Source organism: Bombina bombina, chromosome 2 (assembly GCF_027579735.1).
Source record: "Bombina bombina isolate aBomBom1 chromosome 2, aBomBom1.pri, whole genome shotgun sequence".
NCBI classification, from domain to species: domain Eukaryota; kingdom Metazoa; phylum Chordata; class Amphibia; order Anura; family Bombinatoridae; genus Bombina; species Bombina bombina.
This window is the reverse complement of record NC_069500.1, coordinates 102447621-102519709: the sequence shown is the minus strand read 5'-3', so window position 1 is coordinate 102519709 and position 72089 is coordinate 102447621.

Below are 72089 nucleotides of genomic sequence, written 5' to 3'. Positions count from 1 at the left end.
TCTTCCTATCTGGAGGTCCTCTTCTGCTCGGATCGGATGAAGACTTCTGGCCGTCTGGAGGACTACTTCTGCCCGATTGGGTGAAGACGTCTCAAGGTAGGGTGATCTTAAAGGGGTTAGTGTTAGGTTTTATTAAGGGGGGATTGGGTGGGTTTTAGAGTAGGGTTAGGTGTGTGGGTGGTGGGTTTTAATGTTGGGGGGGTATTGTATTTTTTTTACAGGTAAAAGAGCTGATCACTTTGGGGCAATGCCCCGCAAAAGGCCTTTTTAAGAGCTATTTGTAATTTAGTATAGGGTAGGGATTTTTATTATTTTGGGGGGGCTTTTTTGTTTTATTAGGGGGATTAGATTAGGTGTAATTAGTTTAAAATTCTTGTAATTATTTTATTATTTCTGTAATTTAGTGGGGGGGGGTTCGTACTTTAGTTTATTTAATTTAATTGTAATTAATTGAATTTAGTTTAGGTAATTTACTTAATTATAGTGTATTGTTAGGTGTAATTGTAACTTAGGTTAGGGTTTATTTTACAGGTAAATTTGTACTTATTTTAACTAAGTAGTTATTAAATAGTTAATAACTATTTAATAACTATTGTACATAGTTAAAATAAATACAAACTTGCCTGTAAAATAAAAATAAAGCCTAAGCTAGCTACAATGTAACTATTAGTTATATTTTAGCTAGCTTAGGGTTTATTTTATAGGTAAGTATTTAGTTTTAAATAGGAATAATGTAGTTAATAATAGTAATTTTATATAGATGTATATAAATTATATTTAAGTTAGGGGGGTGTTAGGGTTAGGGTTAGACTTAGATTTAGGCGTTAATAACTTTAATATAGTGCCGGCGACGTTGTGGGCGACAGATTAGGGGTTAATAAATGTAGTTAGGTGGCGGCGACATTGTGGGTGGCAGATTAGGGGTTAATAAATATAATGTAGGTGTCAGAGATGTTGGGGGCATCAGATTAGGGGTTCATAAGTATAATGTAGGTGGGGCAGTTTACAAAGCGGCAGATTAGGGGTTAATAATATAATGTAGGTTGCGGCGATGTCGGGGGTGGCAGATTAGGGGTTAATAAGTATAAGATTAGGGGTGTTTAGACTCTGGGTTCATGTTAGGTGTAGACATAAAAAGTATTTCCCCATAGGAATCAATGGGGCTGCGTTAGGAGCTGAACGCTGCTTTTTTGCAGGTGTTAGTTTTTTTTCCAGGCGGCTCTGCCCCATTGATTCCTATGGGGAAATTGTGCATGAGCACGTTTTGCCAGCTCACTGCTACCGTAAGTATTGAGGTGAGATGTGGAGCTAAATTCTGCTCTACGCTCACCTTTTTGTGGCTAACGGCGATTTTAAAAAAACCTGTAATACCAGCATTACTTTTGGCGAGCGGTGAGGGAAAACTCGTAATCTAGCTGACTATTTGGAAATATAACTTATATAACTTATATAATGTCTTGAACATGTTTAAAAAGTAAATACAAATTAAAAAAATAAACATTATTTGGATTGAAGCAAAGCTTATGCAAAATGTTACACACCCATTTAAACAAAAATGCCAAAGTTGACTTTGGCAAAAACTTATATGAGTTTTACTTAAGCAGCCGCTTTTGGCTAAGGGGAGATTCTATTTATTTTCCAAGTTAGCTCTGAAGAAAGGTCATTCTCTAAGCTAGGTGAGAGGGAATTTTCATGGCTTATTAATGAGAACTTTTCAAATATGTTAGTCACCTGTTTTGACTGAGTACATTGTGACTCTGTTGTTTTAGGTTCTATGTCTCTGGATATTGAAATAGAATCTCTTTCCTGTGGTTAACCTGCAGCTATATGTGAATGACATTAGCACTGAACTTTTCATGATGTACCTGGAGTTCTTATATTTCATTTTCACAGACTGCTTGGAACTGGTATCAAGTCCTTTATCTGCAATGCATTAAAACCAATGTTAAAGGGACAGCATACAATTTGAAATTGCAGGGTCAAAATGTTTCATTATTTGTAGTAAAAAAAGCATGCAGTTTGCTTTAATTATTTAATTTATTCTTTTTTCGTGTACTTTGAGATTCTTGTTAAAAGTATAGACTCCAAATAAATCTGTTCCAAACATTAATTGGCTACACACTTAAGTGACCCCTATTTAAATATCCCTAATTGGTTTGAGCTTAGAAGGAAACCTAGGTTACAAGATGGAGGTACCTTTCGCTTTATGGAGATGAAAACTTTACACTTTTTACAGTACTTAATGAAGTATTATAATTTTTAAAAATACATTTGCATATTATTTTCAGTCTAATATGCATTGAACAGATCATTCCATCAAGGAATTATTAAGGGCCATATTAAAAGTGGTGCCCTATTGTTAGCATGAGTCGTGATAAGCAATATCATGACCGTGCAAACATGTGCACATATTACAAGGTGAAAGTTAACATTTTCGCTCAAGCGCAAACAAATTTAGCACACGTCGGAACATTTTTTATGTGAAGAACTTTGGAATGTCAAATATGCATAAATACCTTTGGGTTTAGTGCTGTATGTCTAATAGGGTGTCTGGTTAGCACACAACAATAAGTTAGCTCATCGGGTTTTGCTCACAGGCAAACATTTTACTTTCAACTTGTAATAAGTGTGCAAACACTGTAAACTTTTAATGCATGCCTAATACAAGTTGAAATTAAAACGTTTGTGTGCGAGCAAAACCGGATGCGAAATCGATAGCATGCCACTTGTAATCTGGCTATTAGAGTTTAATGTAACTTAAAGTTTTAAAAGTGTAAGTTAATATTATATAGTTCATTTTTTTCTGTTTAAAACATAATTTCTTAAAGGCAATGCTCCTTATGTATTTACAGCAACAAAATCCACATTTGAAATCTATTTTTTTTTTAACATTGTTTATTTTTTAACCAATTTTTTTAGCATATACTTAATAATTGTAAGATATATTTTTGAAACGATAAATTCCAACATCTCTTTATGTTGGGAGGAAATTACTAACAATTATGAAATAACTATAATTTACTTATTTCACTTTTCTCTCTATTTTGCTACATTAATATATCCTTGATACATGACATATACATTTTATTTAGCTGACATTTTTACATACACCTACTTTTATTTGAACCTACTATTTTAAAGGACATGAAACCTTTTTTTGTCTTTCATGATTCAGATATAGAGGCCTATTTAACAAATTTCTGTCGGACCTAATCCGACAGTGCGGACCAGGTCCGACAGACATCGCTGAATGCGGAGAGCAATACGCTCTCTGTATTCAGCATTGCACCAGCAGCCGCCAGCAGGGGGTGTCAATCAACCCGATCGTACTCAATCGGGTTGAATTCCGCCGATTCCTGTCCGCCTTATCAGAGCAGGCGGACAGGGTTATGGAGCAGTGGTCTTTGTGACCGCTGCTTCATAACTGCTGTTTCTGGTTCGCCAGAAACATGGGCCATCGAGCTCCATTCAGAGCTTGATAGATAGGCCCAAAGGATGCAATTTTTTAAAAAAAATCCAATTTACCTCTTTTATTAAATTTGCATTGTTCTCATGTTATCGTTTGTTGAAGAAATATTCCTTCCCCCTTTGCCCTTGTGTATGTATTAATAATACAGATAGAACCTGGGCCCCACCAGGCCCCCCTGTAGCAACACCACTACTGATTGTAGGGTCAGATGGGCCCCCTAGAAGTGCAGGACCAGTCTCAATTAAGACCTCTGAGACCTTTGTAGTTACACCCCTGAGCAGAAGAAAAAATAGCTAAAAGATTACTAAGCCACAGGACATAGGATTAACAAAATCTTTAACCTTTATGACAACACAATTGGGAGGTTTGAATAGGTTAAGCAGATACATTTGAAGTTGTGCAATACTTATATGAGTTAAATGTTCTAGACACCATACATGAGGTGGCACATGATGAGCAAATGAATTACAACAGTGATCATAGCATGGTCATGTTTGAAATAATTTTCTGTAAACTGTGTTAGAAGGGTTCAACCAAAGCATTTAATGTTAGGAAAGCATAATTCAATGAATTAGAAAAATTGTTAAACAGCAATTTTGTGGCGCTATACAAATAAATGATAATAATAATGATAAGAACAATAATAATAAAAATAAATTGGGACAAACTATTCTCAAATAGAAATGTATTCAAATGCTACCAATGGAGACAGCACCAATCCACCTGGGGCACGGATTCATCAGGGACTGCCAATTCCAGCAAACATAATCAGCAAGATGCAAAAAACAAGGATGCCAAAGTCCCAGAGAGGTGCGCTAGTGCAGACAAACGATAGATGGAAACTGGAAAGAAAAAAGATCCAACAATGTTGACCTAAAGAAGAAAAACAGAAGAGAGGTGCCAAATGGTGTAGTATGGACAGGATCTGCCTGCATGGAGTAAAACACCCCAAGCCCTTGGCAGTGGAAACTCACAAAAGAGACGGCATGACCGGAGTGCCAGACAAAGCAGCACGGGACCCTCAGAATCGCCCGTATGACTCCCAGCTATGACATGAGCATCCAACGTCAGGTCAGATGACTAGCAATGGCCAATCCAGGAGTACCAACCAACAGCAGATGCCAACAGGCTCGAAGGTGCAGGCAGAGGATACAACACGAGGGTACTGCAGCTATTAGCAATACGGGCGTGAGAGAGCCCAAATAAAATGGTATGACTTTTTAGAGTCAAGAGTAAAACGAAGAGCAAGAGCAAATAGCTAATTTATCTGTGTATTTTAATAATTCACTGTGATATGCAACATTAAGAATTCTTTAGAGAAGCTTCCTTCACCATCAATGTAATTAAATAGGGCCAGGAGCCGCGGCGCTAGAATTTGTTTAAATGTTTTAAAATATTTGTTACTTAGGCCGTCAGGACTTTTCTTGGTGGTAATTTATCTATGGTTTGCAAAACCTCTTCCAAAGTAATCGGTGTGTCTAGATCTAATACTGTGTCTTTTCAATCTTAGGTAAATCTGTGTCAGTTATATATTTTATAATTTCTTGTTGGGTATCCGTACCTAGGTTATTTGACAGTTGATATAACTCTTCATAATATGTACAAAACGTTTCAGCTATTTTGTCACTATTCGTTGTATATTTCCCATTATTAGACTCTAGTTTCTGTACATGGTAGCTAAGGTTTTTTTGTTTCAGTGCTTTTGCTAATAGGGTACCTGCCTTGTTACCCTCAACAAAGTATGTTTTATTTAGGTACATTATTTTTTCATATGCCTCTTCCTTCAGGAGGTGGTTAAGTGACTCTCTTGCTTCCGTCCGGGTTGTTTGTATGTGTATGTTTGTGGGGTAATTTTTATTATGAGGCAATCGTACTGTTTATTGTATGTGCTTTTAATGGTGACGTATTTTTATAAATTCCCCCCTTATTACCTATTTGTAGGCATCCCAGATTAGCTGTGGGTAATCAGTTTTGTGGACCAATGTAAGTCCATGGAAACCATGGAAATCATGGAATGGTCTGACCAGGGTGTGGGAGTTTTATCAGTTGCTAGCGACATGGATAGGCTTTTTTGGTCTACAAAAATATAGTCAATTCTGGAATACAATTGACATGGGAATGAGTAAAATGTATAGTTTTTTGTTTTGGGGTATAGTATTCTCCAAGTATCTATTAGTTTTAGGTCCCAGATTTTTTTCTTAATATTAGAGAGAGTTTTTTGTGATATCACATTCCGTTGGTGTGAGCAATCTAGAGAAGGATCTATAGCAACATTAAAATCTCCCCCCAAAATTATTGTACCTTTCTTTACAGCCCATAATTTTTGTAATATTTTGTTAATAAACTCCATCTGTTTCGTGTTTGGGCTATATATATTTATAAACGTGATAGGTCTGTTATATAACAGGTCTACTAGAATAATACACCTGCCTTCGACATCTATTTCTTTGTGGAGGAGGTGGAAAAAATAATTTTTCTGTGAAAAAGAATACCCACTATGCTATGTTTCACTTGGGCCGAACTGAAGTAACCCAGCGGGTATTCTTTGGAACTACATCTAGGCTGAGATTCTAGAGCAAAATGAGTTTCCTGCATCAGTATAATATCCCCATGCTGCCGTTTTAAACCAATTAAGGGCTATCAATCTCTTGTGGGGTATCTTTGTGCATGCATTGTGTATTAAAGTTAGGTTCCTTTGATGTTGTGCAGTGCTAGTGTATTTGGGTGTTGCTTTGTGGGATATTTCACATTTAATTAAGTACCCTCCACTCACCGAGTCCGCTGGGTGAGTCCTCCAGTTAGAAAGGGGCAAAGGAGAGAAGACATAGTTGCGAATATGTGTTAATATGTCGAGACCAAGACCATCTAATTGAGAATAATAATAACATTAAGGTAAACAGTATAAAACAACATTACATAATAAACTTAACAATAAATCCCCTCTAGTGAATGAAATGAGTACACGCTTAATACTCCATTTCATGGCTACTAGTGTTACATTAGAAAATGCAATATGGGGGATTGTGGGTGGTATAACCACGGGGGTTCTGAGCTCAAGAAAAAAAAACACGTCTGGCAGTCGTGATTGTGTTAAAAGGATAACTTTAAATGTTTAATTTTAAGAACAAAGGCTAATTTAATGTCTGACATAGTGGCAGAAAGTAGCAACTCAAGCAGTCATTTATTACTTGTATGTCTCTCTTAATATATTTCTAAATAGACTTTCAAGCTGGCGGTTCTGCATTTAAACTTGGTCTGGGTGTTGTGTGTCCACTTGGTTTCTGGGTCTCTTCCTCATCACTTTGGTCCAATTGGGTCTTTGAGATTTTGGGAGACTGGATGTTTTATCAGTATTTATTTCTTCCTCACTTATTGATGGTAGGGATGGGGTGTTAATGTCCATTTTTTTGCAAAATTCGGATGGAGTCTGGTATACAGCTGTCTGGTTATCTTTCTCAACCTTGAGGCAAAAGGGGAACCCCTATCTGTGTCTGATCCCTAGTTCTTGTAGACGTAATGTGAGGTATCTAGCCTCTCTTCTCCTGTTTAAGGTTTGAGGACAAAGATCAGGAAATATTTGAATCTGTACTCCCTCAAAGATAATTTGCTTAATCTTTCTGGCAGTTGGGAGAATTTTTTCTTTATCTTCGTATCTGTGGAATCTCATTATGATATCCCTCGGCGGTGCAGTATTTTTAGGTGGTTGTCTCTAGGGGAAATCCTTTTTCTGCAGTATCTTTCACCACAAAGGCAAATAATTGTTGTAAGTAATCATTTATTTGAGGTTGCGTTATTTTCTCAGGGATACCTCTTATTCGAAGATTTTGTCTGCTACCTCTGTTATCAAGATCTTCTAGTTTTGTTTGTAGCTGGCTAATTATTTCACCCTGAGATTGCAGTTGTTAACAAGCTTTGGTCTGTAGTTAAGGATTCAGTATCATCTTCCAATTGTTCCAGTCTACATCCTAGCTGTGAGACATCTGCTTTTACCTCTGCTAAACAGTCTTTTAGCATTTTTCCCACTTGTGTAATTAACTGAGAGAAATCTTCCTTAGTTGGGAGGTGCATGAGATCTGCTTTTGTAATTGGGGCAGAGTTCTCTTATTGGTCAAATATTTGCTCATTAGGGGTATTAGATGAAAATACTGAGGTATCCATTGTGCCATTTTCCTGAGTTTTGAAAAATGCATTCATTTTGGAATTACTTGAGGGTGCTTGATTCCTCGGTTTGGCTAGTTTATTATTTTTACTTGAATTTCTAGTTGCCATAGTAAGGGTGCCTATTTTTAGCAGGCAAAATTTTAATCGTTAGGTACTATGCTTAAATGGAGAATTCTGCAACCCTTAGTATGATGTATCTATGGGTATTTGTTTGTGGATTACTTTGTAGGTCTTGTAAAGCCCTTGTTGCTTTGCTGAGAGTAAGGTGTATGTCAGTAACTTTGAAAGGATGGGGCCTAGTCAATTATTCAGAGTTTTCTGCCTGTTAAACTTATGTCCAGTCTCTTAGGGAGAGATGTATATATAATATAGCAATACTCACAATCCTCCAGTGCAATGTATGGGGTTGTTAGCTGCTGTTGCTGCGTTCAGTATTTTCTTTTCCTTCTCCCAGCCGTGACCGGCTGTTGTGCACTAAGATTAAAGTGAGGATGGAGGCCGCAGTTTCCCACGTCTGCTGTGCTGATATCTTATGGAGATGCCGCTTTTCACTGTCGATATTCGTTTTTCTTGTTACCTTAGACCTTCCCCTACACTGTCCTGAGTTTTTCGCCCCTCTTTCTCTCTGTATCCTCTAGAATGAGTGTTATTTGCCAGTGTGTGTTATGGAGCTGTTAGATCATGTAGTCATACTTGAGGCTAGCTAGCTCTGCACCCCTCTTTTTAATATTTTTATTAATGACTTGGAACAAGGACTAAACAGCAAAATCTCTATTTTTGCAGATGATACAACACAAAGTGATTTGGTCATTGCAGGATGTAATTGTTTTGTAAGGGTATTTACAAAAATTGGAGGATCGGCAGGTAAATGGCAAATGAGATTTAATATAAGTAAATGAAATGTTCTATATTTTGTAAGTAAAAATATGCAGGCTACCTATTATTCAAATTGGACTAGACTTAGCAAGACAGAGAAGGAAAATGATTTTTGGCGTACTTGCAATGCTGGACATTGTCTTCTAAGGCAAATAGTTACTAGCATGTATTAAAAGAGGCATAGATGCAAGAGAACAAAACATAAATTATGCTTACCTGATCATTTCCTTTACTTCTGATAGAAAGAGTCCACAGCTGCATTCATTTCTTTTGTGAAATAAGAACCTGGCCACCAGGAGGAGGCAAAGACACCCCAGCCAAAGGCTTAAATACTCCTCCCACTCCCCTCATCCCCCAGTCATTCTGCCGAGAAACAAGAAACAGTAGAAGAAGCATCAAGGTGAAAAGGTGCCAGAAGAATATAAGGACGCCCCACAGAAAATGACGGGTGGGGAGCTGTGGACTCTTTCCATCAGAAGAAAATGAAATTAAACGAGGCCACACCAATCGAAACCTGGGGTAACCCCGGACATGGAGACAGAAAAGCCATCTCCCCATCCTCCTGCAAGCATGGGCACAACTAAAAGAGACAAATTTCTCCCGGAACAAGTCCCTAGAACACCAAAGTATTCGACAGTGAAAAGCATGTAATAGACCCATGTGAAAACCCCGAGTTTGAAAACACAGAGTCCACAACAGATGACACAAAGGAAGCTTGCAAGGAAGGAAGCAATTCTCAAGAAAACAGACCGCACAAAAAGCCCCTCGCTCCATGCAAACTAAGCCACCGGACCTACTCACAGGTCCCAAAAGAGGGGAACATGAAGTCTCCATCGAGGCCCTCCGAGAGGAGAGTATCCCTTAAGAACCCGAAGGAAGAGTAAACCCTCTCCTGTCAAAGGAACAAAGAGAAAGGAAACAACCTCTCCTTGGAGACTGAGCTATCAGGATAGACACAGAGCAACCTCCAGAGTAGACTGTGACCCTTAAACTGCTCTGATGTCCTGGCCTGCAGATCCTGGCCTGCAGGAATCCAAAATAGGGAAACAAAAGAATCGCCAAACTGGTACAGGAATGAGTGCAAGATGGTACAGCCATCCCCCAGAGTACAAGTACAACCTGATCCTGAAAAACAGACAAGGCCATAGACCCAAGGATCTATAAAAACAATGCCCCTCAGTCTGACATGGAAGTAGCAAGATTCCAGGTGGAACCAAGTCCACCATCCACTTCCTGACCAGGAGAAGCCCCTAGTAAGGACTTTGCCTCCCGAAGAAATGAATATCCCCTAAGAAAAAGGGGGAAAAGCCAGAAGGAAAAAACCGCCCTCAAGACCCGAAGCCACTGGCTAAATGGGAGAAAGATCCACAACAAATGTCCTAGAAGGACCACAAGTAGTTCACCTAACAGAGGCACAGTCAACCTATTCACCTGCCAAGCAGAGAATCGACGGGTATCCTGGCAAACCAACCGGGGAATGCAACCCCAAGGTGCACCAGAAGACTGTAATCCAGTGCCAGCAGCTGGGTAGAAACCCACCAGTCTAGAGGCGCAAGCCACCCAGTTAACCCCAGATGACATGGGTTACTCTGTGGCAAGGATTATACTCCAATAGACCGAGCCGACCCTGACCCGGTCAGGTAGATGGAACAAGGACATAGCCCCATATCCCAACACCATGGAACATCCCGACCAGCCCTGAGATACCAAAAAAAACAAAACTGGGACAGGAGCGAAGCCCGAGAAGAGAAAGACTCAGGAAGAAAAAACAGGTCTGGATACCTAACAGTTCAGGCAACTATACCCTGGAACTAAATACCCCAACTAGCCAAAAGCCAGACAAGAGGAATGGAGCATATCCAGAAACGGACAGCACAGAGAATTCGAAAGCTCCTACCAAATGAAGGAATCTCCCCTAGATAAGCCCAACTCTCCAAGGAGCAAGGCCAGAAGTCAAACGAAGAGACTGCACCAGGCCACAGGACAACCAAAGGGATACCTCAAGTTCCCAAAACATTACTAGCAGGGCTAATCTCCCCGTCACCTCCACATAGGCAGAGGACACAGGGGAGAGAAAAGGTGCTACACCCTCCCGGCTCCGTAAAAACCAGAGCTAAACAAGTCCCCACAAGGACCTACCAACGTCCGGAAAACAGACCCCCAAAAGGAAATCTAAGCCACCCGGATAAAATGGAAAAAGACCCAAGGTCTCATAACTCAGACAGACCTTACACAGCCTAGAGTAAGAGCCATCTCTAGATACACTAGAAACAGCTGACACGCACCCTCTTAAAGGTGCCAAAACAGCAATAGGTTTCAAAATACAAAACCTTCCACATGCTGGAAAAACCATACAAGCTTTTGGATCAAGTCCCATAGGACCATCCCGGGGCCTAAAAATTAAAGGCCAAACCACTCGACCAGTGGCCAAGGGGCACTATGCCCACCAACCCCTTCCCACAAGGAGGAGGAACTCTAGGTTCTGATGAAATCAGATGTCAAATGGAGGGACGCAGCCGGGACCTTCCCCCCCTGCCCCGATATCTGTGACTGAAGGCTATAAGAGGACTGACACAATCTATCCCCGCCTCGTGAACCCACAGGTCCTCTTGAATGCTTAGTGGGACATAAAAAAACAGTGATAACTTGAGCACTCAGCGCTACTACCAAACCAGCAGAAGCAGTGCCACATGTCTGAACAGCCACAAAACCTAATGAACCCGACAGGACCAGCCTGTACCCCGGGTCCTAACCGGCAAGCTGCATAAATTCTCCCGCATAGGGGAAAAAGAAAAACAAACATTAGTAAACATAGGAATAACATGTCCAAACAACTTCCGAAGAAGTAACAAAGAGTATCGATCCCATCGGATATAAAATAAAATATAAGGCAACCAAAAGGTTAACGCCCAAAAAAGACACAGGCCTACCCGTAGGACTAGCCAAACAGAGCCCTATTTGTCAAAACTAGGAAAGAACTCCAAAACAAAGACAATAGGAGAATACCTCATCCTCACATGTGTAACGAGTTGTACCATTCAGACTATCAGACTGAAAATTCCCATATCTGAAAACTACAGGATTGCTCAATAGGTCAAACAGATGTCTGAGCAAAATGCGAAGGCGCGCAATCCGGTACCGAAAGGCACAACACTCTTGAACAGCACCCTCAGGATGTGGAGGCTCCCCCCAGGTGTAACACCGGGACATTAGGGCACGAGCACATTCTCAGAGAAACGTCTGGAACCTGCAGACGAGCAAGCGCCAACAAGAAGAAAGCAGGCAGCAGAGCGAAGTTCGACAATGCCGATTGCTTGAGGAGCTGTTAACATGAGTCGGGATGGTGTCGGAGACTTCCTGCATCTCCAGACTCTAACTTTCATCCAAGCCCTCACTGAGAGACTGACAGGACTACTTAAAACTCCTGTCCCATGTCGAAGAGTACTACCCTCCATAAGAGACAAAAACAAAAATTAAAAAGTAAAAAATTCTGACACGTCTCTGCCAACCTCCTGAGATGAAAGGCAAAGAATGACTGGGGGATGACGGGAGTGGGAGGAGTATTTAAGCCTAACAAAGTAAATGCTTTTTCATGGTAAGAGCAATCAAATTGTGGAATACCTTGGCAAAGGAGGTAGTGAAGCCAATACCTTGGTTAAATTTAAAAATGCCTTAGATACAGGGGGCAAGTCTTAAAAACTGAGACTTCAACCCCCTCAGAATTAATATTGTTTTATACACACACACACACATACTTACATACACACACACATTGTATATATATATATATAATCTATACAGTTAACAAAAGTAAATTAAAACAAATGAAGGGCTGAATGGTTGCCTTTGAGCTAGAGGATGGACACCCATAGTTACATTTTTACATGGCAGGGGAGAAATTTTTATTTGTAATTTAGGATTTAACTGATACTGAATACTGGAAAGCCAGACACACACTTTTTAAAACATATGAAGGGGCATTTGTATATAGACGATATTAAATAAAAAAAGAGCCTTAGTAAAATTTTAGGAGATGTTACTCCCTGGCTCTCAGAATGTGTAAGGCTTGTGTGTGCACTCACTCCGCTGTAAGAAACAATGATAATTTGATTTAAAGTAAAATTATGGTCACAAGGCATGCAAGTCAGGAGGCATGAGAGCACAGTAACCCTAAAAGCAAAACAGGCCATCTTGCATTTTGGGATTAAAAACTGGTAAATTTGAATCTGCAGCAAATACATTATCTTGTACAGGTCAGCATTCTACAGAGAGCCTGACCTGCTGACCATAAATTGATAGAAATACAGACTCCAACATAGATATATAAAATAAACGGCTAGATTACGAGTTTTGCGTTATGAGGGGTGCGGTGCTAACATCACCGCTAACTTACCTACAGCACTGTTATTACAGGTTTTTAGAAACCCGGTGTTATTCGGCAAGAAGTGAGTGTAGAGCAAAATTGAGCTCCATACCGCACTCCAATACCAGCGCTGCTTAAGTCAGTGGTGAGCTAGTTGTACGTGCTCGTGCACGATTTCCCCATAGACATCAATGGGGAGAGCCGGCTGAAAAAAAGTCTTACACCTGCAATAAAGCAGCGTAAAGCTCCATAACGCAGCCCCCATTGATTCCTATAGGGAAACACATTTTATGTTTACACCTAACACCCTGAACCCCGAGTCTAAACACCCATAATCTTACACTTATTACCTAATCTGCCGCTCCGGACATCGCCGCCACCTACATTATACTTATTAACCCCTAATCTGCTGCCCCCAACATCTCCGACACCTAAATTATATTTATTAACCCCTAATCTCCCGCCCCCAATGTCGCCGCAACCTACCTTCACTTATTAACCCCTAATCTGCTGCCCCAACATTGCCGCCACTATAATAAACATATTAACCCCTAAACCGCCACACTCCCGCCTCGCAAACACTAGTTAAATATTATTAACCCCTAATCTGCCGTCCCTAACATCGCCGCCACTATATTAAATTTATTAACCCCTAAATCTAACCCTAACCCTAACACCACCTAACTTAAATATAATTAAAATAAATCTAAATAAAACCAACTATTAATAACTAAATAATTCCTATTTAAAACTAAATACTTACCTGTAAAATAAACCCTATGCTAGCTACAATATAACTAATAGTTACATTGTATCTAGCTTAGGGTATATTTTTATTTTACAGGCAAGTTTGTATTTATTTTAACTAGGTAGAATAGTTACTAAATAGTTATTAACTATTTACTAACTACCTAGCTAAAATAAATACAAAATGACCTGTAAAATAAAACCTAACCTGTCTTACACTAACACCTAACACTACACTACAATTAAATACATTTCCTAAATTAATTACAATTAAATAAATTCAATACAATTAGCTAAATTACCCCAGTAAATTACAGAAAATAAAAAACAAATTACAAGATATTGAACTAATTACACCTAATCTAATAGCCCTATCAAAATAAAAAAAATCCTCCACAAAATAAAAAAAACAAGCCTAAACTAAACTACCAATAGTCCTTAAAAGGGCCTTTTGTGAGGCATTGCCCCAAAGAGATCAGCTCTTTTACCTGTAAAAAAAATTACAAACAACCCCCCAACAGTAAAACCCACCACCCCCCCAAATAAAACCCTAACTAAAAAGCCTGAGCTCCCCATTGGCCTGAAAAGGGCATTTGGATGGGCATTGTCCTTAAAAAGGCATTTAGCACTATTGCAGCCCAAACTCCTAATCTAAAAATAAAACCCACCCAATACACCCTTAAAAAATCCTAACACTAAACCCCTGAAGATCGACTTATAGTTTTGAAGAGCCGACATCCATCCTCAATGAAGACGGGAGAAGTCTTCATCCAAGCGGCAAGATGTCCTCAACTAAGTCGGCAAAAGTGGTCCTCCAGACCGGCAGAAGTCTTTACCCAGATGGCATCTTCTATCTTCATCCTTCCAACGTGGAGCGGGTCCATCTTCAAGTCATCCGGCGCGGAGCATCCTCTTCAATCGACGGCTTCTTGCTGAATGAAGGTTCCTTTAAATGATGTCATCCAAATGGCGTCCCTTAGATTCCGATTGGCTGATAGAATTCTATCAGCCAATCAGAATTAAGGTAGAAAAAATCCTTTTGGCTGATGCAATCTGCCAATAGGATTGAACTTCAATCCTATTGGCTGATCCAGTTAGCCAATAGGATTGAGTCGCATAGTGTAACTCAGGTTAGGTTTTATTTTACAGGTAAATTTGTATTTATTTTTACTAGGTACTTAGTAAATAGTTAATAACTATTTACTAACAAGTCTACCTAGTTAAAATAAATACAAACTTGCCTGTAAAATAAAAATAAACCCTAAGCTAGCTACAATGTAACTATTAGTTATATTGTAGCTAGTTTAGGGTTTATTTTACAGGTAAGTATTTATTTTTAAATAGGAATTATTTAGTTATTAATAGTAGGTTTTATTTAGATTTATTTTAATTATATTTAAGTTAGGGGGTGTTAGGGTTAGACTTAGATTTAGGGGTTAATGAATTTAATATAGTGGCGGCGACGTTAGGGATGGCAGATTAGGGGTTAATAAATGTAGGTAGGTGGCGGCGATGTTAGGGACAGCAGATTAGGGGTTAATAATATTTAACTAGTGTTTGCGAGGCGGGAGTGTGGCGGTTTAGGAGTTAATGTGATTATTATAGTTGCGGCGATGTCCGGAGCGGCAGATTAGGGGTTAATAATTTTATTTTAGTGTTTGCGATGCGGGAGGGCCTCGGTTTAGGGGTTAATAGGTAGTTTATGGGTGTTAGTATACTTTTTAGCACTTTGTAGCGTAAAACTCATAACTACTGACTTTAAAATTCGGTACGAATCTTGAATGGATAGGCTGTACCGCTCACTTTTTGGCCTCCCAGGACAAACTCTTAATACCGGCGCTATGGAAGTCCCATTGAAAAAAGACTATACACAATTTGCGTAAGTTGACTTGCGGTAAGACCAAAAAAGTGTGCAGTGCCCCTAAATCTGCAAGAACTCGTAATACCAGCGGGAGTAAAGAAGCAGAACCGCCATCTTAAAGAACATTCGCAGGGATGAAAGAAAACAAATGAAAGCTCCCAAAGCCTCAAGAGATAACCCGCTACTTATTTATACCATAGCGGTAAATCTTCTATTCTAATGATGTGGTACTACTGCTAGTGGAGTCACTGTATTCACTGACACATATATCCTAGAAATCATCCCAGTTGGAGCTACTTTGGACAGTTAGAGAGACAAGGTGACAGCCTAGTGATTTTGGCACTAATACCCCCTCTCGGTCTGAGCTGTTTTATCTCCACTGCATATACATGATGGGGGAGAACTACAAGACTTTGCACTTTCTACTTATAAATATGGCTCACAAGATGGACACTCAATTTCATGCACTCACTGAGGCTTTACAGTACAGCCCCCAGATAACGGAAGTCAAGTTACCAGCTAACTCGAGATCTGCTACTGATCCCCCATCTGCGGGTCATTCAGAACTACTGCAATCTGGGTTACCCCCGGATGAGAAGCTGGGAAAGCACCTAGACCTCACTGCAAGATTCGGGAGCACGGATAAGACACCATCTTTGGGCAGCTCATTCTCCCTAGGCACAGCTGAGAAGAAACCCGTGGTTCTTACTTTGAGTTGTGGAAGGGAGCGGCGCACCGGGGAGCAGATCTCAGCGTCAACACATCTCAGCCTGTCTCTGCACCCAGATGGGGAAATACACTTGCTGTCTCTGGCCTCGCACTGGGGAGATACAGTGGGTCGCTGGGCCCAGGCTTCGGAATCGCTACACCTCTGGCTGGCAGTTCACCTCATACTCCCATCTGGAACCGCACTTATCACCTCAAGTAGTAAGCCATTCTCAGTCCTAATTAACTTGCAAGACTTTCGGCACCAAGCTCCCTGCGGACTTAGATTGGGAATCGGCTGACTATGGTGTTACCTAAGACCTGTAGAACCCAGTATATTCCAGTGTTTTGTTGAAGGCGCTACTTACATTATGTATATTGGGCAGGTTTGATGTTAAATGAGTTTTAGTTTGTGGTTCTATATATTACACTTTGTCTTCCATCACACTCATGTCCCTACCTATATCTCGCTACCTTAGTGCAACCACACATGTCTTCAGAATGGCCTACACTGCGTCTAAGGCCTCTTATGTTTAATCAAAGCTCACAAAGGCAGAGAATTCCCTTGCTGGGATCTTCTAACATATTAAGATTGTTAATTCCTTCAATGCTTGGTTTAACCCCCACAGCCCTTCATCTTTAACCCCCTAATGTCACATAGTTTTATGGCACTGGTCATCCTAATTTACTATAACATTATTATACTACTGCTCACTGCAAGGTTGAATTGATTTTTTTGTATATTGAAGTGTGAGCCCTTATAAACATTAGGATTACTGCCGTAGTTTCCTGCATATTTTTGCCAAAAGTTTTACAATTCTACTGTATAGGCGGATGTGATAAGTCCCACTATTAAGGTGTGTAAATGTTATGCTTTTATATTTCTCTGTATAAGACATCAGCTGTTCATTACGTGTTATATTATATGAGTTCCCTTGCTTATTCAGCCATATTATCTGTCTAGAACTGGTGTGGGTTAATTTGTCTAGGTAGTGGGGATATAACCAAGTATCAGATGCATTCACTGATGTATTAGGGAAATATTAATGCTATCTATTTATTTTTGAAACTACTACACTAAGTTTATGTAACTTTTAGATGTCATTAAGCGGGGTATCCTCTGCTTGAGTACCCAGAGCACGCCTGAATAGTTTATATGTTAATATGATCATTTTGGCCCTGCAGACAATAGCCAAATTTTTGGGCTAGAACCAGACAAGTATTCTAGGAACCATACACTTTATTGTGAACTTCACACTGGCTCAAGGCACATTAGAACACTAGATAAGTGGTTATGCGTTATCAGACTAGCCTTGGGGGCTATACTGATATCATTGATGTTCTATCAGTTTGATATATGCTTTGCTTATAATCCATGACAACCCTCCACCTACTTCATACTTGAGGCTAATTTGCCCTTCTCCTATGTCATCTCGCCTATTAGGATTAATACTTTTGTAAAACACAGGTCACCTTTAAGTTAAGTTTATATTTACCTGTCCCCATCTGACAAATTTACACTTTTAAGTTAGGTGTACATTTCCAATAGAGAGCATAACTTTTTTCTGCACACCACACATTGAAGATATACTTCTAGATCAACAGATAACTCGTGGATGAGGATTGCCGCTCTATCACATATTAGTATACCTATTAAAATGAGCTGCTCTATAATATATATGCTTATATCCGCTCTGAAAATCTTTATATATGTTTGAAGGTTTGTGCACATTGGGACATTGTTTATTGGGTTTTAATAGTTGTTTTTGTATTATCTGCCTTTCTTTTGTATTTTTTCTTCTTGTTTTTCTATTTTTTATTTTCCATATGAGTTAGATGTTCTATCAATACAAAGTTTGCATATCCTCTCTCATGTTAATATTCTCGTAGTGTCATTTTATCCCACAGTTAAACAACTTTAGAGATTCCGCCATGTTCCTTAAATTACCTATATATATATATATGGCTCCGCCCTCCACCCTTTCCCTCATTTGCATAGCGGTGCTCACCCGTTGAATTTCCCCTCCCCTTACTAGGCCCACAAGTGGCCATGCAAAAAAAAATTTCCCTCACCACCCCTCATTAGATTTTTCAGGTCCAAAAGTGACCACAAGAACAAAGCAGGGAATCATTTCTATTATATACAGAAAAATGAGGTTCCATTTTCAGACACTTGTATTATATAACCACTACCACAGACTGCCACTTCTTATATATACGCACTATGTAACCTTACCAAATGATAGTAATACACTCCTTCCCGTAGTGTCGATAAGTAGCACGACTAGTAATTGGAAGGACATCCAAATACCTTTAAAGAAGCTCTAATTCCTTATGTTAAGTATACTTACCAATGTGATGACAATTGCTTTCCTATGTGGTAATCATTTACACCTAACTGGTTTGTATTATCTATATCTGTGGTAGTGCTGTTCTGTTTGTTTGACTCGTAAGCACAATTATGTATTTGTACATTGATGCATGTTAAGTTACTATTGTCACTGTTTCCAAAAACCTCAATAAAAAATTATTAAAAAAAAAAAAAAAAAAAAGAAGCGTAATCATGGCCGCGTTAAACATTCTCCCCTAGAGATCAATGAGAAATCAAAGAAGCACGCATTTTTCAGCTAACACTCGATCTCGCGAGAAATACGCACTGCTCTGTCATATTACGTATACCACATAATGCACAACAAAAACACACAACAAATGTACTAACAACAATCACGCAACATAGCACATACGCATTACACATTCACAATCGGAAATAAATACAAAAATAAAAAATTACACTAAACGAGGAATACAGATATACCTTACGATCCTGCAACACGGAACAAAACAACACGAAAAATGAATTGCACACTCATACACAAACAAAACATTCGCATTCAACATTACGAAATATTAGTACAAACAAACATTTACAACACCTCACAAATACGACGCAATCAAAAAATCAACGTTTATATTTACACATAGTAGTTTTGGACAATGTTATGCAAAACGATCACTATGACATCATCGCATACTGCACATTTCACAAATACTAACTCAATATGAGCATGCGCAAATTCACACAACTAATACACATTGCACACATACTAATTACTAACAAAGCACATCTGAACATAATTTACAAGGCAAACCGGTACATCATTAAACATTTACATAGGGTAGTATAAGCAGGCCACAAGAGGGTTTTTGGAGATTAGAGAGATTTAGTGCGTTATTGTAAGAGTTAGTGTTAGTGTGAGTTAGTGTTATTGTGAGAGAGTGAGTTAGTTTTATTGTGAGAGTTAGTTTGTGGTAGTGTGAGAGAGTGAGTTAGTGTTATTGTGAGAGTTAGTTAGTGGTAGTGTGAGATAGTGAGTTAGTTAGTGGTAGTGTCAGAGAGTTAGTTAGTGGTAGTGTGAGAGAGTTAGTTAGTTAGTGGTGGTGTTAGAGAGTTAGTTAGTGGTAGTGTGAGATAGTGAGTTAGTGGTAGTGTGAGATAGTGAGAGAGCGGTAGTGAGTAAGAGTTGGTTTGGGTGAGTGTGCAAGTGTTTTTTCTGTATACTTAACACATTTACACGCAAACACATTCAATACATATATACACTTATCAATAACACTACATACACTCCATACCCCATCCCCTCTCATACTACACTCCATACCCCATTCCCTGTAAGCCCATTCCCTGTAATCCCATACCCCATTCCCTGTAAACCCATACCACATTCCCTGTAAGCCCATACCCCATTCCATGTAAGCCCATACCCATCCCATAGTTAGATTTTGTATACATATCCTCATTTTAGTCTTCTTATACATTTTTTTGTTAAATACTCCTTACCCTCTTTTATTTATATCCCTTTCACACTTTGAGCACTTTTTAAGTTTTATTATTTATTTTGACCCCCTTTCATTTGGGCACATTCACTTTTTGTTGGAGTATGTCGGGAGGGGGGATAGGGGGCATATTAGCCCGCAGCTATTAGAGTTTCTCAGGATTCAGTTCAGGGAAGAGGTTATAGAGGAGGTCAGGCAGGAGCTTAGTCAGGAGAGGGGGAGACGGAGGGGGAGAGGGAGAGGAACAGAACAGGAAGGGAGGCATGAAGGGGGTAGGAAGGGGGGGAGGAAAGGGGGGAGGAAGCGGTGGGTGGACCCGGCCACTTTGTTCAAGATAAACAAGTGGCTGGGCCCAGTGGTGGCAACATAGAGCTTCACAGTCCGGGAAACAGAGGACATCATCACAGGGGAAAACCAAGCTGACTAGGGAGGCGAGGTATACTATGGAGGAGAAGGAGGTCCTCGTAGAGGCTTATATGGACAGGGCTAGGAGGCTGCAGGCTCAGAAGGCCACCCCTAGGGAGAAGAGGAAGCTATGGCTGGAGATCACGTATGCAGTTAATGCAGTGGGGGCCCATAACAGGGATGTCGAGTCTATAAAGCATCGCTACCAGGACTGCAAAATGGAACTCAAAAGAAAGATCTCCAGGGAGTACCAATACGCAACAGGGACCGGTGGCGGGCCTGAAATGACTGTGGAGTATTCCAAATGGGAGGAAATTTTGCGTCTCAGCATCTCCGAGGTGGCCATAGTCGGGATCGAAGGAGTCGATACCGGGAACCTGGCACTCTCATCTGATGGTAAGCTCATTTAATAATCTCTTTACATAAAAAATAAAGAATGTATTCAAGTATATGAATAACGCAATTATGCTTTTTTAAACATTATTACGTAAACGCATTCACAATTACCTTGTGATTACATTAGTATCTAGGCTACAGGTTAGGTGTGCATTTAAACAGACTGAAAACAAATGCAAAAACACATTCAGATTGACCAAATAGATATCAGAAACACGTTTTGGAAAATGCGGAAATTGTATTGATTGTTATATTTGAAACTGGATTAATGAGGCTGCACTTGTAATTCTATTGTAAGCAAAAGCATTTACATCTTTATTTGTAACTATGCTAATATATCCATTTCTTTCTTTTTATAATATACAGAGTCTGGGGAGGAGGCAGCACAGCAACTACAGGCTCCTCCTTCACCCAGGTATGAGAGTGGTGGAGATGACTCGCCACCTCGGGGAGACATGGAAGACATCCCTCTATACTCATCTGCAGAAGAAGCCCCCACTGCCCCAGCAGCCCCTCCTGCCCCAGCAGCCCCTCCTGCCCCAGCAGCCCACCGTGCACCAGCAGCCCCTCAGGAGGAGATAGTAGAGGTGCAGATATTAGGTGATTTTCAGGAACAGATGTGTGCCTCCCGGAGGGAAAATGTTGAAAGCAGAATCCAGCAGACAGAAGAAATTCATAACATTCGACAAGGCCAAAGAGAGATTATCCAAGGCCAAACAGATCTTATCCAAGGCCAAAGAGAGATTATCCAAGGACAAAGCGAGATCTTACATACTCTCAGAGATATATTGCAGGTCCTCCGGGAGGCGCATAACACGCCATCTGCTGCTGGGCCATCTGCTGCTGGGCCATCTGCTGCTAGGCCATCTGATCCTGGGCCATCTGCTCTTAGGCCATCTGATCCTGGGCCATCTGCTCCTGGTACTCCTCAATCTCCTCCTCAGCCGGGTAATCCCAGTACTCCTCTTTCCCCTCTTCCCAAAACATCTCAGATGAGAACTCGTCGGAGGGGGCAGTTGCCCCCCCCAGAGCCTCAGTCTCATGGGAAGAGGGGAAGGAAGAGGAAGGAAGTATTTTTTGGTATATATATATATATATATATATATATATATATATTTTTTTTAATGTGTAATGGATAGCTATGTGATGATGTGGTCTTCTTACACTTGTGGACCTCACTCTGTATATAATCTGCTTCTATGGGACCGGGTCCATGGAGGCAGATTGTTTACAGAGTGTGGTTTACAAGTGTGTGGACACCACATCATTACATACCTATCCTTGTTCATTACATTGATTGGTTTCTGTGATGTGATGTCCAAACTATTTCCCTAATCTCAAACAAAATGACCATTACAATCATACATGATGGCATATCACTGTTTGAATGCCAAGAACACAGCTTAAAGGGACAGTCAGAACATTATTGTTATTTACAAAGAAAACACTTTATTATGCATTATCAAGTTTGGAAAAACAACACTTAGAGAAATACACGTTTTACTTCTGTGATTAACCTTGTAGCTATGCCTCTGAAAAATTAACATTTATTTATGTTCTTTTGACACACCGCCATTTCAGCCAATCACTGATCAATCCAGGGTAACTATACTGCATGAGCTCAATATTTTCTCTATGAAAATGCAAAAAAATGCCCTCTAGTGGTCAAAATGCATTCAGATTAGATGCACTCTTCAAGCTCTACGAAATGAGCAGATGAACCTCCTAGGTTTAGCTATCAACTAAGAATAACAAGAGAACTAAGATAAATTGGTGATAAACGTCTGAGATATATTTTAGAAAACATTGCATTTTTGGACATTAAAATCATTACTGTTTTTCTTGACTTGACTGTCCCTTTAAAAAATAACATATGCTAACATATACTAATCCTTAGGGATTGTTGGTATATCTACATGTACTTGTTCAAACAAGAAAATATTGGAATAGGATACTAAGCCTGTATGCCATATTTCTATTAACGTGTTAAATAAAGTCTATTTTCTTAAAGAGACATTATTGTGTTTGAATTATTTAAGAAAGACATTTCATTTAGAAGGACTATAGTTTCAGGTCCTTTTATGAGTTACTTTATAAATATATGCTCACACTAATATATATGGAGATTAACCAATGTGGAACTCATACATGACACAACACTGAGCATTTACATTAAAGGGACAGTATACAATCATTTTCAGAGAACTGCATGTAATAGACACTACTATAAAGAGCAAGATGACCACATACTGATATCAAAATCCATGAAAAAATGGTTTAAAGACTTACTTAGAAAATCTCTTTAGCTATGTTGAAAAGTTAACTTGAAAGCCCATTCCAAGTGGGACATAAAACAATCCCCCTTCCTTTGCATATGAAAAGACCCTTTACACAAACAGGAGCAAGCTGGAGAAGGTAGCTGATGGTACTCACATCAAACTTTGAGGCTTGGGTAGGTGTCAGAAAACCACAGAAATGGTATTTAAACATAAGCAAAACTAGACATTTAAAACAAATAAGGACTATATAAATAGATCATCTACAAAACATATATGCTAAGAATAAATGCGTGTATAATGTCCCTCTAAGAAAAAAAAACATGACATAACATCTAGAATAAGTAGGCATCTCATATATTTAGCATATGATAAAGGTCAATGCATATTGATTACTTGATTCAAATACAATAGCGCATCTTTAGGAATTAGATATGTATAAAATTAAACACAACACAGTCATTATTTATAAAAAGGAAAATATTGTTGACAAACATATTAAACAAGATGGACTATATTCATGGATTTGCACTTGCCTCAAAATATCTTATGCAGGGAAACATATTGCTTTCATTCGTTTATTCAACGAGACAGCCATCAAAAGAGAATTTTGTGTTCTTTATCATCTATGGTTCAACAATGTACATGATTGACACAGTCCATACTCGCCATGGTTTTAAACTTGTCTTCTCATTCACAAACATGGGTTACGTGCAGATTCAAATATTGCGGGACTACGTAATCCAATCAGACGGATTTTACACCTTGGTATGTGACGTCTTAATTAACATGGCGCATCGTTGATAGCGTATAAACGGCATCCAATCAAAGGCGCATCCTTGATCGCATAAAAACGGCATCCAATCAAAGGCGCATCCTTGATCGCGTAAAAACGCCATCCAATCAAAGACGCATCCTTGATCGCGTAATAACGCCATCCAATCAAAGACGCATCCTAGATCGAGTAAAAACATCAGCCAATACAAGGACTCATTTGACAGCTTGGCATGTCAATAAGAAACGTATTTATATTTTCTAAACTAGTATGTGCTATATTAGTAGCTATGAATGTCAAGCTAGATAACGTAATACTGTGATATATGAAATAGAATCCATTGTTGAAACTAAGGATGCATTTCATTAGAAGCAGAAGATTAAATAGACATAAAAACAACATTTTATGTTACACGATTATGTAGGACATTGAAATTTGAAATACATTTTCATATTAAATTTTAATCTTTGGATTATTGTGTTTCATGTCCCTTTAAATGAGAAATAATACGAGGAGATACATTATGAAAATAGGGATTGTTTATACATAATATGTTACCTATAGCTATGGTGTCCATCTTTACCATTTAAAAAGGTACACTTGAGAAATACATATGTCAGGGATGTTTTCAGATATGTTAAGATTTATTTGGAATAACAATAATGACACATGTATTGATCAAACGTGTCACTTATTCAAGTTGAAATATGGTCAGCCTACCTATAGCAATATATCATAGGATAATTAAAGAGAAAAAAGAATAAGAGAATATATTAATCATCTAAAATATGCGCATTACACACAGTGATTGATTTTGGTACACTACTATAATAAGATATAAGTGAAATTGGAATACATGTGCTGTCAACATTCAAATAAGAGTCTGTTTTTATAAATATTATATGTCCATGTTGATGTAAAAAGGACACAAATACATTAGAAATGCATATCCATTCCTTAAGAATTGTGGTCAGCATCACTTAAAGGGACATGGAATACAAACAATTAAGTTTCAGGATTCACAGAGAGGATACAATTTACATCAAATTTTCAATTTACATAGATTATCTCATTATATCAATCCTGGGATCATTTGTTAAAGGTGCATCAATTCACGAATAGTTTAGAAATGAACACATGGATGTGCAAAAAAAAGAAAATAATATATATATAAATATATATATATACAACCAGCAATATATATAGAGAACTTCAGTCCTATGCTAATCATAATCTTGCAAAGATAAACCTTTATGAAAAGTATATAAAGAAAATGAATCAAATTAAATTTGAAATGTAAATATTACATTTATTGACAATTGTATTATATTTATGAATCATGAAAGACCATTATTTGGTTTCATGTCCCTTTAAGGATTAACCACATAAACTATAGATTTCAATCAATGACATGAATAAAGAGGACAAATAATATTGGAATGACATGTATTTTATTATTATGTCATAAAACATAAAGAAATAAGATAACGTTACAAAAAAATAAATAAAAATCAGCCCCATTGGAGCCATTTGACAAGGTAAAAGAGTGCATCACAGTCCTTGGAGGGATTTGACAAGGGCCAACACAGCCCCATTGGAGCCATTTGACAGGGTAAAAGAGTGCATCACAGTCCTTGGAGGGAGTTGACAAGGGCCAACACAGCCCCATTGGAGCCATTTCACAAGGTAAAAGAGTGCATCACAGTCCTTGGAGGAAGTTGACAAGGGCCAACACAGCCCCATTGGAGCCATTTGACAAGGTAAAATAGTGTATCACAGTCCTTGGAGGGAGTTGATAAGGGCCAACACAGCCCCATTGGAGCCATTTGACAAGGTAAAAGAGTGTATCACAGTCCTTGGAGGGAGTTGACAAGGGCCAACACAGCACCATTGGAGCCATTTGACAAGGTAAAAGAGTGCATCACAGTCCTTGGAGGGAGTTGACAAGGGCCAACACAGCCCCATTGGAGCCATTTGACAAGGTAAAAGAGTGCATCACAGTCCTTGGAGCCATTTGACAAGGTAAAAGAGTGCATCACAGTCCTTGGAGGGAGTTGACAAGGGCCAAGAAAGCCCCATTGGAGCCATTTGACAAGGTAAAAGAGTGCAACAAGCACAACAAAAAACAAACAGCCAAAGGCAACAAGAAAAACAACCAAGTTACATGTGGACGGAAGATTCGTATCTGCGCCCACAGAGCATCTCCAGATCCTCCACTTATGGGTCATCAGCATCACCCTCATCTTCCTGTGCATGTCCAGCTACGGATTCAAGCATTGACTCTACACGCATCATACGTTGTAGAGTCGCACGCTGAATCAGTAGCTGGGCATGCATGGTGTCATCCATCCTTCCCAGAAACAGACTGTTCCTCAGCACGGCCTGCTCTATACGTGCTAGAGCCTCTAGCGTCAGCCATGCTGAGTCACAACCTAACATAAAGCAAAAAACGAATATTAATGATAAAATGATGACAAATCATTATTATATTTAAATATTCTATAGGCACTCAGATGAATAGCAATGACTGTCTGTACAATCAGAAGATGATTATTGTGGTTTTGCATGGACTATGCATGTGACATCACAATGTCATTATTGACAAATCATACATAAAGGAAAGAAAAATACAAACATATGTTCATGCTGCATGATATAGAAAGGGGGCAGTAGTGTATTCTAAAAATAATGGACTTTGTTTTTCTTCCAGAGAATGTTTTAAAACAATAATACATGTTCGATACATGTTATATATATTTGACATACCATCAGACTCCAAGGAAGCCACTTCCTCCTCCGTCTCACATGTTACATCAATCTCTGTAAAACATAACATGTTGTGTACACGTTAAAATCAGATATTATAACATATGTTACTGTTGCTCAAGGACACACATCAATGTTGCATTAAAGATATACTGAGCCAAAGTTAGTAATTACATCATTTTGATGGAGCATACAAATTACATTAGATTTGTTATTCTCGATGAGTAATAATTACATTTTAGTGTCTGTATTTTTACAATTATCTCAAAAGCAGAGTACATGGAACATTTAGGAGTTCTCATGTGTGTATCACTTGATGATTGTTGTCTAAATTTATACTAAAAAGAAACATATGCTATCCTTGTTCTGAAGAACAAAGGTGTAGACTAAGAAGCTTTGAGATCTTAATCTTTCAAGATTAAAAATAAATTGATATATAATCAGAGAAGTAAGTTATCTGTTTTATTCAAATGTAATGCTTCATCAGAATCATGATCATAATATTTATTACAAATACACCTTCAATGACATATGAATGAGTTAATGGACTTACCCAAAGCCTGCAAAGGGCGGTCATCATTGGTGCTGGATCTCTCTGGGCTCCCCACAACAACTATATCTATTAATGATATAGATATATATTAGTGAACACAGTTTGGACATCACTAAATCCCATCAGTATCAAATTTTCAAAATAATATACTTAGAAATGTGAAGAATAGAGCACTAATATGAACAATAAATGCATGAGTTAATCAAGGTGATTCTAAAGAAAATGATGTCTTTAACATATGTTTAATTTCTTACTAAATTAGACAGAAAATTCATCTCATATGATTCTATTGCATATCTAAATATACCTATTGATCAATGTTTTTGAAATAACACACACAAACAACACTTTGAATAACAACTGGTGACAAATCGAACCAAAGACATGTGGCACATAGATCCATTTGTGCAATGTACATTAATCTTTTTTAGGACACAACACATATTGATCACAATGCAAAACAGAAGTTATTAATAAAAATATGTAATCATGGTGCCTTGAATCAAATCATTCCAACCCTAATTTTATCACTATATACAGCTGAGAGCTGGCTCTGTGAAGCCTTGGCTCTGAAATTCAAAGTGGCTCTGAAGTATAAGTGGCCGAGTTAAGAAATGGAGTTAAATCCATAATGCTATCATCTAAAATGCTCTACTAACAACATGAAGCTTTGTTCTAACTATTCATCATCTCATCTCTCCACAGGTATGCATTTCCTTCTCTGCATTTCTTGCTCTGGTTGTTATCCCACGTCCCTTTAATGTTTTTTCAATATACTGGTATGCATTTCTTTCTCTGCATTTCATGCCCTGGTTGTTATCCCATGTCCCTTTAATGTTTTTTCAATATACTGGTATGCATTTCTTTCTCTGCATTTCATGCCCTGGTTGTTATCCCACGTCCCTTTAATGTTTTTTCAATATACTGGTATGCATTTCTTTCTCTGCATTTCATGCTCTGGTTGTTATCCCACGTCCCTTTAATGTTTTTTCAATATACTGGTATGTATTTCTTTCTCTGCATTTCATGCCCTGGTTGTTATCCCACGTCCCTTTAATGTTTTTTCAATATACTGGTATGCATTTCTTTCTCTGCATTTCATGCCCTGGTTGTTATCCCATGTCCCTTTAATGTTTTTTCAATATACTGGTATGCATTTCTTTCTCTGCATTTCATGCCCTGGTTGTTATCCCACGTCCCTTTAATGTTTTTTCAATATACTGGTATGCATTTCTTTCTCTGCATTTCATGCTCTGGTTGTTATCCCACGTCCCTTTAATGTTTTTTCAATATACTGGTATGCATTTCTTTCTCTGCATTTCATGCCCTGGTTGTTATCCCATGTCCCTTTAATGTTTTTTCAATATACTGGTATGCATTTCTTTCTCTGGATTTCATGCCCTGGTTGTTATCCCACGTCCCTTTAATGTTTTTTCAATATACTGGTATGCATTTCTTTCTCTGCATTTCATGCTCTGGTTGTTATCCCACGTCCCTTTAATGTTTTTTCAATATACTGGTATGTATTTCTTTCTCTGCATTTCATGCCCTGGTTGTTATCCCACGTCCCTTTAATGTTTTTTCAATATACTGGTATGCATTTCTTTCTCTGCATTTCATGCCCTGGTTGTTATGCATTTCCTCTGATGTCTGAATTTATGACTTTTTCTGTATAATTGTTATCAGCTCCATTGTATAATTTCTGTGAGCATCCCCCAGCCATTTGCTCACCCCCCCCCCCCCCCATCTAATTTACAAGTGTGTAACTCCAGTCTTCCTAACTAGTCTTCCTAATCACAGCTGCCTTGAATCAAATCATTCCAACCCTAATTTTACTACTATATACAGCTGAGAGCTGGCTCTGTGAAGCCTTGGCTTTGAAATTCAAAGTGGCTCTGAATTATAAGTGGCCGAGTTAAGAAATGGAGTTAAGAAACTGGAGGGGAAACTGCAGACCCCACTAACAGGTAATCCTTACTAACTGTACACCTGCACAATGCTCTCTATGTCCTTTCTGATCTTTCTGTCTGCCATCTTCCTAAAACTCACTGCATGCCCTTATAACATCAATAATCCCCACACTATCCTTATCTCTCCCTCCCTCCTCTCATCCCCTATGCTGTCCTCTCATGAACTACTCTGTTTCCTTAGCAATACTTCCCCATCTTACTCTCCTGTGTCTAGTCATACCCGCTCCTACAAGTCTCACTCTCACCTTCTGTCACTCTCACTGCTACTACTGCTTGCTTCTGGTGACATCTCTCCTAACCCTGGCCCTGCAGCAATCACCACACTCATACACTCTCGCTCAGTCCCCCACAATACAAACTCAAGGTCACGCGATCCCAACAATCTTATCTCCATTAACCCACAGCGCTTATCCCCTCTCTTTTCTTGTGCCCTCTGGAATGCACGCTCTGTCTGTAACAAACTTACAACTGTACACGACCTGTTTGTTTCTAACGCTTTCAATCTTCTAGCAATTACTGAAACCTGGCTTTCTTCCTCTGACACTGCTTCCATTGCTGCTCTAACACACGGCGGTCTCCACTTTAGCCACACACCTAGGCCAGGTGAGAGACATGGTGGCGGTGTTGGAATCTTACTGTCCCCTTCCTGCTTCTATTAGCACCTCCATCCTCATCCATCTCTCTCCTTCTCATCCTTTGAAGTCCATTGCATCCGCATTTTCTCCCCCCTCTCCCTCAAGGTGGCAGTTATCTATCGCCCCCTTGGACCAACCTCCCAATTCCTCGACAACTTTGCTGCCTGGCTTTCTCACTTTCTCTCTACAAATACACCTGCTCTAATCTTAGGGGACTTCAACATCTCCATTGATAACCCATCTACCCCTGCTGCCTCTAAACTCCTCTCACTCACAAACTCCTTTAGTCTTTCACAATCCACCCTATTCCCTACTCACCGTGACGGACACTCTCTTGATCTGGTATTCTCCTACCTCTGCTCCCCTTCTGATGTCACCTGTCGCCCATTTCCCATCTCAGACCACCATCTGCTCACCTATAATCTCAATGTACAGGCTAAACCTATTTCTACCCCCCCCCCCCCCGCCTCCGCACCTGTAGAAATCTGCACACTGTGGATCCTCTCCAACTTTCTAACCTTATTCAAAAACGCCTTCCCCACACTTCCACGTATCCTGCCCTGACCTTGCTACAAACTACTATAACAATACTCTTTCCTCTGCACTCGACAACCTTGCTCCTCCACAAATACGCAAAACCCCATGTCATCAGCTCCAGCCCTGGCACTCTCACCAAACACGCTATCTACAAAAATGCTCCCGTGCTGCTGAACGCGCCTGGAGGAAATCCCGCTCTGAACACGATTTCCTACACTATAAGTTCATTCTTTATTCTTACTCCTCTGCCCTTCACTTAGCCAAGCAAAACTACTTCTCTACTCTCATATCTTCTCACTCCTCAAACCCTAAATGTCTCTTCTCCACTTTCAACACTCTCCTCTATCCACCTGCACCACCCCACTCATCTGACTTTAGTGCTCAAGACTTGGCAGATTACTTTTTCAACAAAACACTTACCATCAGAAGCAACATCCCACCACAAGACTGCAACCTTTCATCTGCGCCCCCGGTCACCCCCTCCAACACTCTCAGTACCTTCCCCCAAACCACTGAGAATGAAGTGAGTTCCCTAATATCTTACTCACACCTCACTACATGCCCCCTTGACCCTATCCCTTCACATCTAATACCCTCTCTGTCCTCTACCCTCACCCCAGCTCTTACTCACATATTCAACCGATCCCTTACTACTAGTTCATTTCCATCATCCTTCAAACATGCAAAGGTCACCCCCATCCTCAAAAAACCCTCCCTCAACCCCAATTCTCCTGCAAACTACAGCCCCATATCACTACTTCCGCTAGCTTCTAAAGTCCTGGAAAAACACTCAACTGAGACTGCCCTCACTAAGGTTACTAACGATCTTCTTTCTGCTAAAAACAATGGCTACTATTCTATACTTATCTTACTTGACCTGTCTGCTGCCTTTGACACTGTTGACCATCCCCTCCTCTTACGGACTCGCAGCTCCCTTGGGCTCTGTGACATTGCCCTCTCCTGGATCCACTCTTATCTCTCTAATAGGTCCTTTTCTGTCTCATTTGCTGGTGACTCATCCTCTCCACTGCCTCTGTCTGTTGGAGTACCTCAAGGCTCTGTTCTAGGCCCTCTACTCTTCTCTATTTATACGTCCTCACTTATTAGTAGCTATGGCTTCAACTATCACCTCTATGCTGATGATACTCAGATCTACCTATCCACCCCTGCACTCTCTCCGTCTGTCCTTTCCCACATCAGCAGCTGCTTATCTGGCATTCCTTCCTGGATGGCCTCTTACCACCTAAAAATCAACATGTCCAAGACTGAGCTTCTTCTAATCCCCCCAACTAATTCTACTCCAGTTTCTAACTTTACTGTCACTGTCGGTGACACCACTATCTTCCCCATCACCCCAAGTCCGCTGCCTTGGAGTTACACTCGACTCCAATCTGTCCTTCATACCCCACATCCAATCGCTCTCTTCATCCTGTTGCAACCACCTACGCAATATCTTCAAAATTCGTCCTTTTCTGAGTGCTGAAACTACTAAACAGCTAATCCATTCCCTAGTAATTTCCCGGCTTGACTACTGTAACAACCTACTAACTGGCCTTCCTCTCTCCCGCCTCTCCCCCCTTCAATCCATCCTAAATGCCTCTGCTAGGCTAATCCACCTCTCCCGACGCTCTGTATCTGCCACACCCCTCTGTGAGTCCCTTCACTGGCTCCCCATTCACAGCAGAATTAAATTCAAAATTCTCACTTCGACCTACAAAGCCCTTACCAATGCAGCCCCCCATACCTGTCCTCACTCATCAACAAATATACTATAGCCCATCCCCTAAGATCCAACAACGATCTACTCCTTGCCTCTTCTACCATCACCTCCTCTCATGCTAAACTACAGGACTTCTCTCGTGCGGCACCAACCCTCTGGAACGCACTTCCTCGTGCTGTCAGACTTTCCCTCAACCTCTCCTCCTTTAAACACTCCCTAAAGACCTTCTTGTTCAGGGAAGCCTATAACCAAATCAGTAACTAATGAATTCCACTTGCCTAATAGTTGCCCTCATCTAACTTCACACTAACATCATTCCCACCTTTGCAGTCCCCACCTCCTGTTTCTCACCCTCCTACCCATTTAGATTGTAAGTTCCCACGGGAACAGGGCTCCCAATTCCTCCTGTATTTGTTTGTTAAATTTTGCCTGGTGTCTCATATTGTACTGTCCTTTTATCTTTGTTACCTATGAACAGCGCTGCGGAATCTGTTGGCGCTTTATAAATAAAGAATAATAATAATAATAATGGTGCTGTTAGAGTATGCTTATATCTATAAAGTAAGTCGAAGAGTGAATATGTGATTTAGATATCAATATTGTTTCATAAAAACAATGTAAGGATGATTGAATATATTGATTCTTAAAGAGACACTGACCACAAATATTTAATTCATTGATTCAAATAGAACATTAAATTTTAAGCAAATTTTACATTGACTCCTATTATAAATTTGTCTGCATTCTCTTGCTTTATTTACTTTAAAAAAAGGCAGCTAAGCAATATTTTGGTTCATAAAATATTGGTCGATGAATCCACCAATCGGCAATAACAACCCAGGTTGTTCCCAAAAAATGGACCTGCATCTAAACTTACATTCTTGCTTTTCAAATAAAGATACCAAGAGCATACTGAAAATATGATTATAGGAGTAAATGAGAAAGTTTATTAATATTGCATGCTCTATCTGAATGACAACAGAAATAATTTGTGTTCAGTGTCCCTTTAATATTAAAATATCTTGATTTGACAATGTCGCTGTTAATGAATTGTCGAGTCTATATGTTTATGTAATGAATGGGATGGAGCGTGCAATTACAAACAATTATGTAATTTAAGGATATCATCAAACTTCTTTAATTATCCTTCTCTCTTAAAGGGACATGAAGTTCAAAATGTGTAATTGTATTATTTTTTTCATTACCAAATCCAGCCTGTGATTTAAAAAAGCTTTCAAATAGACTTATTTTTGGCTATTTTGCTTCATTGTGTTATAATGTTTTTTAAAAGGAGCAACTATGTACTACTGTTATCTGAACACATGAGTTGAACCAATGAAAATAGGCAATTTTCTGCATCAAACAATCAGCTGGTTACTCCCAGTAATGCATTGCTGATCCTGAGCCTACCTAAATATGATTTTCTAGTAAGGATAACAATAGACTGAAGCAATGTAGATAATCAAATCAAATTTGAAGTTAGTGGGAAATCACATGTGTCTAAATCCTAAAAGTGAAATATTTGTTTTTATGTCCCTTTAATGATAAGAACAAAAAAAACATATGAAATGTATATTTTTAGAATCTGCACATATGCAAAAATGTGTTAGTGTTGTCTAAATGTGTACAAAAAATGTCAAGCACTACACAGGGGCAGAATATAAAATGGCCAGGAACCTAAGTTTACATTAAAATGAAGATATCAAGAATAGAAGGGATATCTTCAAATATTCATAATTTTAGATTTGTATTACAATGTAATCCCAACTTTGATTTGTGATTCTTAATTTAAAAAAAACAAGAAAAGAGAATTAGAGTATCCATATAAATATTGATCAATGTCAATGTATTATGTAATGTTATGTCCATGTTTCTAAGACAAAGGTAAATTAAAATGAGACATTCCCTTGCTGTGACGAACCCTGGCTTTAGGTTCCAGCACCAACATCCAGATCTGTAAAACATTCAATGAGAATTTTATATCATTAATACAAATCAGGCCATGGAGACAAACAATCTGATTTTTAAATTCAAATTGACAAAGTACAAATCTATTTGTATTCACATGAGTTAATTGTTTCCTCAATTAATGTCTAAATAAATAGATCTTGTATTCTTATTTTCAATCCTTTATGTTGTTGACTGTAGCTTTAATTAATTTTGTGTCTTCTTGCATTCTCATCAATTGATATAGATAGTTCATTATTTATTTTGATCTTGCTAGTATAGCTTTTATAATGTAGAAGATTGTAAATAAGGATACTGTATTCTTCCCATATATACTAATTAACGTATACATTTGACCAACATTTCTAAAGCGATGGCAGTTACAGCAAACGCATGTTCACGTGTGTGCGCAATTCTTTCTTTCGTGATCATTGCGCAATGATTCAAAGCGGAATTGCGCATCCGTGATTTGACCAACATGTGTAAAGCAATGCCAGTTACAGCAAACACATGTTCACGTGTGTGCGCAATTCTATCTTTCGTGATCATTGCGCAATGATTCAAAGTGGAATTGTGCATCCGTGATTCAGAATTGATTTGGATATAGTAGTGTGATGAGTCTCATTTATAAAGACTTCAAATATATTTGAAATTGGGTGTATTACGAGATTCCAATCGGATATTTGTTAATATTGAACAATAACAAATAATATTTATAACTGTGTTATGATTTGATAGTCAATGTATGAAATGGCGGATGATATGGATTTCACTGATGCGCAATTCCCTTTTCGCTCTGTGACGCATATTCTGGAGAGCGCAAGAAACATCACTCCTATTTCATGTGTGACAAATCTAAATTCAGATATCTAAACATCATATGTAGCGTGTGTTGTGAGATCTATATATGTTGAATATATGACTATAAACACATTTCTTAAAAATTTACTCAAATATTAATATATTATATGAAGTCGGATATTTACCTTGTTCAGATTCTCTGTCCTCCTCTCCCAGGCCACCGGACGGAGAAGCAGCTGCACTGGCCTCCGGGTCAGGACTTTCAGATCCAGCAGCTGGGAGGGAAGAAGAAGAGGCAGAGGAGTGAGAGGATCTAAATCTGCGGGGGACCCGGAGATTAAGGAGGTCGCATAAAGTCACCTCATAAGTGAGTAGGTATAGTCTCCATGGGGGTGTAACTTTACGACCATCCCTCTTACGGGCTTTAACCCACTCCCTTATGAGGTCGACTTTTTTGTGCAGACGCAACCTCATATCCCCGAACCTCTGCATGATTTGATCCTGGCTCCTCTGGATGCTACACACCAAATTAACATCATTGGTGATAGACGCCCAGAGGGCCTTCTTAATGCTCTGCTTTGTTGACTTCTTCTTGTTCCCAAACAGCTGCGGATAGAAGTCCTGGATGGCGTTGACCAGTGCTGCACTCTCCGGCTTGGTGAACCTGGGAGACGTCATGCCTGCTAGTCACCCAAAGAATATATATAATATATAGATATATATAAGCCAGCAGGCATTAGAGAACTGACAAAAATGGCAATGTGTAATGCACTTTTATATGGTGAAGTAAGCATGATATGCACCATGGGGCATGGTATCTGTACATCTGATTGGATAAAATATGGAAATTTTGTTATGTCTGTGAGACCATAATGAGTCAAGTAATGTTTGTGTGATGAACTCTGATTGGTTGTTCCTTAATGTTTCATATCTTAGTAACTTCCATACACATACCTCCTGGGGGGGGGCTGTTACTACATTTTTCATGTAGACTTATTTGTAACTCATGGGACTGTTATGCGGATATGTGTGACGCAGATGTAATATCCGTGATCCATTAAATATTAATTTTCCAATTTGTTTAAAATATATAATCCTGTCACATTATTAAATGCTTTACACATTTCAATGTTTAATATCGTTCAGGTTCTTTAATACAAATAAGTGTTATTAAAACAAATTTAACATTGTATGTATTTATTGTTTATTAAATAAATTTTGTGACTTATTGTGAAGTATTGACATTGCTCTATTAAATGTATTTATAATGCACATCGATTGTGTGCTATTGCGTGACATTAGAATCTAATTTTTAAAGATGCGAATCTCGTGTTCCAAGATACGTTTCCCATGCGAGATTTCTGAAATGCGTAATTTCTGGTTATAATGTCCGGAACTTGTATAATCTGTTTATAAATGTTAAAATACGCGTTTGTTTATTATTAGTAAATGAACCTTGAGCTTGTATTTGCCTGAACTGCTCACATATGTTATTGGTCAATGGTGTCTTTAATTTTAAAGGGACATTACAACTAAATATTTTCTTAAAATGATCCAGAGAGAGAATAAATTTTTATACTTTAAAATGTAACTATCAATTTAGATTAAACTTTAGATATCCTTAACAGAAGAAATTGCAATGCACATGGTTGAGCCAATCACACAAGGCATCTCTGTGCATCCACTAATCTTCAGCTACTGAGCATATCTAGATATGGTTGTAAAGGAAATAATCACAAAATAATGATTTAAAATCGATTATAGAATTAAAAGTTAAAAATTATATTTTATTTCTGAATCCCAAAAGAAACGCTGTTTAATTCCCGTCCCTTTCATGAGCTAATATGCAATATTGAACTTGATCTAAATACATCTGTCTAAACATTGTAAATATGCATTGTTGGCCAGCCACAATTAAGTAGATATTTCCCAGTAATGCTTTGTTGATCATAAACCTATGCACCTCCCTTTCTCAAACTTAGTATAACATGAGAATAAAGCATATTTGTATAACCTTCTGTATTGTTTGCCCCACTGTGAATGAAATATATTCTAATGGCTGTATTTATACAGCTTTACCTTAAAGGGACATTAAGCTATATGTTCTTTACTGATTTAGATGGATAATACAATGTTAAAACAATGTCATATTTATTTGGATTCTCTCATTAGCTTTTTTCGCTTGATATTCTTGACTGAAAACCATATCTAGATAGGCTCTTTTGCTGCTGATTGTTGGTTGAACATAGATGTCTTATGTCATTGTCTAACCCATGTGCATTGCTATTTCTTTAACAAAGGATATCTAAAGACTGAATATAATTATATAATATTACATATAAATGTTGTTTCAAAAGATTTGTATTGTCTATGATTCACTAAATGAAATATTTTTTGAATGTCCCTTTAAGGACCAAACCATTAGGAATATGTGGAGTTAACATTGTAGAAAGAAACTAAAGGGGACTGAAAATACATATAGAGATGTGATGTCTATCCAAGCAGTAAGGAGAATAATTGGTCGAAATTATATTTTGATCTATCTATAGTTAAATGACCCTTCAAATGACTCCACTAGAACTGAAAAGTAATCAATATGGCATACAATAACTAGCTTGGTCTAAATATGAAATTAACTTACTTTTCATTTACAGATCATTTCAAACATATTACCTAAAAAAGTATTAAAGCTGAATAACCTATATTTAGTGTAATAATGTTTTTGGATACCTAAGGAGATCACAAATATAATTATGTAAATCTAACATTCAACTACACTGTCACTTTAATGTAAGTTAAACACTTTCCTTTCTTAAAAATGGAATGAACAAAGTTGTTCTGTATAATTTAGACTACATATCCTCATCATAAACATTTTATGATTTTAACAACTATAAATCACACAATAAAAGCATAGATGTATTTAACTCCAAATTAAATTCTTGAAAGATACTTGACTTTAACATTATCTGAATAATCTGTGTTGATATTTTTCATTCAATAAATTAACCAAAATTATTATATTTGATATCAGGCATGTGCTTGTCAAATAGATGACTAACAGTCATGGGAGTAATATTTTGTTTACTTGTCAGATTAGATGGATATATTTCTTCTTATCTTATTGTGATAGAGATATTTCTCTAAGAATATGTATTTTAATACAAAAAATAGAAGATATAGTATGAAAAAATTTTTATTGACAAGAAAATAATTTAAAAAATAAAATAAAAGGTAATTCATCACAGATGAAACTCTGAAAAAGAAAGAAAAATATTATAAACATTAGTTATTTCATGAACACATGTCTTAAAATATTCATTAAATAGAATAATTGTGAAATCACCTTGTGTCTATGCTCTAACATGTATTTTTTTGGTCTTGATATTAAAAAAAAGGTTCATACATGAAATCTATATCTATCCATAATTTGAAATATCATTATATTGTCTATTCAATCTTAGAATTATACATTAGCATTTTAAATTAGACAAAATAATGAATATCACATTATAAAATCGATTTATATTGTATGCTGAACATAATTTAATGTAATATTTCATGACCCTTTAAATAATATACCTCTGTATCAACTATAAAATGTATTCCTTTGTCTGATTGGTCAGAATGTGAGTCCTCTCTAGCACAAAGTAGAGGTAATGTATCTAAAATAAACATATTCTAATATAGGACATGTATCTATTCCTAATTCTTTTAACATTCTTCCTCCTGTGATTTTTAACTAGCATGCATTGTGCAAACTAACCTGGATGTATGATCTTTGAAAGGCAATTATCTTCAAAATAACAGTTTATCTTTATTAGGTGTCTTATTCATCATTTTCAAAATAGAGGATTGTAAAATACCATCTAAAAAATAAATAAATCTATGTGTCTCCAATAGGATGCATCCACAGCCCTAGTCCATAAAATTGTTGCCACTTACCATGTGAACGTGTCTATGGTTTTCAAGGTCAGCACATTTGAAAGACAATGCCAGACATGATCACATTGGTATTCATCACTTTCAATCTGGGATTTTTCACTTTCAGTCTGGGATACTTCACTTTCAGTCTTGAATTCTTCACTTTCAGTCTTTAGATGAAGTCATCTCCCTAATGGCAGTAAAAGTGAAAATCAAATAATTAATAGAAGTGTGTGAATTAGTTCTGCACCCTCCCCCCATTTCTGAAACTATTGATATCACTAGCTTACTGAGCGTGTGTAGCATTGTGTGTTATGTTCTATCAATCAAGTGCGAAGATGAGTCATACATTGTGCAGACCTAACCTCTGATGTGTGACTTTGAATATGACTTTGAAGCATATAGTCTTGCTATAGGATCCCTTTCTGAGTATCCAAAATTCTAGTAATGTGTAAACTAAATACTACTTTTTAAAATGTATGCCATATGATGGGTGATTGTGCAAAATTGCCACCAGCCACAGTCCATACATTATTTATACTTACCAGCTGATGTCTTTAAAAACCAGGTGGTGAAGTCGTTACAGGACCCAATGCCAGAAGCATCACATATAATAATCAAAATACATTTTTATAATCATTTGATGAACAATCATAACATGTTTGCACAATTCTGTACTTCTCATTTCCCTAGAATTCACACATATTCGCAATACTCCTATCTAACTTCTATTATTTACCATCTGAAGTGGCGGTTGATAATGTTTGCTCTGACATTGAGCCCCTCGTCCCGGAATGGCCCCTCTAGAACAGGTTCATCCTCCTCATCTTGGAGGAGGCGTTGGGGCGCCTGGATGGCCTGCAGCATCCCAGCCCGCTGTGCAATGTTATGCAGGACGCTGCAGGCTATAACAATCTTCGCCATCTTACTAGGGCTGTATTGGAGGGCTCCTCCAGACCTGTCCAGGCATCTTAGTCTCATTTTGAGGAGCCCAAACATCTTCTCCACTATAGCCCTAGTTTGCTTGTGCGCCCAATTATAGCTCTCCTGGGCCTCGTCGGTGGGGTTACGCAACGGCATAATGAGCCAAGGCCGGCTCATGTAACCAGAATCACCTATAAATAATGAAAATAACAAAATGACAAATATTATAAATTTATTTCAAATTTTTATATTACAATACAATTCATTTGTGGACACGAAAATCCCCTAAAATAAAAATTTTCCTTAAAAAAGAATTAAATGTTTAAATTGCATTCTTTATCTGCCCATTTAAGCTAAGACATGCTACCTATGCATATTTCGCATAAAGCAGACCTTTGCTAAAAGAGAAAAAAATGTTAAATTGCATCCTAGAGCTGCCCATTTAAGCTAAGACATGCTACATATCTGTTTGGAGCTAAAACTAGACATTTGAGGAAAGAGACAATGACATGGTTGAATCGCATTCCCTATCTGCCTATTTAAGCTAAGACATGCTACATATCTGTTTTGAGCTAAAACTAGACATTTGCTAAAAGAGACGATATGGTTAAATCGCATTCTCTATCTGACCATTTACGCTAAGACATGCTACCTATGCGTATTTCGCATAAAGCAGACATTTGCTAAAAGAGAAAGAAATGGTTAAATTGCATCCTAGAGCTGCCCATATCTGTTTTTAAGACTACAGTGGCAATTGTCTAACTAATTATCCATGTTGTGAACAAGTACTCACCAACGAGCCACCCAGGGGAAAACTGTCTGCCCTCAAACTGCCGCCACAGGGACGACTGTCTGAGGATGCGGGCATCATGACAAGCCCCGCCGAAATTCGCACACACCTTCATAATCCGCATCCGTGCGTCACAAACTGCACGTTGAGACTATGGAAGTATTTGCGATTTCGGAAGGGCTGGTCATGTTCTGGAGCATGCAGCGCAATGTGGGTGCAATCTATTGCTCCCAAGACATTGGGCATTCGAGCTATAGCAAGGAGTTCCCTCTTCAGGCGCCTCCAATCACCATCATTTTGAGGGAATCCTATGTAAAGCTTACTGCCTCGTTCCATGGCATCCAGAAAGTAGTCAAAAACCACAGAGAAGGTACCCTAAGCAAGCCCATGCATGTACCCCTCTCCAGATTGAAAACTCCCGGAGGCCAGGACGTGTATGCAACTAAGCATCTTGGTCATACCAGGGATTGTCTACGTGGCTCCATATGAGGTCTAAGAACATTGTAAAGGCCAATGAGCTTTTCGCAATTGAGCCTATACTTGTCATAAACCTCGAAGTCACTCATGTTGTCCAAGGTGGGCCTCACCCTGTAAACACGAGGACCTTGAACCAAACGAGCCCTTTGTCTCTCTTGGAGCCGCCGAGCCCACCTTATTCTATTAAACACTTCTTGTGCAACAGCACCAGCAGCATCTAACTGAGCATTATCCATATTTGCCAAGCTAAGCAGCACAAAGCCAAACAGCAGAGCAAACACACAAGGAGTAACAAGGTATGCAAAAACACAAAAGCGATTTGATACAATGTCGATCACAAGGGACGCTTTGGCCATGTTGTTTGGGGGATTTATAGTGCAATTAGTCCAATGGTAGCGTGTTCGTAATGATTGCTGATTGTATACACTTGATTGTATCTGAGCAGCGCGAATGCTTTCAAAGTGGGCGTTTTTTTAGGTGTTTGCTGAAATTTTGTTTTCCCCCAATGAATCGCAATGTGAAAGTGTAAAATGTAACATATACAGTGCATCTTCGTAATGTTTGTTCATATGCGTAATAAATACTTATTAAATGCGATCTTATAGTAAAAAGCACACGTCCACGCTAACATGAATGAAAGTGCATACTTATGTTTAATGTGCATAGACAAGGCATAGAATCTGATCAATCAATGTTGCTGCAATATTGTTTGTAAACGATAAAGTAACAGCTGACATCTATAATATTGTATATATAAGTGATTGGCGAGATGTCAATATTGTACGCGTCCCATTAAAATTGCAATAATAATGAAGATCTTCCAGCTGACATCTCTAATATTGTATATATAAGTGATTGGCGAGATGTCAATATTGTACGCGTCCCATTAAAATCACAATAATAATGATGTTCCAAACTCTCGTTTACGTATATGTAGTATTGTAGTATTGAATGCTAAACTTCTGAAAGGGGCGGTACAGTCCTAAAGCTGTAATCTGTATGGTTGAAGCTTCTAATGACGTCATCATATTAGCAACCTGCCTGTCTAGTTATCAAATCCTCATTCTGTTGTTGTATTTTACTACATTGTTATTGTGTGATGATTAAAAATATAAATGTGTGCTTTGTGGTTGCGTGATGCGTGTTATGTATATATATACGTATGTATTGTGATTCTCTCCCACCTATGCTGACTTATATAAAAGCAGTATAGCATTGTTGTTCCTTCCCAAAAAGTGCCAGCTGTAATCTGTTCTAATGATGTTCTTATGGTATATTCTGAGTGAATCGTGATGTTAAAGGGACAGTAAATCCATATTTTATGTTTCATGATTCATAGAGAGAATCTAATGTGTTTTTTTGGCCATAATATCAATGCACATGTATGAGTGAATGATAAAAGTAATGTATGTGCATCCATTAATGATCATGTGTTAAGCCTATGTAGATATGCTGTTCATGCAAGCATATGAGTTGAATAAATGAAATGCTATAATAGAGGTAAATGAGACGTGTTTCAAATTGTCTACTGTTTGTGAATAATTAAATGTTCAAATTATTTTTCAGTCCGTTTAAATCTGATGTAATTGATCAAAAATATTTCGAATTGTTGATGTTGATTTGTATTTGAAATAATGTAAATTTCGATAACAATTTGATGTTGTAGTGAATTTCACAGAAGTAAAAGCCATAACTCCATAGGGAAATAGCCATTTCTTGATCTATTTGTCATAGTGGTACTAACGCAAGAAAGAATGAGTTAGTTTTAACGCTGGTATTACAAGTTTTCTTGTCTCCGCTTTTTCCGTGCGTTAGGTAAATCTACCTGTCGCGTGCACGAGCACGTCTTCCCCATAGAAGTCAATGGAGGAGAAAAATGTGTTTTGTGTATGTAATGTGCTGTATATTGTTTGTATGTATCGATTAGTGTATGTATGTGATAATATTTGTAGTTAGATGTAGCTATATGAGTGTCTGTTCCCATCTGTCTATGTAAGTCAATGGAGAATGGATTTCTCTGGCTTTTTTTTCAAACACCCGAGATCTCGTAACTTTGATCCGTTCTATTTTGACCATAAAATATAAAATCTTAAAAATAAATTTAGTGTAGTGTTTATATGAGTGTAAGTGTAGTTTGTGTAATTTTTTTTTTGTGATTCGTGGATGTTTTTGTTAGCGGTATATGTTAACTACTGGGTCTGGGTTGACGTTAATGATTTGAGCGGAGATGGATATTTTTGTTGCGTTACGGACACTCGTAATACCAGCGGGTGGTAAAAAGCAGCGTTAGGACCAGCCAACGCTGCTTTTTGAGCCTAACGCAAAACTCGTAATCTAGGCGTTATTTTTTTTTTGGTATCCTTTGCTGAAGCGTGATTTAGGGATTACAGGTGAAACTCGAAAAATTAGAATATCGTGCAAAAGTTCATTTATTTCACTAATGCATCTTAAAAGGTAAAACAAATATATGAGATAGACTCATTACATGCAAAGCAAGATAGTTCAAGCCGTGATTTGTCATAATTGTGATGATTATAGCTTACAGTTCATGAAAACCCCAAATCCACAATCTCAGAAAATTATAATATAACCTGCAATCAATAAAACAAGGATTGTACATAGAACAATATCGGACCTCTAAAAAGTATTAGCATGCATACTGTATGTACTCAGTACTTGGTTTGGGCCCCTTTTGCAGCAATTACTGCCTCAATGAGGCGTGGCATGGAAGCTATCAGCCTGTGGCACTGCTGAGGTGTTATGGAAGACCAGGATGCTTCAATAGCGGCTTCAGCTCTTCTGCATTGTTCAGTCTCATGTCTCTCATCTTTCTCTTGGCAATGCCCCATATCTCTATGGGGTTCAGGTCAGGCGAGTTTGCTGGCCAATCAAGCACAGTGATCCCATGGTCACTGAACCAGGTTTTGTTGCTTTTGGCAGTGTGGGCAGGTGCCAAGTCCTGCTGGAAAATGAAGTCAGCATCCCCATAGAGCTTTGATAAAGCCCTGTACGGGCGAAACGCGTTAGGTGTAGAGATAGAGCACTGTTAGCTCTTTTTTTAATAGTAGGAAAGAGTAGTCCTTTATGTTAAATTGTGGCTCATTGGCGTCAATAGGGTGTCGGTGTTGTTAAAATATTATGAACGAGTATTGAGAGGGTTAACCTCAGACTTATAATCAGAGTAACTCTGCTCACAATAGAATTCAAACTAATGTCCTCTCAATATCCGAGTGAACTATATGTTAACTAACACGGCTATAACTAAAAGGTGTTTTCTACGTGGGTAACTGGGCTATTAATACTAAAAGCAACATTATAACACAACAATCTGCTGCTAATATAGGCAACTGATTTAAATGTGTCAAATCATTTACTCCAATATTTTACTGAGGCACTCGTAGCGATTTTACTGCAGTAATACCATTACCGCTCATATAGTGCAAGTTAACTAGATTGTGTGATACTATTGTTGCAAAAACTATACATGCAGGTACCGACGGTGAAACTACTGAAGCAGTATTATATACGCTTAGCGAACTTAAGTTAATCATCATATTCACCACCGGTGCTGCATAATACTATATTTTAAATACCTGCAGCGACACTATTACAGCAATACTAGTACTATCTACAGAAAACAAGTCGATTAATTTAAGCAATTACCAATGCTATATAAGAATATATTTGGGCACGGGTGGTAACATTACTAGCGCTTACAACAATGTTCACTGGTATGTGAGAGTACACTTTGGCACTGATAGTGATATTACCGCAATATACTAAGTTGAATTAATCATATTTACAGCCATCGTTAATACATAACACTATACTGTGGCATTCATAGTGATACTACGTTAGCAAAATTACTGCTGTATAAAAACAAAGCTACCTATTGCATTTACCAGTACTAACACGTCACTGCTCTGACGTGTTAATGCACAGTACTAAGTGCTTTTCCATTGCACACTCTGCTATTGACAAACACAATGTATAAATACATAAAGCAGATCACACTTCAGCCTAAAACAATAATAGCTTGACAGTACCTAAGATCCAGGTTTCTTTAAATGTGAATCTATCCCGGACTAAACGGTCACGTATAATTACAACAGTATCATTGGGACAGTCTAGTTCAAGAAACCCATATTTATTCGACAATAATCTTCATAATACTGACTCGTTAGGGAATTACCATTGAAAGGAAAGTGAGTTACTAAACAGATTTATATCAAGATTAACACTGGTTATTTCAAGTGATCTACATTGAGACAATTATTAGTAACTGAACTTTAATACTGCTAGTTATTAGATCATAGGTATTTTATATACAAATAGCCCAACCCTGAAACAGATATATTTTTCTTTCGACTGGACAACCCATATAAATCCAGTATCTCTTGTGTAGAGTATCCCACATGTGAACGTTACTCCAATTAATAATAAACTCATAGTAGGAAACACAACAATATTTATATGTACGCATCATGTCAGCATTAAACTGACTATCTATTTCATTCGATATCCTAATTATTGCTGTGAACCTACAACCTTTAATCAATCATATTAGAAGTAATCTCTCACTTGGTGGTTTTATACTAACCTACACAGTATTTACCTAATTTTATTTAATTGAGCCTTTGGGCCACAGTGATTTGTGTATAGATTATACTACAGTATTACTATTTGTGCTATCATACCCCAAAGGCCAATTTATATAATTCCTATATATAAAGGAATCTGTACATGACTACTCTATCCTAGGCTTTTAATTGTTTATGTTCTTTTTCCCCCTTCTCCCTTATTTTTAATTTAATCAAATAAAAGTTAAGTTTTACAATCTGGAATTTGACGCCGCATAGGGGTCAAGACAGTGAGTGCTATATCCGCATTCTTTTGTGGAAGTGACTTTATCACCTCCACTCCTTGTGTGAATCCCCATAGAGCTTGTCTGTGGAAGGAAGCATGAAGTGCTCCAAAATCTCCTGGTAGACGGCTGCATTGACTCGGGACTTAATGAAGCACAGTGGACCAACACCAGCAGATGACATGGCTCCCCAAATCAACACAGACTGTGGAAACTTCACACTGGACTTCAAGCAGCTTGCAGTGTGTGCCTCTCCATTCTTCATCAATACTCTGGGTCCTTGGTTTCCGAATGAGATGCAAAATGTGCTCTCATCATAAAAGAGGAATTTGGACCACTGAGCAACAGACCAGGTCTATTTTTCTTTAGCTCAGGTAAGACGCTTCTGACGTTGTTTTTTGTTCAGGAGTGGCTTGACAAGAGGAATACGACATTTGAAGCCCATATCCATGATCCGTCTGTGTGTGGTGGCTCTTGTGAAAGTCCCCAACACTTTTGAATGGCCTTTTCATGACAATCCTCTCCAGGCTGCGGTCATCCCTGCTGCTTTTGCACCTTTTTCTTCCACACTTTTCCCTTCCACATAACTTTCTATTAATGAGCTTTGATACAGCACTTTGGGAGCATCCAACTTCTTTTACAATTACCTTTTGAGGCTTTCCCTCCTTATGGAGGGTGTCAATGATGGTTTTCTGCACAACTGTCAGGTCAGCAGTCTTTCCCATGATTGTGATTCCCACTGAACCAGACTGAGAGACCATTTAAAGGCTCATGAACCCTTTGCAGGTGTTATGGCTAAATTAGCTGATTAGAGTGGGACACTTTGAGCCTAGAATATTGCACCTTTTCACAATATTCTAATTTTCTGAGATTGTGGATTTGGGGTTTTCATGAGCTGTAAGCCATAATCATCACAATTATGACAAATCATGGCTTGAACTATCTTGCTTTGCATGTAATGAGTCTATCTCACATATTAGTTTTACCTTTTAAGTTGCATTAGTGAAATAAATGAACTTTTGCACGATATTCTAATTTTTCGAGTTTCACCTGTATGTATTAAATATCTTTTAATTTTTTTTAGATGGTGCTGCTTTCTTTTGGATTTTTTTGACACATTTGTCAGCACATCAAGAGAAGCCATACTGGAGTGCTGGATATGTATGTTCTTTATCCTTTGTTGAATAGCATATCTAGGTAAGCTGATGAGTGTGCACAAATTTGGAGCACTTTAGGGCAGACATTTTGCAGCAATGCAATGCAATAGCACTGTTATACATTGTGCAAACATTGATATTATCTAATGCTAAAAAGTGTATAACATTGTTAAAAGCATTGTTGTAAAACTGATGCCAGTCGTGTACTTTCCTGAGTCTATAAAAATGTGCTCTTCAACAAGGATATCAAGACTGGCATCTACTCAAGAAATTATACATTTAAATGTAGGTTTTCACAGTGCCTTTAGTCCGCAAGTTAAACAGTGCAATGAAAATTTGGAATACTGGTAAATAAATCACTGACTTTGCAGAAACAGAGCCAGACTACAAGTGGCGCACTAATGAGAGTGCAGTAGGCAATATCACTAGTGCACAACTTGATATTTCAAGTCCATGCTAGAGTGCATTAGCCAGAGAAGGGTTAGCACAGTCGACTTACTTGAGTTCTTATGTACAAGCTTGGGCATTGGTGAATCAGGTAAACAGCATTGGTAGACTATATTTATAGGATAACCCAGCAGCATGCTAATAGCATTAGCATGTTGCATTTAGCTGTAGATATATTTTGTTGGTAGTAGCTTCAAGAAAAAAATAAAATAAATCTGAGATATTAAAAGAAATACCTTTAGGATGGTTAACCTGATTCATTATTCTTGACTAGCAGTCAACCATGAATATTTGTTTGCAATAATATTTGAATAAGGTTTATAAAAATACTAACATCTCTAAGTATGCAGTTCTTTTTTAGGATATATTTTCTGTACAGAAGCCAGTAAAGTATACATTGCTGTACCTGACATTGGTGTACATTCAGCATATAGTATCTGCTGTCTAACCCAAAGGTCTCCCTCTTTACATTTAGGTATTAACAGATTGGAGGACAAATATCACACATGTATTAAAAACAGAGAGAGAGAGAGAGAGAGAGAGAGAGAGAGAGAGAGACTTCCAGCTTTACATAATGTCCTTGGAACTTGTCATTTTAATAACTGTTTTCTAGGTAACAGCAGTGTTTTCTTTGCATTGTTTGTACAGTGTTATGGTGAATGGAACAATACACAAACCGGAAATATAAGAATACAATAACCTTAAATACTCTAAGCATGGTAAGCAATACATTCACACATACTTTCAAAGTCAACAATCAAACCACCAGCCAAAATCACTACATCCTTTAATAAAAACTTTTCCTGGAAACTTTCCTGCAACTTGATCAAGTAGCCAATTATTTGTAGCCTATTTTGAGACACGCAGCTGGTCTATATACTTAAAGGGCCACTGTAAGTAAATATTTTCTATGCCTGTTACTAACTAACTACCCCAAATACGCTTTTTATCAATAGCATTTCATTAACATATCTCTACCGTATATCAGAAATCTTGTCTGCAAATTTAATTGTTTTCCAAACCCACTCCGTGGGTATCCTTTGCTCTGTACCAATCCGTTTACAATACCTAGGTTTCAAAATGGCGCTTTAAACACAAAGTTATTGGTTTAAGTATTTTGAACAGGCAGTGCTGAAAATAGTGGGCAGGATAACGTGACATCATCGGCGAATAAAAGAGATAACTTTTAGAACGTTATGAAACTTCGTTTTGGAGAAAATATAGGTCAGTAGGTTTAAATTAATGTTTATTAACTTTAATATGTTAGTTGTTTAGCTTAAAAATTATAACAGAAAGTAATCCTTTAAAGGGACATTGTGTTTCATCATCAGTTCACTATAGCAGGCAAACACTAACAGTATTTGAGAAGCTTCTGCAAAACTTAATCAAACCAGCTCCTCTATTTACAATATATACAATACAGGTATGTATATGCTTCAAGGGACATTAAACCTCATTTTTTTCTTTCATGATCTAGATAGAGCATACAATTTGAAACAACTTTCCACATTACTTGTATTAACAAATTGTCTCTTTCCTGTCATCCTTTGTTGAAAAGCAGGAAGGTAAATTCAGGAGGGTTCACGTGCCTTCAGCACTACATGGCAGTAGTTTTGCAACAATGTTATACATTAGCAAGCGCACTAGACGGCAGCACTATTTCCTGTAGTGCACCTGACATCTGCACACTACCAATCTAGGTATCTCTTCAGCAAAGAATAAAAAAAGAAAAAAAAAAACAAATTTGATAATAGAAGTAAATTAACAACTTTTTTTTAAAATTATATTCTCTATCTGAATTATGAAAGAAAATTCTGGGTTTCATGTCCCTTTAACCCCTTAGTGACCAGAGCACTTTTCCATTTTCTGTCCGTTTGGGACCAAGGCTATTTTTACATTTCTGCAGTGTTTGTGTTTAGCTGTAATTTTCCTCTTACTCATTTACTGTACCCACACATATTATATACCGTTTTTCTCGCCATTAAATGGACTTTCTAAAGATACCATTATTTTCATCATATCTTATAATTTACTATAAAAAAAATATAAAATATGAGGAAAAAATGGAAAAAAACACACTTTTTCTAACTTTGACCCCCAAAATCTGTTACACATCTGCAACCACCAAAAAACACTCATGCTAAATAGTTTCCAAATTTTGTCCTGAGTTTAGAAATACCCAATGTTTACATGTTCTTTGCTTTTTTTTGCAAGTTATAGGGCAATAAATACAAGAAGCACTTTGCTATTTCCAAACCACTTTTTTTCAAACTTAGCGCTAGTTACATTGGAACACTGATATCTTCCAGGAATCCCTGAATATCCCTTGACATGTATATATTTTTTTTTAGAAGACATCCCAAAGTATTGATCTAGGCCCATTTTGGTATATTTCATGCCACCATTTCACCGCCAAATGCGATCAAATAAAAAAAATTGTTCACTTTTTCACACATTTTGTTACAAACTTTAGGTTTCTCACTGAATTTATTTACAAACAGCTCGTGCAATTATGGCACAAATGGTTGTAAATGCTTCTCTGCAATCCCCTTTTTTCATAAATAGCAGACATATATGGATTTGGTGTTGCTTTTTGGTAATTAGAAGGCCGCTAAATGCCACTGCGCACCACACGTGTATTATGCCCAGCAATGAAGGGGTTAATTAGGGAGCATGTAGGGAGCTTGTAGGGTTAATTTTAGCTTTATTGTAGTGTAGTAGACAACCCTAAGTATTGATCTAGGCCCATTTTGGTATATTTCATGTCACCATTTCAACGCCAAATGCGATTAAATAAAAAAAAAAGTAAAATTTTTCACAATTTTAGGTTTCTCACTGAAATCATTTACAAACAGCTTGTGCAATTATGGCACAAATGGTTGTAAATGCTTCTCTGGGATCCCCTTTGTTGAGAAATAGCAGACATATATGGCTTTGGCGTTGCTTTTTGGTAATTAGAAGGCCGCTAAATGCCGCTGCGCATCACACGTGTATTATGGCTAGCAGTGAAGGGGTTAATTAGGTAGCATGTAGGGAGCTTGCAGGGTTAATTTTAGCTTTAGTGTAGAGATCAGCCTCCCACCTGACACATTACACCCCCTGATCCCTCCCAAACAGCTCTCTTCCCTCCCCCACCCCACAATTGTCCCCGCCATGTTAAGTACTGGCAGAAAGTCTGCCAGTACTAAAAAAAAAAGCTATCCTTGATAAAACATAAATAAAAAAAATGCATATTTACATATGCTGCTCTGGAGGATCCCCCCTTAGCCCCCAACCTCCCTGATACCCCCCAAACAGCTCTTTACCCATCCCCCTCTAACTTATTAGTAGCCATCTTTGGTACTGGCAGCTGTCTGCCAGTACCCAGTTTATAGTTAAACCTTGTTTTATTATTATTTTAAAATAGTTTTCTGTAGTGTAGCTTGCCCCCCCCCAAAAGACCAACCCACCACCCCTCCCAGATCTCTTAGATCGATATAAATATATATATTTTTGGCAATCACTGCCACTTTTTCCCCATACATGTTCTGTAGTGTAGCGGTTCCCACCCGCTTCCTACCCCCCCCCGCGCGCGCGCGCGCGCGCGCACCCTCGTGCACGCGCGCGCACCCGCGCGCGCACCCGGCGTTCCCGCCCACGATCCCGCCCCCCGCCACATCATACGGCCCATCGATGGCCGCCCACCCGCCTCCCAGACTGGCTCCCACCCACCAACGAAACCGGCCATCGATGTCCGGTACAGAGAGGGCCACAGAGTGGCTCTCTCTGCATCGGATGGCCAAGGGGGGTTATTGCAGGATGCCTCGATGTTGAGGCATCACTGCAATAACCGGAAAGCAGCTGGAAGCGAGCAGGATCGCTTCCAGCTGCTTTCCAGACCAAGGACGTACGCCACACGTCCTCGGTCATTAAGTGTATTTTTTTAGAGGACGTGTGGCGTACGTCCTTGGTCGTTAAGGGGTTAAATCATTGTTTTGGTGAACCTTTTAAAGCTGTAATTAAAGTGCCGGTAAACTTCAGAAATTAAAGGGATATGAAACCAATTTTTTTTCTTTCATGATTCAGATAGAAAATGCAATTTTAAGCAACTTTCTAATTTGCTCCTATTATCACTTTTTCTTTGTTCTCTTGGTATCTTTATTTGAAAAGCAGGACTGTCACCTTAGAGAGAACAAAGAAAATTTGATAATAGAAGTAAATTAGAAAGTTGCTTAAAATCACATGCTCTATCTGAATCATGGAAGAAAAAAAAAATTGGGTTTCATATCCCTTTATATTAAATATGTGCCTCTCATTATTTTTGTACATTTATTAAAATTTTAAAATACCTTCTGTACTGGCCCCTGTAATTAGTAGTAATCAAATCAACAGCTCCTGGCTTTAAATTCCCAGCAAGTGGTAGAACCCGAGAAGGCTGCCTCCTGCCATTTTTTATTGCCTATTGAGTGCGCTCCGGTGCATTGCTGTCTGCCCAGTGTCACCTTTTAACTATTATCTGAATGAGATGGCTTTTATCTTGTGACCTGCACGCTGCTACAGTAAACAGTGACTCAGAATGCTAAAAGCATGATTTAATGTTTGTGTTGTGTGTTTGTACGCGGTTAAGGGAATAATGTGTACATTTCTTCCTGGAGAAGCCGAGGCAGATATAGAGATACAGGAATTGGTTTGCGTATAACATAGTAGTGCAGTTGGCAGCCATGTAATTGGCATAACCATCCACTGAAGAAAAGAACTAAAAAAGAGAGGTAGGGGTGGCCCGAGGAGATAAGCAGAAGGGTTTTTAGAGATGCATTTTGGGCATTTTATTGAGAGAGACAGCAGTATTTTTTACTTAAAGGGATAGTAAACACCAAAAATGTTATTGTTTAAAAAGATACATAACCCCTTTATTTATCATTCACCAGTTTTGCATAACCGACACTGTTATTATACAATTACACTTTTTACCTCTGTAATTACCTTGTATCCAAGCTTCTGCTGACTGCCTCCTTATCTCAGATCTTTTGACAGACTTGCATTTCAGGCAATTAGTGCTGACTCTTGAATAACTTCACGTGCGTGAGCACAGTATTATCTATATGAAACACATGTTTCCCTCTAGCTGTGAAAACTGTCAAATGCATTCAGATGAGAAGCGGCCTTCAAGGGCTTAGAATTTAGCATATGTTTAGCCTTCAACTAAGGATAACAAGGGAACAAAGCAAATTTGATGATAAAAGTAAATTAGAAAGTTGTTTAAAATGACATGCCCTATCTGAATAATATAAGTTTCATTTGGACTTTACTATCCCTTTAACATGTATGTTTATTACTTAGTTAAAGGGACATGAGACCCACATTTTTTGTTTTATGATTCAGATAGAGAATACGATTTTTAAAAGGTTTCCAATTTACTTCTATTATCAAATTTGCTTTGTTCTTTTCTTGTTCTTTGATAAAGAGATAGCTATATAGGTAGCGCGCACGTCTGGAGCACATCGAAATCTAATGGATTGCAACAAAGCCCATGTGTTTATATAACAGTTGAAAAAGATGATCGTTAGCTTTAATTTTCTCCAAAAAAGGCATCAATACTGTGTAATGACGCTGAGTTAGTGATAAATACGTTTGTCATGGGTCTTAACATTTACTGCACACATCATAAAACTGGATAAAGAAACATTTTATAATGTCATCATATTGTGTGTTCCTTGCTATGAGTGTACTTTGGAGTCAGTTTAGAAGTGTGCATGTGTATTGTGCACTATTGAATAATATTATTGCAAACAAGGGGGATGATTCCCTTCTTTATAATTTTTTTTTTCTGATGTTTATATCTCTCAGAATTATTTGTTCAAAATGTCCCCCTTTCCATGAAAAGATACCTAGATAGGATCAGCTGCATCCATACATCTTGTGCAGTATATGAGAGCAGTGTTTGCTCTATATCCCCATCATTTCCTATAGATCACATTTATTGGCATTCTTTTCAGATCCCAATTTGTGTTTAAAGTTCCTCTGCTGCCCTAAATATATTCCCCATAAGAAATAGTGGATAAGCGGATTTTTGTTAACAAACAAATTTGAAACGAGCCAATGAACAATTATCTGACAAAAGGAACAATTTTTTGTTCAACAAATGATTTGTCCAAAGCATTTTTTTTTCTGTGCACATGCTCAGGACTTATTATTTCTTCCAAATGAAAATATGTTATGCTTATTTACCTGAGAAAGCTGCAGAGTATTTCACAGCAACAAAATGTGTCACGCTCTAATCTTTCGTCATTAAAACCGTCTATTCGATAGTTTCATTTTGTGTTAGATATAAAAGAAAAATACTATTCAAAATAAGGTATTTTAGCAGATGAAATATAAATAATATATTAAATACAGCTATTTAATAGGATACATAGCAAATTTATCTTTCTGCATTATTATAACTATTGTTTACATACTGCACATATAAAATTAGAAATGCTGTTAGAAAAGTAGTTCTGATATTAAAGGGGCTTTCCAGTCAAAATTTAAATGAACATTGATTAATTACATCTATGAATTGAAATATATTTGCAATACACATGCATTTCCAAATATGCTTTTCTAGTAAATGTTACCAGTGCTTTAGTGTAAGCATTTTTCTCTGCACGTGCATGTGAAGCATAGCTAGATATTCTCAGTGCACCAGCATTTTAAATACTGCAGCTGCTCAGAGTACCAATATGTTTTTATCATGTCAGCAATTAACAAACTGAGTCATTACCAGATGGCACACGCATCTTATGCTCTCTAAACAAGTCCTATGTTTAAAATGCTGGTGCACGGTGCATACTTAAATATACTTTGGAAACAGCTATAGTTATTAGAAGCATTTTGCTAATACATGTGTATTACAATAATGTTTCTATTCAAAACTGAAATGCACCCAATTTGGGCTAGAATATGCATAGAAAAGAAAAAGACCCTTGACTACTCCAGGGCAATTTCTTGGCATGAAAAAGATGAAATCAAGTTTGGAATGAGATAAATATGGAATTAAAGCAAACCCTAGTTCTATAGACTTGTCTCTCATTCAGGGCTGATGCTATAATATATACCTGTGGCTGTGCTTCAGAATGTGCTGCATCTAACAGACAAAAAGGCCTGCACATTAAAAAAACTGCATTGTTTTTACTTAAAGGCAAAGTCTACTCCAGAATGTTTATTGTTTAAAAAGATAGATAATCCCTGTATTAGCCATTCCCCAGTTTTGCATAACCTATGTAAGCTTCTGCAGATTGCCCCCTTTTCTCAGTGCTATTTACAAACTTGCATTTCAGCCAATCAGTGCTGAGAAAAAGGCAGCCCGTAGAGGTTTAGAAGCAGGCAGTCATTTAGAGATTAAAGGTTATAACGTATATAAATATAACAATTTTCGTTGTGCAAAGCTGGGGAATGGGTAGTAAAGGTGTTATCCATTTCTTTAAACAATAAAACATTTATAGTAAACTGTCCCTTTAAAAGTAGCATTGTACAAGCTAGGTTTAAAGGGACATTACAATCATTTTAAGATGTATTATAGTTTTGTGGGTTTTTATTTGCACAAGGCCTGTCAATGTCGACCAATAGTACATTTGGAAGCTCTGCTTATTAGCCATGGGCCTTCAGTTAGAGGGTTCAGTTTACATACAAACCTTGTTAGCTCAAACATCAAAACAAACAGCTTTAACTTTATTTTTTTTTAAACAAAAAAAAGTGCTTTCTTATGCATGAAAGACATTGTCATTTTTTAATATGCCTGAAGCATTATGGGCTTCATTTACAAAGCTGCAGATGCAGTTTCGGAGACCCTTGTGGCACATTCTCACTTACATCTCAGAGGTGAATCTTGACATACACCAGTGGATTGTGCCTCTCTCCTTGTCAATGCTTGAAGTTAATAAGGTGCTACTTGTCTTGGCATCATCTTCTATAGGTCTCCTGCAATAAGTCAGTAGATTAAGCATAAATACCCAGAAAGAACCTATCTAAATATAAAGAGATCACCCATGTTCCTCTAGTTAATTATGATACAACTTCTAAACACATACAAGGACTTACTGCTAATACATTCATTCAACACTAATCCTTTCTTAAAAAAGAATCAGCTAAACTATTTCACACTACTGGATCAGAAACAGGCAACGAAGTAAACATGTACCCTCGTTACTACGCAATGCAGCAATGGGAAATGAACTGCGTCAAACTCTCTAGCCAAGCCACTGTCCAGGCAACACGCCAAAGGTCGTGCACATCAAAGGATTATTGACCTGCAGATCTAATGAATCCTATTAAATAAATCTTGTTTAATGTAAGAAATGCTGGAAAAAAAATAGGTTGGTGAAGCATGGCAAACTGCCTATAAAAGATTTAAGCAACCAAGGTATGTGATTACTGATGACATTTTTCATGCATTTGACACTCTAGGACATATGTGAATGGTCAATTTTAAAAACACTGTAGCCCAAAAAGGCACAAAAATAAATATAAATTAGATAGATAAATAATAGATAATATATAGATGATAGATAGATAATAAATAGATAATAGATAGAGAGATAGATAGATGATAGATAGATAGATAGATAGATAGATAGATAGATAAATAGATATATAGATATATAAATAGATAGATAGATAGATAGATAGATAAATGATAGATAGATTATATCAGGGGCAAAACTATAGAGGGTGCAGAGGTTGCAGCGACTGGGCCCCCAAGGTTGGGGGCCCAGCTTCAAAAAAAAAAAAAAAAGATTTTTTTTTACAATAAAAAACGTTGATGTGAGTGTGACATGATGCTTCACTAGTGTCTCTGACTACAGGGGTTAGTGTTTCTGTTTTACCCATTGGTGTTTATGTGTATGTATGCATGTATGCATGTGACTGTGTGTGTATGTATGCATGTATGTGTGTGTGTGTGTGTGTATGTTTGTGGAACCAGCAAATTACAGACCTTGTTACTACAGCATGGGGGGTGGGTATATAGTACCACTATATACAGTACAGGGGGGCTGGACCATGCCACAGACTACTGTGGTCACATTATAAAGTACTGGGGCGGGTAGGGTTAGGCCAGCCATCTCACCGACAGATTACAGACTGTGTCACTGACTCACTATATACAGTACTGGTGGGTTAAACAGTGTCACTATATACAGTAATAGGGGGTCAGACCATGTCACAGACTGTGGGCACAGGGTACCTCCTTTTGCAGACATGTAATCTGATTCACATTTGTTTGTGTTAAATGAAAAAAAAAAAAAAAAAAAAGATGTGTATAAAATTCACTTTTATTTGGGGTGGGGGCCCTTCTTAGATTCTTGCACCTGGGCCCTGTGGTTTCTAGTTACGCCTCTGGATGATATATAGATGATAGATAGATATAGATAGAATAGATAGATAGATAGATAGATAGATAGATAGACAGATAGATAGATAGATAGATAGATAGATACTGTGGTAGTTAATATATTTAAATATATATATAAAGATTGATTGATAGATAGATGATAAATGATAGATTGATAGATAGACATATAGATGATAGATAATGTATAAATAGAAAGAAAGACAGACAGACAGACATATAGACAGAAAGGTAGATAATAAATAGAAAGACAGACAGAAAGATAAACAGAAAGATAGATATCCTCCAACAGAAAAGTTCCTCAGATAGACGCAGTTGCACAACAGCTTATTTCATGAAATCTTCATGATTATTGAAGTCCCAAATTACACAAAAAAACAACAATGTTTCAGATCTCAACCCTTAATCATGTCAGGCCCAAAATGTTGTTGTTATTTTGTGTTGTTTGGGACTTCAATAAACACAAAGATTTCATGAAATAAGCTGTTGCGTTATTGCTTCTATCTGAAGTATTGAAAAATGTTGAGGGACAGTAAACACAATGAAATTACATTCTTCTGCAGCCACCTCTTTCTTTATTTGGACGAGCTTATCTAGGCTTGAGTCTGGAAATGACAGGGCTTACCACTAGCATTGTGTTTACAATCTGCATTGTTTGGCTTCAGAAGAAAATTCAGAAAAAAACCTGCAAATTAGGCAGAACAATTTAAAACATGGCATTTGCTTTTTCAGTTTTCAGGATTGGGAAAGCCACAATTTCATACTTAATATACAGGAAAAAGTGGTAAAACTAAATAATTAAAGGGTATTGCTAGGTCATCTCACTGTGCATAATCAAATAGTTCATATTCTAATAATCTCAGTGTTTAGTTTCACTGTAAGTAAAAGGTAATTAATGGAGCAGTATACACCTTGTACCAATAACAAGTCTAGCCATGAGTCATTAAGTTAGTATAAAGAGCATTGTTGTGCAGTTATTATCAGTTAAAGCCAATTAGGGGCCAGATTACAAGTGGAGCGCTAACTAGCGCTTTCGCTAAAATGCAAACTAAGCTAGCGGTAAACCTTTTGCGTGAGTGCGGTAGCGCTGGAATTACAAGTTGAAAGTAAAAATGTATTGCTCCAGCGGTAACACGACTCACGCAAAAAGGTTTACTATTAGCACAGTTACACTATTGAGCGTGATAACCTACTGCCTAATAGAAGTCAATGGGGCAATAAAAGTGAAAAAAACACCATATTCGTGCGCTAACCCGAATCAACATAAGACCCCAATTCTAATAACGCCTAAACAGTCACAGAGCCCACCGCAAAGTCCCAACTACATTATTAACCCCTAAACCGCAACATCCCCACATTGCAAACTTCCTCTTTACACTATTACCCCCTAATCCACCACACACCCCACATCGCAAAGTCTGCAATACCATAGACTAACCCTCCTATTGTTTAAATTATATACAATTCCCATGTAGAATGACATCTTTTGTGTAAAATGTCCCTACTATATAGATGAAAATAGCTCAGGTTACTAAGCCAGCCTCTCTGGGTTACAGGGGGCCTTTGTAATTTAAATTTAGTGTTAGGTTTTAGGGGTTTTCTTTTGTTTGGGTGGGTTTTATTTTTATGGGGCATGTAGTTTGGTGTTAGGTATTACGGTGTTTTTTTATTTTTGATACTGTCTATTTTTTTGTCCTGTAACTTAAAATTATAATTTTTTTACTGTAAATTAGACTTTTTATTTTTATGTCATTTAGGGGGTTTAGTTTAGAGGGGGGTTAGGTAACTTATTATAGTTTGCTTTGGGAGGTGGCTGCTTAGGGAATAATCACCTACCTACTGTATATGGGGTTGATTAGATGATTAGTGTTAGTTAGAATTTGTAGTGGGGATAACCCCTTTGTCAAGCTGGTTTAACACTGTTCAAAACATTAATTTATAAAAAAACATATATAAGTTAACTCTATCATATCCAATATGAAGTCATGACATATTATGATAAATGACTAATATACATGTTAACATTATTTTCCAAAAATCCTATATATGATAGAATACAATAGTGTACAATAATTAAATATTTCCTACACATGATCAGGAAGCAAGAAAAAATTCATATATATATATACATAAATCCCATATTACATATGAATGCATTCATAGACTAATTATCCAATAATTTCAAAAAGTGATATCAACTATAGGAAAAATATCTACAAAAACACAGATAGATCTAGCTCTCCATTTAATCCAAAGGGCTCTAATGCGCCAAGTTTATGAATCCAAAACGATTCACATTGTTTTAATAAGCGTTCTCTATCTCCACCACAATGTGGTCTAAGTACACATTCAATAATTTGAAACCTAAGTTGGTTTATCACATGATCCATTTTAAGGAAGTGGTATGCAACGGGACGGTAACTTTTTTAATTCGTATGTTACTTTTATCTTCAATTATCTGGTCGCGGATACTGCGGGTGGTTTCTCCAATGTAACCCCGCCCACAAGGGCATTTGATTACATAAATTACAAAAGCAGAATGACATGTGAGGTATCCATTAATGTTATATTTATGGCTAGTAGTTGGATGGTAAAACACAGATTCTTTAATAAGGTTTCCACAGCATGAACAACCTAAACAGGGAAAGCAGCCATTACTCTTCTTTGTAATATAACTTTGTCTATTCCCTTTCTTACTACTACCAATGTTAGCTCTAACTAAATATTGTTGCAAGTTTGGTCCTCTCTTGTACGACGGCATAGGAATATTTCTAAATTCTGCCACTTCAGGGTTACATTTTCTTAATATTTCCCAATGTTTACTAATGATTCTCTGAATAACACAACTTTGAGCATTGTATTCCGAAACAAACACCATTCTTTGATTATCTTTATTATTACATTTATCTCTAGGTTTCCCCTTCTTGGAACATAATAAAGTTTCTCTAGGGATAGATAAGGTAAATTGCTTCTCATTTTTAATGATGGTCTCAGGATAGCCACGCTCTAAAAATCCATTTAATCTAATCTATAGTTAGAAACCTCTTCATCAGAGGCTATTTTTCAAACCCTAAGAAACTGACTTCGAGGGAGGGCTTTAAATAAAGAGGGAGGGTGGGCACTATCGTAAAGTAAAAGACTGTTACGATCAGTTTCTTTTCTGTACAGATCAACCTGCAAACCAGATATAGATTTAATAATTCTTGTATCTAGAAATACTATGCTCTCTTCACTCCATGATAACTTAAATTTAATATGACTTGTAGTGATATTTAGATCATCAACAAAATTTGATAGGGATCCAACGTCGCCAAGCCAAATGCCAAAAATATCATCGATATAGCGCCACCAACAGGCGCTATATCGAATAAATAAATTTCTCTTCATAAAAATTCATGAGAATATATAAGCATAATTGGGCGCAATGTTGGATCCCATGGCTGTACCTTGCACTTGCAAGTAGTAATCATCTACAAATCGGAAATAATTACAGTATAAAACAATTTCAAGTAACTGTATAAAAAATCAACCTGAGTGGAGTTATATTTACCACTATTGTTAAGTACCATTTTAACAGCACCCAAACCAATTTCATGGGTTATCGATGTGTACAAGCTTTCAACATCAAGAAAAATAGTAAATACTTATTAGTAGATAAATTCAATGTGTCAATCTTCTGCAAAAAATCACCTGTATCTTTTATAAATGAAGTGGATATTTCCACATATGGTCTGAGTATCTTATCCAAGAAGATTGAGACATTTGTAGTGACTGAGCCAGTGCTGGAGATGATTGGACGTGGGAATTGGAGTGTATATTTATACTATTATAATTACGGAAAACACACAAGGGTTTAAGACTTTTTCCTACACTGGCCTGGAAGCAGCAAGGATTACTACTCTTACTAAGGGACCCAGAGATTTCCTAAAAGTTTTGCCAACAGAATCACTTTCTAAATATTATGAGAAGCTCGCCAAGAAAAAACTATCTTATGACCTGCACGCAGCTACTCTTGCTGGGTACCATCGGGTGAAAAGAATACCCAGGGGCTTACGCATGAGTGCACGCCCAACTTTGATGTCATAGAATAAAGCCTTCTGCGATACATTTGAGCAAATTTGTAACAAATGCTCAATGGACCTTATGGTCCTGACTGTAGATTGTCTGAATAAGGAGATTGCTTAACAACAGGAAAAATTAACAGAGATGGAGAGCGGTATTTAAACAACTTACCACCAGATGAAGCTGATAAAGTGCTCTCTAAGGTTCACACTACAGTCACTGACCTAAAGAAAGTGATAGAAGAGCATAAGAGGACCACATTTGCCAGGGATGAAGCAGATTACACTCAAGGGAGAGTGTACAGATGGAGGTATGACCCGGAAGGATTATTCAGACGGAGCACTTCCGGTAAACCTCGCACAGAAGGAGCAAGTATCCAAACCATAAAGGGGAAAACAACTCATCAGCTCCGCTCTTCAAAACACTGATCAAACGGAAGTCACATTGTGGGGATAAGAAACATCATAAAAGTAATACCCTGACTACCAATGATACATTGGCATTGGAAACTCAGACTGATAATCTGCTTAACATTGCCGGGACAGATATTTCTTATAAAGAAACTGGAATTCTGAATAAAGGTTTAACATTTTGTCCAGATAGAAATTGTATTTTTTTCCAGCTGCAGAAGGATTTGTATCATTTCTTTCGAAATATAAGGTTAGAAGTCATGGGTTTCAACAAAAGTAATGGAAATGTTGTTAATAACAATGCTTCTAATGCTATCAAGTTACAGGAGATAGGGTTGCGCAACAAGAGTTCTTACATTACCCCACAAAATAATCATAGTGTGGAGACTTTCATTAGTCTAGTAAGTAATGATGTGGAACTTTTGCAGTGCAATCTTAATAAGAAGCATAGAAATTTATCGAATTTTACAAAATATGATTATGAAGCCTTAAATAGCCTTAAATCTAATAAAGAGATAATGTTGAAAAGAGCAGATAAAGGTGGAGCTATTGTGGCCTGAATTAGATCATATTATATTGATGAAATAAGAGAACAGCTAAATGCTATATATGTTTATAAGAAACGCTCCTGCAGCCCAGTTATTTTAATACAAAAAGAAATTAAATGTATCTCTTGTAATGCTTTATCTAATAATATAATTGATAAAGAAGTGTTTAAATTTGTGAATATAGAACATCCACATACTCCTGTACTCTACACGCTCCCAAAAGTGCATACAAATGCCAATAAGCCCCCTGACCGTCCAATCGTCTCCAGCACTGGCTCAGTCACTACAAATGTCTCAATCTTCTTGGATAAGATACTCAGACCGTATGTGGAAATATCCACTTCATTTATAAAAGACACAGGTGATTTTTTGCAGAAGATTAACACATTGAATTTATCTACTAATAAGTATTTACTATTTAGTCTTGATGTTGAAAGCTTGTACACATCGATAACCCATGAAATTGGTTTGGGTGCTTTTAAAATGGTACTTAACAATAGCGGTAAATATAACTCCACTCAGGTTGATTTTTTTATACATTTACTTGAAATTGTTTTATACTGTAATTATTTCCTATTTGAAGATGATTACTACTTGCAAGTGCAAGGTACAGCCATGGGATCCAACGTCGCCCCCAATTATGCTAATATTTTCATGAATGTTTATGAAGAGAAATTTATTTTTTCTCATGATTTATTTATTCGATATGGCACCTGTTGGTGGTGCTACATTGACAATATTTTCGGCATTTGGCTTGGCGACGTTGGATCCCTTTTGTTGATGATCTGAATATCACTACAAGTCATATTAAATTTAAGTTATTATGGAGTGAAGAGAGCATAGTTTTTATAGATACAAGAATTATTAAATCTATATCTGGTTTGCAGGTTGACCTGTACAGAAATGAAAATAATCGTAACAGTCTTTTACTTTACGATAGTGCCCACCCTCCCTCTTTATTTAAAGCCCTCCCTAGAAGTCAGTTTCTTAGGGTTTGAAAAAAAGTCTCTGATGAAGAGGTTTCTAACTATAGATTAGATAAAATGGCTGGTTTTTAGAGTGTGGCTATCCTGAGACTATCATTAAAAATGAGAAGCAATTTACCTTATCTATCCCTAGAGAAACTTTATTATTTTCCAAGAAGGGGAAACCTAAAGATAATCAGAGAATAGTGTTTATTTCGGAATACAATGCCCAAAGTTGTGTTATTCAGAGAATCATTAGTAAACATTGGGAAATATTAAGAAAATGTAACCCTGAAGTGGCAGAATTTAGAAATATTCCTATGCCATCGTACAAGAGAGGACCAAACTTGCAACAATATTTAGTTAGAGCTAACATTGGTAGTAGTAAGAAAGGGAATAGCCAAAGTTATATTACAAAGAAGAGTAATGGCTGCTTTCCCTGTTTAGGTTGTTGATGCTGTGGAAACCTTATTAAAGGATCTGTGTCTTACCATCCAACTACTAGCCATAAATATAACATTAATGGACCAGTCAACACAGTAGATTTGCATAATCAACAAATGCAAGATAACAAGACAATGCAATAGCACTTAGTCTGAACTTCAAATGAGCAGTAGATTTTTTTTCTGACAATTTTAAAGGTTATTTCTTTTTCCACTCCCCCTGTACCCTGTGACAGCCATCAGCCAATCACAAATGCATACACGTACCATGTGACAGACAGCCATCAGCCATTCACAAATGCATACATACTTATTCTTGCACATGCTCAGTAGGAGCTGGTGACTTAAAAAGTTTAAATATAAAAAGACTGTGCACATTTTGTTAATGGAAGTAAATTGGAAAGTTGTTTAAAATAGCATGCTCTATCTGAATAATGAAAGTTTAATTTTGATTGAGTGTCCCTCACATGTAATTTTGCTTTTGTAATTTATGTAATTAAATGCCCTTGTGTGCGGAGTTACTTTGGAAAAATCACGCGCAGTATCTGTGATCAGATAATTGAACATAAAAGTAACATACGAACGAAAAAAGTTACTGCCCCCGTTGCATACCACTCCCTTAAAATGGGTCACGCGATAAACCAACTTAGGTTTTCAAATCGTTTTGGATTCATAAAGTAGGGAGGGTTTGCAGCTTCCACTTATATGTGTTAGATCTCGTACAAAAGTCTATAAGTTACAGGGGATGGATGTTTCCCTGTTATATTAGGCCCCCTGTATAAGTTAAGAGTATCTGGCGGTGCTGGGAGATAAAAGGCTGGGTATTAAGGATCAACGCATTCACCCTGGGATATATACCCTCTCGCAATCAGATGCGGACTAGGTGACAGACTTACTTAGTCAAATGCTACAGTCCTAATTGTTCCAATTCATTAGTGCACCATATATTTCAGGTACCTGTATTTCAGCAACCTCGCTTCAGACTCAGACATCCAGGTGTCGTCTCCGTCTTCGTCTCCGCTCAGCAAACCGCCGCTCTTACTCTCCTAGAAGGGGGATAGGACGTATTACGTCAGAATGTATCTAGTATCCCCTATATTAAATTCTTAGGGATTTCAACTGTAATCAGACACATATCTCTCCTTTTCTAACAGAACTTAACAGATCTATATATATGTGAATAGATAAAGGTTATCGTTGACCTCTATACAACTGTTAAAATACATCTATGTTTGAATATATATGTCCTCACCACTAATATGTCTTACTATGACAGTGTTATGTATTGGTTTAATACGTGGTGGTGCTAATTGTGTAACTTGAGTATAGCGCTATTCCTTTTATTTTAAACCAATCAAGTAAAAGCATAGGGTTTTTAAAGAAGCCAGGATGTGCACATAACAGGCTATGACTACGGGTAACACCCGAAACGCGTAAGCTGTTGTGCTGCGCTCCTCAAGAAAAATCTTTTTATTGAAGGCTTGTAATCAACTTTTTTATTCAACGGATACTTTTTGGAGCGTGTCACTTTGTTTGTTTTTTGCATCTACAGTGACCGGCTTTACACGCTCCCCCATTGGATATTCGGATGTACCACGGGATTGGATGTCGGACGTAATACGTCATATCCCCATTCTAGGACAGTAACAGCGGTAGTTTGCTGAGCGGAGACGAAGACGGAGACGACACCTGGATGTCTGAGTCTGAAGCAAGGTTGCTGAAATACAGGTACCTGAAATATATGGTGCACTAATAAATTTGAACAATTAGGACTGTAGCATTTGACTAAGTAAGTCTGTTACCTAGTCCTCATCTGATTGGAATAGGGTATATATCCTGGGCTGAATGCGTTGATTCTTAATACCCAGCCTTTTATCCCCCAGCACCGCCAGATACTCTTACCTTATACAGGGGGCCTAATATAACAGGGAAACATCCATTCCCTGTAACTTATAGACTTTTGTATGAGATCTAACACATATAAATGGAAGCTGCAAACCCTCCCTACTTAACTTATTTCCTTTATCACCCTCAACATATTGATATTGGCATCAAGTGTAGTAACTAGGGGGGTTAGCTTTCTCAGATGTAATGTAAATATGAGCTATGTAAATATGCTAAATGAACTGATGGTCTTTATTGTAGCTCTTATAGCAGGACATTTTGACTCTACATGCATTGCAAGTATGACTAATAAGATGGACAATGTGCTGCTTAAATCAATATGTGTATGCTTGATATATTTTTTCTGTCATTCTAATTGCTGCACTATATTTGTTTATTAGGCACACGAGTTCGGGTTGCCATGGCAACCACCGGACCTGCGCAGTGGTGCGGTGGAGATGCCAGGGAGCTTTCGGTTAACTCGCTGGTGATGAAGGAGTAAGTTATTTAAACTGTTCATTTTTTTATATTATATATAAGGTCTGAGGACAGAGATATATACAATACTTTAAAGAACCTACATTGTACATGACAAAGCTAATTTTGTCAAGGAGATGTAGTAAACGCTGCAGGGCCAGCAAAACCTCACCTGCCTAGACAGGCTCCAAAACTGGGGCTCAATTCTGGTCCTGCACTTCTTAAAAGGGGTGCCGATCGAGCAGGATGCAAGGGATCAAGTTGCGCTTTTAGTATGTTGTTGCGCAAGTTTATGGGGCACCTGGGATACCACTTGTTTGGGGGTGCTACCTTCTGGGAGGAATAAGGGACACTTTAAGATGAGCCAGATCTCATCAAATTGCCAACATACTAAAAGGGCTACTTGATTCCCTGCACCCTGCTCAATCAGCACCCCTTTTAAGAAGCGCTGGACCGGGGCTCAATTCCGATCTGGCGCAAGCTTTTACCGGCCCTCTGGCAGTCGGCTGCTGGTGTTTAGCGCATCTCCATGTCACATAATTTAAATATTGTTTATAATTTTAGCTACATAACTCCTATAGTTATAATGGGGAGGTTTACTATTCAGTATACTTTATTATAGTCATGTAGTTTGCAGACAGTAGGCAGTATATGGGAGTATTAGGGACTTATGCACAAGCGAAAAGGGGTTTATCGCGGGTGTTTGCGTGCCGGATGTAGTGCTTGTATTACAATTTGAAGGTAAATGCAATCGCTTGAGTGAAACTGAAGTTAACGCACGTCGGGAAGGATAATGTGTCCTTAGAGCTCTGGTTACAAAACACATCAAAAATACATTTAAAAATACAGTTACACTTATACTATCCAATAAAAAATGCACAATAAAAGTTATAAGGGCTCAAAGATATGAGATCTCAGGTGTTAGAATAAAAAAGAACTGCAATGGGGGTGGAGCCAACAGCCGAAGCAGTAGGACACGTTCTTTCAGAGCTCCTACTATTAGATCGAATAAACAGCGATGTTAAGCTTGATAAGGAGCCTTATACTATGTTATTTAGCCAGATTGAGTCCTAGTGTTCAGGGCAATTGGCATGAGTAATTGAAATAAGATATTTGACACCGCCATATCACAAAGAACTTTTTGGTCTTCAGAGCTGACTGCAGGGGAGTAATCGCCATCTTGGAGGACATGCTTGTGTAATAACTACTGCTGATGGTATTTCTTTATTTTTGTCTACTATCGCACATTGACCCAGCTTAAGATCCCCTATGGAGCTGCACATTTTATCTGCGCTGCATGATCTAATGATCTCCCTGGACGCCCACCATCAATCACTCACTATGGAGCTGAGAGGGAATGTGCGCCTTAACGGAGACCCACTGATAACTGGTGCGATTGAGGAAACTTCCAGACCTAGCCTACCAAGTACACCAAAGGGGGAAGAAGACAAGCTCTCTGACTCAGAGGAAGGCAGTGGCACAAATGATCAGAGCCCCGACCCTAATTACACAGAGCCGTTGAATTGTGGTAGGCAGTGTAATTCTCTACAGCCCAACACTTTTAGAACTGAGTGTGAACAGCAGTGCATGGGGCAAATACACAGCAATCCGCCATGGGTTTCTGTACCAGAGGCAGAACTGCACCAGGGTTCCGTGGACAGTCTGAGAAGAGGCGGAGGATCATTGCATAATTGCGGTAACCGGGAAGCTCACAGCCCTATGAACTGCAGGTGCTGGGCCCTACTAAAAGGAAGTTATATCAGTGTGTTAATCCCATTTAAGATTGGCATTGGGTGAGATGTGGGGTAGGTTACGCAGATGACCAGCGGAGGATTGTCACTAAGACTTTATGCATCTTGACTCACACTCCTTGCTATGGACGACTGCTATAATAAATACATATAAATGTTTAGGTTAGTTGACTGTTATTACGCTGCTCAAGTGCTTTCTTTTCTGTTGTTCACAATATACCTAGTTGGTTACGCACTTGGGGGCTCTATATATCTCTGTTAATGCTAGTGTGGCTTCACATATAGGTCCTACATAAGGAGGGTATATTCCTGGGATATTCTAGGAACCATTTTGTACCACATGTCGACCAATCGTTTTTCTGAATTATATCACATAGTCCACATTTTCAGGGGTTTTCATACCTTTTCATACTTACTTACATATGCTTATGTGGAGGATCTGGACAGATTTGTTAATAACTGGCTTAAGTATATCTCACTGATTAACATGTTGAATGGTCGTATGCAGCGCACTATTACCCTGGGGTATACATAACTCTCATAGGCCTAGATTTAGAGTTCGGCGGTAGCCGTCAAAACCAGCGTTAGAGGCTCCTAACGCTGGTTTTGGCCGCCCGCTGGTATTTGGAGTCAGTGATTAAAGGGTCTAACGCTCACTTTGCAGCCGCGACTTTTCCATACCGCAGATCCCCCTACGCCATTTGCGTAGCCTATCTTTTCAATGGGATCTTTCTAACGCCGGTATTTAGAGTCGTTTCTGCAGTGAGCGTTAGAGCTCTAACGACAAGATTCCAGCCGCCTGAAAATAGCAGGAGTTAAGAGCTTTCTGGCTAACGCCGGTTTATAAAGCTCTTAACTACTGTACCCTAAAGTACACTAACACCCATAAACTATCTATGTACCCCTAAACCGAGCTCCCCCCACATCGCCGCCACTCGATTAAAAATTTTAACCCCTAATCTGCCGACCGCCACCTACGTTATACTTATGTACCCCTAATCTGCTGCCCCTAACACCGCCGACCCCTGTATTACATTTATTAACCCCTAATCTGCCGCCCCCGCTATCGCTGACCCCTGCATTACACTTTTAACCCCTAATCTTCCGCTCCGTAAACCGCCGCAACCTACGTTATCCCTATGTACCCCTAATCTGCTGCCCTAACATCGCCGACCCCTATGTTATATTTATTAACCCCTAATCTGCCCCCCACAACGTCGCCGACACCTACCTTCAATTATTAACCCCTAATCTTCCGATCGGAGCTCACCGCTATTCTAATAAATGTATTAACCCCTAAAGCTAAGTCTAACCCTAACACTAACACCCCCCTAACTTAAATATAATTTACATATAACGAAATAAATTAACTCTTATTAAATAAATTAATCCTATTTAAAGCTAAATACTTACCTGTAAAATAAATCCTAATATAGCTACAATATAAATTATAATTATATTATAGCTATTTTAGGATTAATATTTATTTTACAGGCAACTTGGTATTTATTTTAACTAGGTACAATAGCTATTAAATAGTTAAGAACTATTTAATAGTTACCTAGTTAAAATAATTACAAATTTACCTGTAAAATAAATCCTAACCTAAGATATAATTAAACCTAACACTACCCTATCAATAAAATAATTAAATAAACTACCTACAATTACCTACAATTAACCTAACACTACACTATCAATAAATTCAATAAACACAATTGCTACAAATAAATACAATTAAATAAACTAGCTAAAGTACAAAAAATAAAAAAGAACTAAGTTACAGAAAATAAAAAAATATTTACAAACATAAGAAAAATATTACAACAATTTTAAACTAATTACACCTACTCTAAGCCCCCTAATAAAATAACAAAGCCCCCCAAAATAAAAAATTCCCTACCCTATTCTAAATTAAAAAAGTTACAAGCTCTTTTACCTTACCAGCCCTGAACAGGGCCCTTTGCGGGGCATGCCCCAAGAAGTTCAGCTCTTTTGCCTGTAAAAAAAAACATACAATACCCCCCCCCCAACATTACAACCCACCACCCACATACCCCTAATCTAACCCAAACCCCCCTTAAATAAACCTAACACTAATCCCCTGAAGATCTTCCTACCTTGTCTTCACCATCCAGGTATCACCGATCGGTCCTGGCTCCGATATCTTCATCCAACCCAAGCGGGGGCTAGACATCCACTGAAGAAGTCCAGAAGAGGGTCCAAAGTCTTCCTCCTATCCGGCAAGAAGAGGACATCCGGACCGGCAAACATCTTCTCCAAGCGGCATCTTCGATCTTCTTCCATCCGGTGCGGAGCGGGTCCATCTTGAAGCAGGCGACGCGGATCCATCCTCTTCTTCCGATGTCTCCCGACGAATGACGGTTCCTTTAAGGGACGTCATCCAAGATGGCGTCCCTCGAATTCCGATTGGCTGATAGGATTCTATCAGCCAATCGGAATTAAGGTAGGAATTTTCTGATTGGCTGATGGAATCAGCCAATCAGAATCAAGTTCAATCCGATTGGTTGATCCAATCAGCCAATCAGATTGAGCTCGCATTCTATTGGCTGTTCCGATCAGCCAATAGAATGCGAGCTCAATCTGATTGGCTGATTGGATCGGCCAATCGGATTGAACTAGATTCTGATTGGCTGATTCCATCAGCCAATCAGAAAATTCCTACCTTAATTCCGATTGGCTGATAGAATCCTATCAGCCAATCGGAATTCGAGGGACGCCATCTTGGATGACGTCCCTTAAAGGAACCGTCATTCGTCGGGAGACATCGGAAGAAGAGGATGGATCCGCGTCGCCTGCTTCAAGATGGACCCGCTCCGCACCGGATGGAAGAAGATTGAAGATGCCGCTTGGAGAAGATGTTTGCCGGTCCGGATGTCCTCTTCTTGCCGGATAGGAGGAAGACTTTGGACCCTCTTCTGGACTTCTTCAGTGGATGTCTAGCCCCCGCTTGGGTTGGATGAAGATATCGGAGCCAGGACCGATCGGTGATACCTGGATGGTGAAGACAAGGTAGGAAGATCTTCAGGGGATTAGTGTTAGGTTTATTTAAGGGGGGTTTGGGTTAGATTAGGGGTATGTGGGTGGTGGGTTGTAATGTTGGGGGGGGGGGTATTGTATGTTTTTTTTTACAGGCAAAAGAGCTGAACTTCTTGGGGCATGCCCCGCAAAGGGCCCTGTTCAGGGCTGGTAAGGTAAAAGAGCTTGTAACTTTTTTAATTTAGAATAGGGTAGGGAATTTTTTATTTTGGGGGGCTTTGTTATTTTATTAGGGGGCTTAGAGTAGGTGTAATTAGTTTAAAATTGTTGTAATATTTTTCTTATGTTTGTAAATATTTTTTTATTTTCTGTAACTTAGTTCTTTTTTATTTTTTGTACTTTAGCTAGTTTATTTAATTGTATTTATTTGTAGCAATTGTGTTTATTGAATTTATTGATAGTGTAGTGTTAGGTTAATTGTAGGTAATTGTAGGTAGTTTATTTAATTATTTTATTGATAGGGTAGTGTTAGGTTTAATTATATCTTAGGTTAGGATTTATTTTACAGGTAAATTTGTAATTATTTTAACTAGGTAACTATTAAATAGTTCTTAACTATTTAATAGCTATTGTACCTAGTTAAAATAAATACCAAGTTGCCTGTAAAATAAATATTAATCCTAAAATAGCTATAATATAATTATAATTTATATTGTAGCTATATTAGGATTTATTTTACAGGTAAGTATTTAGCTTTAAATAGGATTAATTTATTTAATAAGAGTTAATTTATTTCGTTATATGTAAATTATATTTAAGTTAGGGGGGTGTTAGTGTTAGGGTTAGACTTAGCTTTAGGGGTTAATACATTTATTAGAATAGCGGTGAGCTCCGATCGGAAGATTAGGGGTTAATAATTGAAGGTAGGTGTCGGCGATGTTAGGGAGGGCAGATTAGGGGTTAATACCATTTATGATAGGGTTAGTGAGGCGGATTAGGGGTTAATAACTTTATTATAGTAGCGCTCAGGTCCGCTCGGCAGATTAGGGGTTAATAAGTGTAGGTAGGTGTCGGCGACGTTGTGGGGGGCAGATTAGGGGTTAATAAATATAACATAGGGGTCGGCGATGTTAGGGCAGCAGATTAGGGGTACATAGGGATAACGTAGGTTGCGGCGGTTTACGGAGCGGCAGATTAGGGGTTAAAAGTGTAATGCAGGGGTCAGCGATAGCGGGGGCGGCAGATTAGGGGTTAATAAGTGTAAGGTTAGGGGTGTTTAGACTCGGGGTACATGTTAGAGTGTTAGGTGCAGACGTAGGAAGTGTTTTCCCATAGGAAACAATGGGGCTGCGTTAGGAGCTGAACGCTGCTTTTTTGCAGGTGTTAGGTTTTTTTTCAGCTCAAACAGTCCCATTGTTTCCTATGGGGGAATCGTGCACGAGCACGTTTTTGATGCCGGCCGCGTCCGTAAGCAACTCTGGTATCGAGAGTTGCATTTGCTGTAAAAATGCCCTACGCTCCTTTTTTGGAGCCTAACGCAGCATTTGTTTTAACTCTCGATACCAGAGTTAAATTTATGGTGCGGCCAGAAAAAAGCCCGCGGAGCGTTAACAGCCCTTTTACCGCCGAACTCTAAATCTAGGCCATAGATTGTAAATCTGTATTTACATATTTGTATTAGAGAACTGAAATGAAGCACAGCATCTATAAGATTTAATGCAAACCAACAGCATTCCCTTATTGTGTAATCTAGTGACATATATGTGATTTTCTATTTTTTCTCTCTAAATGTTTAATTAACA